We start from the raw sequence: 72,089 nt of genomic DNA on the forward strand, positions 1-72,089 counted from the left end.
TGAGGTTGCTCATCTGTACAAAGCATACAGCAGAATGGAAAAAGATCAGAGTACCAGAGTTAGTGTGTAAACTGGAATTGACATTGCAAGGTGTTTACGAGACTCTTCAGACAGGGAGCAGTGGGATGCAACCCTAGGTAGACCACAAGCTGCACGGAGCGCAGCGGAGGGGAGGCGGCTGCAGGTGACTGCGCCGCGACTGGGCGTTTCAGCGGGGAGCAGCCGCGCGGCTGCCCGGCGGAGCGCACACCCCGGCGGCTCGCAGCTCCGCGCCGCCCCGCTCCTCCTTAACCCGCGTGGGGAGGCGGCGGCCCGGCGGGCGGGGGAGGGGGAGGGGCGCGGAGTGCGGCGCGGAGGCCGGGGAGGAGCCGGGGCCTGCAGCGGAGCCGAGCCGAGCCCGAGCCCAAGCCGAGCCCTGACACTGTCCGTCCGCCTTCTGGCTCTCCGGGAGCCCCGACTGGCCGGAGCCCGAGAGGTGGCAGCGCTGGGAGCCCCACGAGCCGAAGGCAGCGGACCGGTCGGAACGGGACTGGAGGAGGCGCTGCCGCCACAGTAGCCAGTGACGAGTCGGAAGCCGCGGCCTCCCGGACCCTGCTGCCCAGGCCAGCCGGGGGAGAGCGGGGAGTACGAAAACCCCACCCTCTGGGACACCCCAGGAACGTGGGTGGGAGCGGGGACCGGAGCACCCTCTCTCCTGTTGGAGGGAAGACCCCGAGCCCCCTTGGGTGAAGGAAAGAAAAGCTCGCTGTAGGAGACGCGGCTTGCCTTCCAGGAGGCGAGGAAACCCCCACAGTGGCTCGGGAGAAGACCCCCAAAAGCAGAAAGAGGCAATCCTCCCTTAAGGAACCCGAGCGAGACCGCCCCAGCGTGTCTCCACCCTCCAAACGCACTCTAAACAGTTCAGGACTTTTGAGGCAAAGAGAAAGGGGAATATGCCTGTGGAGTAGGCACTCTCCATCCTACCCAGCACTCACGGAGGAGAGGCGTTCTTAGGTTCAGAAGCAAAGAACACTCCAGCGAGAGGAGGAATTGGCTTTCCGCCTTTCTGGAGAAAGGCGGAAACTTCCTTGTACCTATACAGTGGAACCGGGTAGAGCCCCTCCGCTCAGATTTCCAGCAGACAGAAAGAGCCCTTCGCCCCCGAAAGATTCAGTTTGGGGGGGAGAGGGACTCCCCCAAGGGGGAGGAGACAACTCCTGGTTGGGAGAGGCTCCTCCCCTCCTCCCCAGGGTAACTGGCAGGGTGTGGGGTGTGTGCCACCTTCCCCAGGTAGGACCTCCTTCTCCTCCCCCACCCACTCCCCCCTCGGCTCCTCATCCTCAGGGGACCCAGTTCCCCTCACAAACTTGGGAGGATCAGCCAAGGACAGGAAGAGCCACTGAGGATGAGACTTGTCAACTGCCTCTGAAGAGGGGAATCCCTCCAACTTCAAACTCCAGTACCAGGTGGTTTCCTCCCTTTGCCGGGGGACTGGTGGAGACAGGTTAGTGCTTTCTTTCATCTTTGTCATCTTTAGGCACCAGTGTACCCGCTGGGGACTGAAACGATAAATCTTAGGTTTCATTACTGGGGAAAGTAGAGTAATAATTCAGAATCCTCTGGAAAATGTGTTCTGAAGGACCTTATGGGTTGGAACCCACATCTTGTTGCAGAGACTCAGAGAAATGGGTTTGTTAGTATTTGAGACTACAGGGAGGAGACTCATTTGAGGTCCCTAGGGAAGTGGATGTATTCTTGTGAGGACAACTGGATCACTGACAACAGTTGCTTTTTCAGAACTCCATGTATACTGTGTAACAATGGACGTGACCTAACTGGACTCTGTATCACCCTCCTTCCTTGGGTCTTTTCACCTAGAGAGTGGGCCCTCACCAAAGTCATGGTGGCATCTTGTGTACTAGCCTGGTCTAGGGCATGCCTAGGTCAGCTAAGTGTCACCAGAGGTGTCCTCTACAACCCCCTGTGATTACTGTTTACAAGCAAGAGAAGCGGTCTGTCCCCACTAACCCTACTTCAGATACTGAGAGTACTCTTCCCCTGACATTCTCATTCCTAACTGGATGTATATCTCTCCCCACAAAATCCAAAGGGAAAATATGAATCCCACATGTCTCGAGGTGAAAAGACAGTGTACAGAGGAATGACCACTCCTGGGTTGAAGTTCTTCACAAATCCTGGATCTACCCCAGTCCTATACCTGTCTCCTTCCCATTCACTGACAGTTCCTCAGCAATTCAGATCCTTGATAGAAAGAGAGAAGGGTTGTTGCTAACCTCCCTTCAAGCTTCCATCTGAATAGTTGACCACTAGGAGATTTGACCTCTGAGGGGTTTATTATTTCTTTCCAGAAATGCACCTAATAGTCTTCATCCTCTGTTTCTTGTTCAGTTTGAGTTCCTCGAACTTTGTGTTTAAGTTTCCCTTCATAAGAAAGGAAATTATCGAAGTTCAGAATCTTCAGAAAAAGCAGGAAGAAGGTGCCAGGAAATTTTTCTAACTGATCCTGGGCTGTGTTTTAGTAGGTTTCTGCTTTTCAACCTGAGGTCACTTAACTGGGTGTCAGGCTTCCTGCCTTACCATTGGGAGATACCTTATCTTTTGTAAGGGGCACTGTACCCCACAGCAAGCCCATGTGAAAGGCTTCCTCCCCTTGGGATATTTCCTCCCCTTTCTGTCTAGGTTGTCAGTGGTCGTTTAAGTCCTTGGTATGTCTACTTGTTCCTGAAAGATACCTGTTGGTGGTGGTATGAGACAGGGCTATACCCCACAGATTTGTATGACTGTGCAGTAGAATGTTGCATGTGTTTCTTCATTGAGGTGGGAGTGTGGCTTCATCTCTTGTCAGTGTTTTGCATAAGTGTTGGAGACAGGGACATGTCCATTTCAAAATGTACTCCAATTCCCTAGAGTTGTGTTTCTGATAGGCCTGCAGGAGCAGGTGACCTGTTGCAAAGAAATGGCAGTGATTAAGGATGCCCAGCTGGGAGAAAAGGCTTGTCATTCCCCTGGCCAAGTTGGAGCTTCATCCCAAGTATCAGGGAAGTCCAGTCTCATGTTGGAACCACTTCTTCAGGAACCAGTAAGGGAGTTTTATCACTCATATCTCTAGTCTCCAAAGGATGAGAATCCCTGACTTCTAAGACTGGAACAGCCTCCCCCACTTTTAAAACAGTCTGTTTCATGCAAAGCACTTTACCAGATTCTGGGGTACAACTTCTGAATAGTTTAGGAAGAAGTGTATCATAAGAGCTCCAGATATACTACTGCTGTACAGTTTAACAGGCCCTGCTAGATCTGAGTTTCCCTAACTCTCCTTGAATACAGGGAATCAATTAGAAGCAGGTGGTTATTGGGTTGGATTAATTAAGAGATAGAAATTGCTGTTTTCCAGACCATGTCTTACAACTACATGGAGTTCCTCTTGAAAGATAGGAGGTAGTGTTTTCCCTATTCCTTCATCCTTGGGGGTTTTTTCAGACTTAGCATTATTCAGTACTCTGGTGATATAATCTCTAAAGGAAAAATTTTCAATTCTGACATTGTATACTTGGTGCAGGCTTGCTGCTTCCAGTCTTACCTCTTTACGGTCTGTCAGTTTTCTAATTTTTAAATTTTAATATTCTCTTTGCACACATGCTGAGCATATACTTTACTACTATGCTACACTTCCAGCCTACTAATATTCTTTTTATTTCCCTGTTCAAAAATAACAGCTATACTTAGGTAGCACATACAAAGTACTTTAAAAATACTAACTTTAAATTCTCATAACAATACTTGTAGGGACATTAATTGTCTCTGTTTTATAGATGGTGAAACTAAGACAGAGAGATTAGGTGACTTGCTTGAGATGGCACAGCCAGAGGTAATAGAGCTGGGATTGAAACACAGGCAGCCTGACTGATTATGAGGTACACTTAGCCACTGACCTATTAGTTTTGGAATTAGGTACAGCGTAGAAAGTTATTACTCCTTAATACCTGACTTTGGCACTATACAGAAAACAATTGCAAGTCATTGAGATAAGATGAGAAGTAAACTGTGTCAGTTATTTTGGATCTTACACATCTCATCCAGGATTGGGCTTTCACTTATCACAGAATGTGTTTCTGTTTTTCTCTTCCTTTCCTCGGGTACTGTAGTCCTCATTAGAAGTTCTGTGGATGTGATGGAGCCTGCCCTTTGGCTGCCTTTCCCAGTTTCTGGGGGTATTTCCTTTCAGTCTTCCAGCACCTGGGGAAGAATGTGGCCTGACTCAGGTTCTGCCCAAGCCCAGTGGCACGAGGCCCACCTGGAATAAGGGGTCTGGGTAACTAGGTTGGTTGGACTGAGAAATGGAACTACCTCTTGTTTGCCTTTCTAATAATAACCCTGAACATTAGCCTGTGCCATTATTTTGGGGAGCGTGGAATGTATGGTAGTCAGGAGCTCATTAAGCTTCATTCCCTTCCCTCCAGGGATAAAGCTTTGGCAGGGTTGATGACTTCATCTCTTATTGAAGGGGGAAACTGAGGCATTAAGACTTCATCAGGGAGCAAGGGAAGGTCAGGGACACTCTGAGTCAGTAGCAGAGTTGCCAACAGAGCTGAGGAACCTCAGTCTCGGAGGTTCTACACACTGGCTGCAATTCAAGAATGGGGAAGTGAATGGGGTCAGGAAGTGGGACAAGTTTTAGGAGAGTGGTGTTGGAAGACCAGAAGTATCTGACCCTGGAAGCTTCTTATAGCTGGTAAGATTGGGTATATTTTGACTACTGAGTTTTCTATCTGGAGAACTGACTGGCAGGGTATTGAAGAAAGGTTAAATTTAACCTCAGTGTCCTAATCTGGTGCTGGGACCAGTAAGGGAAGAAAAGGGCACAGAACAACTAGTAAAAGACTGAGTGCTTCCATTCAGGTGCTTGGAATGTGTCAAATGGATTCTGTAAGCTCTCTAAACACTTTAAATTCACTTTCATGCTCTTGTTCAGTGTTGAGAGAGTTTCAGATGAGATATAAACTGAAGGTCTGTGCTCTTAAGATGAGATTTCCTTCTAGGTGTGGTGGCACATACCTGTAATCCCAGTGGTTCAGGAGACTGAGGCAGGAGTGTCACAAGTTCAAAGCCAGCCACTGCGACTTAGCAAGGCCTTAAGCAACTTAGCTAGACTGTGTCTCTAAATAAAATCTAAAATAAGGACTGGTTAAGTGCCCATGGGTTCAATCCCTGGAAGAAAGGAAGGAAGGAAGGAAGGAAGAATGAAAGATAGATTTCCTAGGGATCTTCCACAGGAAATAATAGGGAATAGAGAGCTGAGCATGATACCTGTAGTCCTTGAGTGCAGGAGTTTGAGGCCACCCTGGGCAATATAGACCCTGTCTCAAGGAAAGAAAATAGGGTAAAACCTCTTTAAGGATCTCTCCTGGGCAGGACCCAGGAGATCCCAGGTCATTGAGAACCTGCTAATTGGTATGTTGCTGTTCAGCTGGGGGAACACAGCTACAGGACTGAGATATTGCCTAAACTCCCTGCTATAGCCCAGAAGCTGGGAGAAGGTGTGTGGTTTCCTGGAATGATTAAGTATCCCTATTTTCCAACTAGCCATGATTTTGGGCAAGGTGGTGATAGTAGGATGAAAGGAGGATGATGGGGAGAGGAGCTAAGGATAAAAGGTAAACCTTTTATGATGTTATTTATAGACACCCCCCCATTTTTTTTTTTTTTTCCTCCTGTCAAATAATTCTTGTGTTGCAATTGGGTCTCTGACTGCCCAGGCCCCTGAGGCACTAAGGTGTTTTCTTCAGCCTTGTGGACTGCATGTGTTTCTGGGCAGGCACAGGACTGTGTACTTGTGTACACGCAGATTGTATTGGTTGGGACCTTGGAGAAGAGGGGAGTGAGAATGCTGACCTTTGCAGAAAGGGTAGGTGTCAAGAACAGAAGAATTACTACTTAAAAGAGAGCCTGAAAGATGTATTGGGGTCAGGAATTGGGTTGGTGAGGATCTTGTCTGAAATCGAGGTTTGACCTGCAAAATGTGTAGAATTGTGTATACTTGTATGTATATGCTCGTGCATATATCTGGCTGTGGGTTTAGACATCACCTACCTAATATGTTTCTGTTCAGGATCTGAACTCAGGCATTCTAGGCCTGACTCCTCTAGAGCAGTGCCCTGGTGGGACTGAGGAAGAAATGCTAGCTGGAATCTGGCAGCTGTGCAGGCACAAACCTGTTAGGCAGCAAGTGCTTAGGGGGTTGCTGGCATCATCTCTAAGGGAGTGGCAAATGGCTACCTAGTGATTCTTGCCAGCCTTTCTAGACCCTATAGTATAGATATCACCCCAACTCTTCACCTTCCCCCACCAAGATGTCACTGTAACAACACCTCTCTGGCAGCAAGAGCACCCTGGCAGTGTGGTTGGCAGCTGGTCGTGCAAACATCAAGTGTGGGCGGTCTGGCAGCCTTGGGAGTTTGCATGGAGGTGTAACGAGCCTGCGTGGCTGGCTGGGAAGGAAGGAGGGAGGAGGAGGGTGGGGAAGGGGAGCCAGCTCTTAGCCCCAGAGTGGCTATTTTTAGTCAGGCTATCTGATTGTTACCCATACACACACAGCTGGGTGTCTCCGTGGCTCAGTGAAGCCTGCAGGCTGAGTGGTGGGAGGTCCTTGCTGATGTTTTTTTTCTTGGTGCTTATGTCTGTGGGTGGGAGCAAGCAAGGGATAGTTTTAAAGGTGTGAGGGTAGCAGTGTACTCAGAATCTCTTTCTTCTGTGTGAATTTGTGCTCCGTTGGTAATGTATGCTATATCTCTAATTGTGACCTCCATGTATGTGTCCCACTGTTTATCTCTTAGTTTTGTATCTGGTCTTTGCTGGTTGTCATATATAATTTATACCTGGGATATGTTTAATATGCCTCATAAGCACATATATCTGAGATAAAAAGGCTGAATGCTCATTATATATTTATATGAAACAACTTTAAAAATGTTGGTATTTGCTTCATTAGTATACATCTGTGTTTACTCAGACTGTTTTTCTTTACATGTATGCTTGTGCTATCTACCTGTGGATGTTGTATGCAAATATAACAAGTGTCATATGATTGGAGAATGGACTAATTTTACCTGCTTAGTGGGTTTTTAAACACGTGTATTGCTGCAAAGTTCTGAAATATTATGTTGTAGGGCTGTATGTAAAGAGATTTGAGGGCATATCTCAATTTGGTATGAGGTTTAACATCTGGTCCTGCCTGCAGAAAGAGGCCTTGTGGAGATGCTCTGCGTTAGATGTAGGATAAGTAGCAGTTGGTCTTCTGTATTTAATTGATGATATATCTGCCTGGGAGTTCTGAGGACACTGGTTGAGGGCCATCCCGGGAGGGGAATCTCCTATGGGAAGTATAGTGGGAAGAAATAACTTCCCTTAAACATTAAGAATCTGGTATTTCTTGTCTGCAGTAACTGGAAGTAACCCTCATCTATTTTCCTGTCTACCTTTTTCCTCTTCTCTGCAGAGCCCAGAAGTAACATGGCTTCTGACCTAGAAAGTAGCCTCACCTCCATAGACTGGCTTCCACAATTGACCCTCCGAGCTACCATTGAGAAGCTTGGGAGTGCCTCCCAGGCTGGAACTCCAGGGGGCAGCCGCAAGTGTTCCCCAGGCTCACCCACAGATCCTAATGCCACCCTGAGCAAAGATGAGGCAGCAGTCCACCAGGATGGCAAACCACGATACAGCTATGCCACCCTCATCACCTACGCCATCAACTCCTCTCCAGCCAAGAAGATGACCCTTAGTGAGATTTACCGTTGGATCTGTGATAACTTCCCCTATTACAAGAATGCTGGCATTGGTTGGAAGGTGGGACTGCTTCTAGAACCTGGGCTTATTTTTAGCCTTTGACAGCCTTTTTCTCTACCTTTGTTTCCTTTCTACAATCTGGTCCAGTTCGCTCTATCTTGTCTCAAAGATAATGTAAATTTAAAAATCTCGTATCTTTTAGCTTTTTCAGAATTGAATGATTTTCTTAAGATATATCAGGGAAACTCCAGTGATGCCAAACCAGCAAGTATAGTTATGGATGCAGGATACTGTTGCTCATCATACCCTCTTTTCTTCTGATTCCTCAAAAAGGACACTTATTCATTTCACAAATATTTATTGCCATTCTGCTATTTTCAAGTCACTGTGCAAGGCATGGCATACCTAGAGGTAGGAAGCCTACCAAATTTCCATAGCTTCATTGCACATAGTCATCATCTTTTGAAAAATATATACCAAAAAAAAAATGTATATATATATATATATGTAATTAGGTCTTTAATCTACAGCTGGTCCACCAAGCAAGTAATACAAAGTTAAGTTGTTTGCCTAGAGTTGAAGGAAGAAGGGGTTGCTCTTCCAAGCAAACAAGGAAGGCTGATATTATAATTTTTGTGGGGAACAGCTCATTTGCCAGTTGTTTTGTAGGAATGGGAATTTAATGTAGTTTTCTCTCTCTTTAAATCAGTTAACTTACAAACCAGACAGTAAACTGAAGACTATTGAAAGCATTCTGCTTTCCTATTGTAAATGTCTCCACTAGACCACAATCTTCAAATCCCACTGAACACATATAAACAATATTTTTCTTTTGTCCAGATGTGACCATTCTATTGAGAGTGAAGGTGATCTGTTCCTTTGTTTTATCCCTGACTTATATTTTGTTGTAGTCTATATAAACAGTTTTTAAAACATTTTTCTTTTTGCTATTGATTGGGGGGATTGAGGAACTGGGCAGTCATGATTTTTGGGGGGGGGAGTACTGGGGATTGAACCACCCAGGGGCACTTAACCACTGAGTCACATCTCCAGCTCTTTTTTATATTTTGTTTAGACACAGGGTCTCACTGAGTTGCCTAGGACCTCACTGAGTTGCTGAGGCTGACCTTGAACTCACAATCCTTCTGCCTCAGCTTCCCAAGCTGCTGGAATTACTGGCATGTGCCACCATGCCCAATGGCAGATATAATTTTTGAGACATTTATATACCTGTTGTCAGTTTGAGTGGAAAAGTTGAAAAACCATATAGTGAGGTTTTCAGATGAGAGGATGGCTATAATGCTGATTAATCTCATCAATTTAATCTCTTCATTTTCTTATCCCCTTGCTCCTGCTTTATGATATGTAATTTCCTCTATCAGTGTAGTTAATAGCTGCTAAATTTACTCTGATCCTTGAACTTTATTGTGCATTATGTTCTTTTATGTCCTATCAGAAAATTTTCTGCTTCACACATGCTTGCATCTAATTTTATATTCTTCTTCCCCAGAATTCCATTCGGCACAACCTGTCTCTCAACAAGTGTTTCCGGAAGGTGCCTAGACCTCGGGATGACCCTGGAAAGGTGAGATACTGCAATGGGAGAATCAAGGGGAGGAGCAGGAGAGTGAAGTAGTTGATGGTCTAGAGTCCTGTGACTGTTTTAATTACCCAGAAGAGGAAATCATGTTAATTAGAGAAGCATCTTTATTTTTCCTCAAAGGAAGAGCTTAGTTGACAAGCTTGTGGGCCCCAACTAGAATGGGTGACTAAGGAAGATTGTGAAATCTTTTTTTTTTTTTCAATAGGACTGTGTGTAAAGTTGATTTTGAAGCTCCCTTTCTTTTGTGTGGCATTCTTTTTTTTTTTTTTTTTTTTTTTTTTTTTTGACTTAATAACCTTTGTATGCTGGAGAGGATGTGGAGAAAAAGGAACACTTTACCCTTTTGGCTAGGACTATAAATCAGTAGAAATCTCCATGGAGTTTCCTCAAAAGACTAGGCATGGAATCACCATATGACCCAGCTATACCACTACTCAGTATTTTTCCTGAAGAATTAAAGTCATCATACTACAGTTTAACATGCATACCCATGTTTCTAGCAGCACAACTCACAATGGCCAAACTATGAAACCAGCCTAGGTGTCCATCAACAGATGAATGGATTAAAAAAAGTGCCATAAAGCAAATTTTTTATTCATAAAGAAAAATGAAATTATGTCATTTGCAGGAAAATGGATGGAATTTGAGAACATGATGTTAAGTGAAATGAGCCATACTAGGAAGGTCAAGGATTTTATGTTGGTTCGCTCATATATGGAAGCTAGACAAGAAAAAGCAAAAGAAAGACTGGGTGGCGGTTGACAGGGTTAGTCTCATAAAAAGGAAAGGGGAATCAGTAGAGAAGAAAGGGACCAGGGGGAGGAAGGAGGAGAGGTACTGGGAATGATTTTGGCTAAATTATATTCTTATACCATATACTTGTATGAATCTATAACAACAAATCCCATCATTATGTACAACTATAATACACCAAAAAAATTATGGAAAGAAATCTCTAGTTTTTACTTTCATAAGAGAAGGGATGAAACATTCTCCCTATTTGCAGAAGTAGACGCTAAAGGCCAGATGAGTTTTGCCTCAGGTCACAAAGAAAGGGAATAGCTGTTTCTTCTCTGGACATTTTGCAGTTCTTTATACTAAATATTGTAGTTCTACCCCTTTAGAATAATTGAGACTTACTTTTGTACCACAGGACTACCTCTGACACACTCAGTGAGCTTTTAGGACAGGTTTCCTTCTCATTAATACCTAGTACCCTCAGGATTCTGTGTAAATGTCTAGTATGCATGGTGGTATATGCCTATAATCCCAGTGATTTGGAAGGCCGAGGAAGGAGGATCACAAATTTGAAGCCAGCCTCAGTAACTTAGTGAGACTGAGACTATTTCAAAATAAAGATTAAAAAGAGCTAAGATGTAGCTCTTAGTAGTAGCTCTTAGCCTGTGAGTTCAAGCCCTGGTGTAAAAGGGAAAAAAAAAAAAAAAAAAAAAAAAGAAGCATCTGTGTAAATGCACAGCCCTGCTCCATGCCCAGCCCCCTGCACCTTTCTCAGTGCTGGACATCAAATCCAGAGCGTCACACCTGCTAGGCAAGCACTCTTCCACTGAGTTACACCCCAAGCTCCAGGCCCATTTCTTAATATGGCTATTAGATTATGTGACTATCTTCCTAAATATCTGTGTTTCCAAAAGTGGGAACTTCTGTAGGTGATTGTTTTTTTCTCAGTGGGAATGGGTTCTTCTTCTAGGGCTCTTACTGGACAATAGACACCTGCCCTGACATTTCCCGAAAGAGAAGACATCCTCCAGATGATGATGTAAGTTTCCTCTTCCTGGGAAGAAGCCATTTCTGAGTCAGTTGTTCTTTCTACCTCCTTTTCTGGATATTCAGTCCTTTCCAAGGCTAAGGTGGAATGCCAGCAGAGGGGTCTTGGGAAGATATTTCACTTTTTCTTACAGATTTCTTTTCTGTCGCAACCCTCAGCTGTCCCAAGACTCCCCAGAACAGGAAGCAAGCAAGAGCCCACGGGGAGGTGTTCCAGGGAGTGGAGAAGCCTCATTGCCTCCTGAGGGGAATCCTCAGATGTCACTTCAGAGCCCCACATCTATGGCCAGCTATAGCCAGGTAGGAAGCATAAGTGGTAGAAGGCACAGGGATGGATGGTTGGATGGATGGTAGTTGGCTTCAAATAGGTTTCTGTTCAAAATTATGTATTATCTGTGATATGTTAGGATGATAAAAATTGGAAAAGAAGGGGAAAGCAAAAGAGGGACTCCCAAAGAGGGAAAGGGAGAGGGAGAGAAAGATGTAACAGAACTTTCAGAAAAATGAGGGGAAAAAAGAGATGAGAAGGAGGAAGGGGAGTCAGAAAAAGCCATGAGAAGGGAAAGAAGAGTATGCATGTAATGTAGGGAAAGGGCAGTCAAAGAAGAAATGGAGAATGAAGCCAGACTTGAGAACAACCAATGAGAAAAGGACAAAATGATGCTGCGCCATTGAATATTTGGGAGGGGACCAAGAGGACAGGCAGAAGAGCCTGGTGACCATTGAAGTGTTGTATTGATCCCTCAGCTGGAACACAGATCAGGACTTTTTTTTTACCTGTTTTTGCAGGGGACAGGGTCTGTGGATGGAGGAGCAGTGGCAGCAGGGGCCACAGGCCGAGAAAGCTCTGAGGGTCCCCCTCCCCTCTATAACACCAACCATGACTTCAAATTCTCCTACTCAGAGATCAACTTTCAGGATCTAAGCTGGTCCTTCCGCAACCTCTATAAATCCATGCTAGAGAAGTCCTCTTCTTCCTCGCAGCATGGTGAGTCAGGAGTTGGGATAGGTACCTGTATTCCCTTATGTTTTTGTATAAGTGGTGACATTCTCTTCTCTCTCTCTCTCTCATTTCTTATATTTATATGCAAAGAAATTGATCACTGTTCATAGGAAACATATCAGGAACTAAAACTGTTTGGCATAGAACAGCTGTTTCAGGGGTATCCTGGGTTATAAACCTCAAAAAAATGAGTTGATGGATTGCCCTGTCTAGAACCAGGGACAGTGATTTTTTTTTCTTCCCCCTCCTGGTGTTGGGATGGAACCCAGGGCCAGTATTTGTTAGGCAAGCACTCACCTCTGAGCTACATCCCCTGCCCACAGGCCATGATTTTATAGCTGCCAACAAGTCATTTAGAGGGTGACCACTAGGGGACAGCAGTAGCATCCTCTCCCAAGAGTCCCTGTATTTTGTTATAAGAACAATTTATTTTTATTCTGTTGTATAGTTCTATTTATATAACCCTTTTTAATGAAAAATTTAAAAGATATGCTAGAGGGAATAGTATAATAGACCTCCATGTTTCCATCACCTAAATTTTAAGTTGCCAATATTTTGTTAAGCTTGTTTATTTACCACCCAGCTTTTTTATGAAATTGGAATAATTTCATGCAATTTCCAGACATCGTTTCATTCCACCCATAAATATAATTTCAATAGTGTGTTGCCAAATGATGAAGATGTTTCCTTTATCTACCTTGCCACCATCACTCCTAACACAGTTAATAATGTTTTCTTTTCTTTTTTTTTTTTATAATTTTTTTTAAATATCATTTAACATCTTAACCGTTTTCACATTTCTTTAATTATCCTGTGAGAATGACTTAAGAGTTGTTATTGGGAGTCCCCTTGAGAGATCATCTCACTCAGCCCTCTGCATTTCTTGACTTTTTTGAAAAAGAAACTAGAGGTAGAGGTAAGGGGTTCAAGTTCAAGTGAGGTAGCTCACTTCTCCTTCTGTGGCCCGTTGTGGGCAGCAGGGGCTTAACAAAATGATAAGAACTGATTAGTAGTCACTTTTTGGAAAATATATATTAATCATTATGAAATTCTTTCTTTTTATATTCCAGGGGATCAGTAGAAATTACTCTAACTCAGGTGGTTGGTTGACTGGAGGTAGGGAGTCCGGAAAAAATGTCTGAACAAAACGAAGTAAAACATTATATTGAATGGAGTGAGGACAACAAAGTATTCACCCAAGTTCAGCTATGACTAAAAGCCCCTATCCCAGTCTCTATTGCTTCCCTGTCCAATCTTCTTGGGAAGTGAATCCATTACCCACTCTGCTTTTCACCCAAGCTCCGTTTGTTGGTAGTGAATAAACGAAGGCAGTAACAGTAGAGGAGTAAAGAGGTACCCAATTGCTCAGTTTTATTTATAATTTCCTTTTTAAATTTCACCTGCTATCTGATTTTTGAAACCATGATTCCTGGCCTATACCAAAATCCCTGAAAAGTAGCATAAAAATTTAGTGCACACTGACCTTTAAATTAAAATGTCAGTGATCTCCACACTGCCAATGCCCTGCCCTAACCTAACTGCTTTCCTATCTGTTATCTGCCAGGAGTGACACAGATATCCTAGGAGTTCTACACATTTTTTTTCTTTCTTTCTTGGTTTTTTGTTTTGTTTTGTTTGTTTTGTTTTGTTTTGTTTATGGTACTGGAGATTGAACCCAGGGGTACTCTACTACTGAGGTACATCCCCACCCTTTTTTATTTTTTCGTTTTGAGACAGTCATGCTAAGTTGCCCAGGCTGGCATCCTAAATTGCTGGGATTATAGGCACAGGGTCCCAGAACACTCTTATTCTTTTAATTCTATAGTTTCTCTCTGAGGTCCCCCATCTTGACCCCGAAAAAATTCCATTTAGGGAAACATGCATTGCCTAAGTCATATGCCTGCTTCTTCCTCACTCTGCAGGCTTTTCGTCTCTTCTGGGGGACATGCCACCCTCTAACAACTACTACATGTATCAGCAGCAACAGCCACCACCACCTCAACAGCAGCAGCAGCAGCAGCCACAGCCACCTCCCCAACAATCACAGCCACAGCCACAGCAGGCACCAGCCCAGGGCCCCTCAACTGTAGGGGGTGCCCCTCCACTGCATACTCCAAGCCCTGATGGTTGTACCCCACCAGGGGCAAAGCAAACTGGGGCTGACAGCTATGGGCCTCCCCCTGTGATGGCCATGCATCCACCCCCACTGCAGCACGGAGGCTACCATCCTCATCAGCACCATCCCCACTCCCACCCTGCCCAGCAGCCACCACCATCACAGCAGCAGGCACAAGGCCAGGCGCCCATCAACAGTACTGGCTTTGGTGAGTAAACAGGGTATAGAGAAAGCTTAGGACAGGGTGAATGAGCCCCTTGTTCTGACTCTGCCATAGAGCCACAGTTGGTTAGGAAGTCAATAGTGAGTCCTTTAGCCTCAGTCTTCCAAGAGCTTATCTGAGCATATGGAAGTTGCTGCATACAGCTCTATTTTATAAAGGATTTGGGGATTAAGGATTTCATTGTTTCCCTTTCATATTTGTGCATCAATTAGGATTTTTTTTTTTTTTTTTTTTTTTGCGTGTTCTTCTGCCTGCGAACTGAGCTGTACTTAAAACATAGATAGCTTTAGCAGTCCTAGATCTCCAGGCAGGGAAAGTCCAAAACTGTTTTAGTAATGCAACTGATAAACTGTGTAAGTGCAAGAATATTGCATGTAGTCAGTCTGTTATCAGTTGACTGCTGTCTTATACTTTACTTTATCTTACTACCCACTTTCTTCTTTACAGCCTTTCCTCCTGATTGGTGCTCCAATATTGACTCCTTAAAGGAGAGCTTCAAGATGGTGAATCGACTTAACTGGTCCAGCATTGAGCAGTCACAGTTCTCAGGTTAGTGCCTAAAGGATGATGACTGGGGGCTGGGGTTGTGGCTCAGTGGTGGAGCGCTTGCCTAGCACGAGTGAGGCACAGGGTTCGAGCCTCAGCACCACATATGAATAAATGAATAAAATCAACATCTAAAAAATATTTAAAAAAAAAAAAAAGGATGATGACTGGAAGAAAAGAATAAGTAGAAAAATCCAATAGAGTGAGAAGAGGGTGGGTAAGTGAAATTTGAAGTATTTCATTATTTCCCCTCTGCATTACACAGATGGATAATATTTTTTAAATATTATTTTATGACTATATGATTCTATATCCTATTCTTTTAAAATATTTTTTTAGTCATAGATGGCCATCATACCTTTGTTTTATTTATTCGTTTTTATGTGGTGCTGAGGGTAGAACCCAGTGCGTCTCACATGCTAGGCAAGTACCCTACCACTGAGCTACAATCCCAGTCCCAGATGGATAATATTGACAATGTCTTCAAATTAATTTTGTCCTAACTCAAAATATGGTAATGATTTCTTCTAGTCAGTTTTATCTTTAGAAGAGGGAAGGCTCGGGGCTGGGGAGGTAGCTCAGTCGGTAGAGTGCTTGCCTTGTAAGCACAAGGCCCTGGGTTCGATCCCCAGCACTCAAAAAAACAAAAAACAAAAAAAAAAAAAAAGAAGAGGGAAGGCTCTTGGAATTTAGAAACCCTGGACCACTGCTTTGTAGTTTTGTCACCACTTCCTGACAGTGTGACCACAGCTAATTCATTCAGTTACTTTGAAAGTTTGTTTTATTCATTGGTAAGATAGAAATTATAATAAGAATTTTGTGGGTTCGATCCCCAGCACCCAAAAAAAAAAAAAAAAAAAAGAATTTGGTAAGGAACAAATAGAATGGGAGCTTGAAAATGTAGGGCACTTAAATTGAATTGTTAATGCATATTATCAATGGTGTTGACTTACGATGTGGGTGGGACAGTGAAATAGAGATGGGTCTGGTAGGGACTCACATGCCTCCACAAAATTAGCATTGCTTGCTTTCCTATTTGTAGAACTCATGGAGAGTCTACGACAGGCAGAGCAGAAGAACTGGACTCTCGACCAGCATCACATTGCTAATCTGTGTGACTCCCTCAACCACTTCCTAACTCAGACTGGTCACATGCCTCCTCAAGGGGGCTCCCACAGGCCACCAGCCCCTGCCCGTATTACTGACTCTTGCGCCCTCACCAGTGGCAAACAGGAACCAGCCATGAACCAAGGTAATGTACACAATAAGCTTCAAGAAAGAGACTGTGATGAAAAGGAAGGTGGGCAAAAAGTAAAAAAGAAATGAGAGAAATAACAGTGATCCATTGCTGAGCAGTGGGACCAGTTTGTTAGCCACATTGACTTAACATCTATCTGTTGAATCAGTGAGTCCTGAAAAATGTAAAAGAAATAGACTGTGTGATTCCTTTTCAGACCTTGGTCTGAGAGATCAAAATGACTTGTGAAAAGGAATTTATTAGAGAAAGTCCCCATTAAAATTGTGTCTCAGTAACCCTTTCCTGGATCATATCAGGTGAATCAAACCATTGAAAGGAGAGAGATTTGATGATCACTGAGCACTCTCTATAATTGTTATTTTTATATTGGCTATTTCACACTTTTAGCATCCATTCTTTTTTACCCTAGGTGATTGAGAACTGGTAACTTTTGTAGAACACTTTCATGCCCACAGGAGCTATGGCAGGGAAAGGAGGTAGAGATTGGTGGAAAGAAAGCTGCAAGTTTTTTCTCCCTACTTTGTTGAGTACAGTGATTCCCCACTCAACTAACTCTTGTCTTATTTTGGCAGTGAACTCCTATGGACATCCACAAGGCCCCCACCTCTACCCTGGTCCATCACCAATATACCCAATCACCACCCAGGACTCAGCAGGATATAATCGCCCAGGTAAGAGCCAGGAAGGGTGTTTCACTCTCTTGAAGTATTAATTGGGACTGAGCACTGAAACAACTGAGCACTCTCTTCCCTGTTAAGTTGTTTTGCTTTCTTCTGACTCTCAGCCTGCTCTCTGTCCTTTTGCCTGCACCTGCTAGAAGGGAGTGAGCTGTCCGTGATTCCCAAAGCCCAAGGATAGGGATGGGCTGCTTACTTGCTAAGAGGTATATATCAGAGGAGACTTAAAAAGTCTGATTTATTTTTTCATTTAGCAGTGCTGGGAATTGAACCCAGGGCCTTGTGTATTTTAGATAAGCACTCTATCATTAAGTTATACCCCCCCGTCCTAGATTTACTTTAAAACTAACTTGTTGTTATAATAATGAAAGGAAATAAAAGCACAAATATAAGCAAAAGATATATGTGGGGGGCATTTGTGTCTAGCTTTAGAATCTAGATGGAAAATATTATTCAGGCAAATAAAATTAATTTTTTATACAAATATGCCTGCTTTGTGCACATGGCTGCTTTCTTGTCACCTGACCAGAGGCTTGGATTATAACTATCTTTTTTTTTTTTTTTTTTTGCGGTGCTGGGGATTGAGCCCAGGGCCTCATGCATGTTAGGTAAGCACTTCACCACTGAGATACACCCCTAGCCTGGGATTGAACTTTGATGGTGGAGGTGGAAGTTGGGGAGACACTGAATTGCCAATAGATAGTATAAAATGAATAGGTCTTTTTCATTTAAATACATTTTATGAAAATCACTCTTGTCATCCTGTATAATCATGAATGTTTTCAATTTTGGTGGTGACATCTGACTCTGTCCATGTAATATGAATTTCTTTTCTTCTTTCTTCTTCTTTTTTTTTTTCTTTTTGTGATACTAGGGATTGAACCTAAGGGAGCTTTACCTCTGAGCTACATACCCATCCCTTTTTATTTTTTATTCCGAGACAGGATCTCACTAAATTGCCCAGACTGACCTTGAACTTGTGATCCACCTGACTCAGCTTCCTAAGTAGATGGGATGACAGGGGTGTGTCATTGTGCCCAGCTTATACATTCAAATTTATATATTGCTATTTAATGTAATATTACATTGTCATGTTATATTATCATAACTAATAGTCTTCATAATATAATAGCTGATGGCACAATATTTTATTGTCATATAACCTGGCCTCCTCTAGTTTATTTTCTGAGCTCTTACTGAAGTGGTGACCTGCGACAAAAATAACTGTAGGCTGATAAAGCAATAGCTGCACGAGTCCTTCTTCATAGTATTATTTGGAGCTGAACACTATCCATCTAAACTGATGGAGCAGCTTCTCATCCAGTCTCCTTTTACTCTCTTTCTTTCTTCCTGACAGCACACCATATGGTCCCTCGGCCACCAGTCCCACCTCCTGGTGCCAGTGAAGAGATCCCTGATGACTTCGACTGGGACTTGATCACTTAATAGAGTGTGGACATCAGCCCAGAGTCTGGTGGTGAAGTCTGACCATGAAGAAAGAGCAACTCCAGCCCATCCCTTCCCCTGCCTGTATATAGATATATATCTTCTTTTTGTTCTTTCTCTGTCAGAGAAGCCACCACAAGATGCTGCCGAAGATAATTTCCTTTTTCTTGTCTCATTCTTCTCTTGTCCTTTCTGTTTTTCCCTAATTCTTTTATTATTATTCTAATTATGTTATTATTATTATTAATATTATTATTGTTGGTTATATATACTGTCCCTAATCTCCTGTTCCTACACCATGAACTATGTCTGCCCCTTGCTAATTTAAAATCATCAGGTTGGAAGACAAGGCCATGATAGCTGTACAGAAAGGTCTCAATTTCTCAATGCGAACCCATGTCCCAGCTTTAAATTGTTTACTGTTCCTGTTTGTTTCAGCTCAGGACTGGAGAGTTCACACTGTCGAGTAGAAGGGGTCTAAAACATTGCTTGGCAGCCATGAATTTGCAGGTTTTACTAAATGGTGCTAATTCTGTCCTCTGAGCTCATCCCTGTCCCTTTATACCATCAGTCCTTACTTCTGATAATCCTCATTCCCCTCAAGGATAAAAGGGATGATGGTGCAGGAGGGCAACAATAAAATCTTAGTGGAATTAGAGACTGGATTGGGTTGAGTAGAACACTGTGGAGAAGTGATGGAATATAAGTGTGCAATTGGGTATATACTGGTATGTCACATAAGCTTTCGATGGCTTATTCTTAGCCCATTCTCTAAGGAAATTGGATTGACCTTGGCTTGAACTCTTTTTCTATGGTTGGGCATGAGGACAACTATTCAGCATAGACCCTTCTTCTTGGAGATGATTTCAACTAAGCCGTTTTGGCTTTTTAAAAATAATTCTCTCTTAAAATTAATGATGGCTCTTACAATTATTGATTGTCATCCATTTCCTTTTTCCATGGAACAAATATCATTTTGCCCACTAGTTATTTGCCCTAATCTTTAAACCATCTTGTTTACTTCCTTTATTTTCTGGAAGTCTCAAGAAAGAAAAAGTAAGGCATTCATACTATGAGAATCTTTTCCCCACATCATAGCATACTCACACCTACAGGACTAGTAGTGGAGGTGGGGAGAGGAAAAGAGAGCTGGCATAGATATGGATAGGGAATATTTCATGTATTTAACTACATAGGAAGATGCTACCCTTGAAATCTAGATCATCAGGGCTGAAGTTTTTGCAATTAGGCTCCTGATAGGTAGAGGAAATTAGGAGAGGGGAGCAAATAATCTAGAAGAAAGTTCAGTGAGGGCCAAGGGCAACTTCCAGAAGAAATTACAGGGATAACTTATTTCCTTCAACAAGAGATGGCCATGATTTATTGCTGCAAAGTTCTTAGTGTATATTTAATGTTAATTGTTGCATTTGAGTTAGGTGAGGGAAGAACAATTTTATTTTTATTTCACTGAATTTTCCCTTTCTAAAAGCTGCAGGACAGAATGTATGGAATGGACACGGCCCTCTGTGTGATTTGCACTGTTTGTTCATATTCTTTTATTTATCCATGTTTTCCAAGATATTGGGCTTTCTGATCTCCTGCTTTTCCCTGTCATTCACCCCTTTCCTTTATTTGGAAAGGGGTTATATATGAGAGTTTGTTGGAGAAGTCCAGTGAGACTGAAGTAAAGGGGCAAGATAGGGCAGTTAACTAAAGAGCACTTTATTTCTTTGAAGCCTTTGTAAGAAAGAAATGGGGGTGAGATTGGATTGAATCTCTCATTGTGTTGGAGAGTACTTAGTGGGGTTGAAGTATGACACAATATTTTTCTTTAGGGAGAAGAGCATTTCTCATAGAGGGTGGCAAAATGCCTTTGCCCAGTGTCCCTATGTTAGGTATCTCTTCCTTATTCCTTCCATTCAAGGTGCATCCTACATACAACTTCCCTTCAGTTCTCCCCAAGATTCCTTCTTAACAGATTAACACTTCTCTTTTCTAAACCCCTTTCTACTCAGTTCCATACAGAGTTAGGAAGGGTAGGCTACATCATACACACAAATACCCCTTGTTCATCTGTGTCTTCTGAAAACTAGTCTCATTAAGAATGCCTGTGAGCGGCCAGAGTAACTGAACTTTGGGGGCTGGGACTGGAGATTGGTCAGCAGGCTCTTGAGATTCAGCTTTTCTCTACCAAACTCAGCCTTGCTAAATGTCACAGGACAAACCTGACTCCCTTTGGGCCTCAGTTTCTCTTCCCCTCCATGAAATGGAAAGAGTATTACTTTTTCTTGTTGGTCCAGCATTGCTGGACGCACAATATAGTTGTTGTTGTATTGGGTGATGTGTGAAAAATGCGGGAGCTCACTGCCTATGTGAGGAAATAAGGGAGGAAACAGAGGAGAGGGACAAAAGTTTGGAATCAACCTAACCATCCCAGGCTTCCTCTCCTCAACCCCCATGTTTCTGGTCTGGTGAGTCCTTTATACCACCCATAATGCTTTGCATTGGTGCAGGCTGGGAAGGGTGTATGGTCTCACAAGTTGATGTTGTTGGGTTTGTTTTTTTGTTTTTGTTTTTGTTTTTTTTTTTGCATGCTTTCTTAATAAAAAAAAAAAAAAAAAAAGAATGTTTCCAGTTTTATCTTACTAGTATTGGTCTCCAATTTCTTTTTGCCAGGTAGGACTGGAGAAGTGTGAAGGCCTTATAGTTTCAGTTTTCTTTTTAGTTCCTTTCCCACACCTCACCTCTGGGTTTAATTAGTTGACCCTGGACTTTTTTTCTGTTTTTGTAATACTGATGGAAAGAACTAAAAGTATGCCTTTAACAGTCCTTTTCTCAAATGCTACTAAATATAGTGAAATCTTGTTGGGATGGTCAGTAACCCCTTGCAGGTTCATGGATGGAGAAGGCCCACCTTGCTCGCCTTCTAGAATAGTTTACGATTCAAAATACTACACCTTGGGGGTAGAGTTGTGGCTCAGTGGTAAAGCACTTGCCTAGCACATGTGAGCACTGAGTTTGATCCTCAGCACCACATAAAACTAAATAAGTAAAGGCTTTGTATCCATATACAACTAAAAGAAATATTAAAAAAAAAAATACTCCACTTTCAGGATTCATGTCCCTGTCTAGGACTTCCTAGAGAAGACAAGAGTTATGGGTAGTCATTAGCCTTTTATTATTTATTTATTTTTAAAATCTGAAATGAGAGAATTCTACTTGTAGAAATTTCTTCAGAATATAATTTTAAAGTAAATGGACCTCTCAAAAGGAGTCTAACAATTATAATTATCCATTGTATAGTCAGTCTTCATAACTAGACCGAAAGCATTCCCATAATATCCTATACACTAAACCCAGGAATTCGGAACTTACTCCTAGGGTCTTATGGGATATGTTGGGGTTTCTGGAAGCCTGGCGAATTCCTATTATTGCAAGTTTACTGTCATTTACTATGAGATTTATTTAGTGCATATTTAGAGGTTACAATATGTTCTGAGTATCCATTAAAAGGATCCATGAATTTCTGACACTTGCAAGGAACTATGAGCAAAAAACTTTATTCCCATGAAATACATAAGCAAATTAAATTGAAAATGTATTACTGCAAATCTTCCGTCAGGTCAGACATTATTACCTCACAACTGAAAAAATTCCAAGTGGTTTGAAATGTTTCTGCATAGTTCCTTACAACAAATTTGTAGTCCAGACCCTTGCCTCAATTATTGAGCAAACCATAAGGTTTTGAAAGTCTAAAATACATCTCATTTTCTATTTTTTTGGAGTAAGTCATACTCAACTTAGATAAGGCTATGTTGTGGTACAAACAAGCTGAAATCTCAAAGGTTTAATATGATGAAATACACAGGAAAAAGAGTGTGTGGTGGGAATTGAAGAATGCTTTTTTAAAAACCAAAGGTTTACAGTCACACTATTTACAGTAGCTAAGATATGGAATCAGCCTAGGTACTCATTGACAATTGAATGGATAAAGAAAATGTGATATACATACACAATAGAGTGTTTTTCAGCCACAAAGAGAAATGAAATCTTGTCATTTGCAGTAAAATGGATGGACCTTGAGGACATTATGTTAGGGGAAATAAGCCAGGCACAGCAAGACAAATACAACATGTTCTGTCTCATAGGTAGAGGTTAAAAAGTTGATCTGAGAGTAAAATTGTGATTACTAGAGATTGGGAAAGGTGTGTGTGTGGGGGGGTGGTACTTGGGAATGGGTTTGACAGGAAAAGGGTGGTTGGATTTAATCAGTGCATGCTGTATGCCTGTATGAAAATATCACACCAAGTCCCATTAATAGGGCTGGGGAGATAGCTCAGTTGGTAGAGTGCCTGCCTCACAAGCACAAGGCCCTGGGTTCAATCCCCACATGGCAAAAAAAAAGTCCTACTAATATGTATGATTAGTATGTGTTCATAAAGTTTTTAATAAGAAAGCTATACAAGTTTTTGGAATATATAGGCAAATTAGAAGAAAAATTGTGTTCATGAGCAGGTTATGAAAGTTGGCATGTTGAATAAACAATTTTAGAAATATGAAGATATCTGGATAAAAATCTTCATCTTTCAAAACAAGGAGTCATTTTATCATGTCTACAAAAACTGCTGCAAAAGCACATTACTTAGGAACATGGTCAATATCAGGAGAAATAACTAAAATTGTTACAAGGGTTATCTCTGGGAAATGAGAGTGGGAGGCAGGAGTTTTTGGACAGTGGAATAGAAGGCCTCATATTTTATTATAATCCTTAAATTCTGTAATAATTAGATGTGTATGTTACTTTCTTTTACTTGATAAATATAAAGATTAATTTTAAAAACATAAAAGCTGCCTGGCACAGTGGCACATGCCTGTAATCCCATCAGCTCTGGAGGCTGAGGCAGGAGGATCTCAAGTTCAAAAGCCTCAGCAACTTAGCAAGGCTCTAAGCTACTTAGAGACTGTCTCAAATAAAAAATAAAAGGGGCTGTGGATGTAACTCAGTGGTTAAGCACCTCTGGGTTCAATCCCTGGTAGCAAAATAATAAAAACTTAAAAGCTACATCTGCTAATTTGGGCAAGAAGCAGCCATGTTTAAAACACTTTTTAATGGTATTCCTGGCAGGGTTGTCAGTCATTTTTCAGTGAATTAAAGAAATGCTTCTCCATCCTCCATTCTCTTTCTTCTTTCATTTGAAGTAAGTTCCTTGATAAGTATTCATTTGGGGCAAGAGGACTAACTAGAATCTTAGAAAATCAGGGGTTAGTTGAGGCACAAAGTCTGATGTGGAAGAGTAACAGCTTGCACAGGGGCACAGTAAGGAAATTTAGAAATTTAAAAGAAATGAAAGATAGATGGTTTTATCAGTAGGCAGATTAAATGAACAAATAGAGAACTCCCCAAAACAGTTTCCAAAACATTTCATAAGTAAGTTTTTAGATATTTCCATAGTCTATAGTCACACAATAAATGCTCATTTAATGGTAATCTTGGAAACTGAATTTCCTTGTCCTGTATCCAGGGATATTCTCAGCAGCAGACATCCAGCATTGTACTCTGCTCCAGACTCAGGCGCATAACTCTTTGTTTTCATATGCTTTTTCTTTTTGCAACTTATTTTCATTTAAAACGGTCACCGCCAACATAATAGCAAAGTCATATAGAATAAATGATTATCTTCTACTCACATAGGACAAGAAGAAATGGTCTGTTAGTAATGGAAAAGGATTTAGATAATGCTAAAGAAAAAACTCAGTTGGGCACAGTGGCGCACGCCTGTAATCCCAGTGGCTCGGAAGACTGAGGTGGGAGCATTGAGAATTCAAAGCCAGACTCAGCAAAAGCGAGGCACTAAGCAACTCAGTGAGACCCTGCCCCTAAATACAATACAAAATAGGACTGGAGATGCAGCTCAGTGATTGAGTGCCCCTAAGTTCAATCCCTTGTACTACACCCCCCCCCCAAAAAAAAAAAAAAAAAAAGAAAAAAAAAAACTTAGTGATGGAAACATTGAAAAATAGACTAGGTTGAGCATGGTGGTGCATGCCTGTAATTTCAGTTACTCAGAAGGCTGAGGCAGGAGGATTGCAAGTTCAAACCAGCCTCAGCAAATTAGTGAGGACCTAAACAGCTTAGTGAAACCCTGTCTTAAAAAAAAAAAAAAAAAAAGGTGGGAAGTTGGGAGAATATGCCTCAATATACCTCAGTGGTGAAGCACCTCTGGGTTAAATTCCCTGTACAAAAGAAAAAAAAAGAAAAAGAAAAAGAAAAGAAAAAGGACTAGATTCTCATTCATCTCACATGGCTTAGACAGGGATAGAAATAGACTAATTTTTATAATGATTCTCCAATTCAGTGTCGATCAGAAACAAAAGGGTCTGTTAAAACAATGGGCCTCACCTCCCAGAGATTCTGATTCAGCAATGGAAGTTTGAGAATTGAATTTCTAACAGTTTCCAGTTGATCCTGATGCTAGTGATTTGGGACCATACTTTGAGAATAGCTGGATTGGTTATTTGATGGTTTCTGAAGTCTCCTGCTCACCATATCCCTCATTCTTTTACATATACTCACCTAAAAACATCTACTTATGTAGGTGGCTCTGTATTTTCACACACCTGTACTGAGGCTGTTTCTTTCTGAAAAGACTTTGTTTGGAGGGCAGCTGGTAGAGTGAGTGAGTTCCTCACTGAAGGCTGCCTCCAGAATACCCTTCAGGGACTGCCTTGCTTTCTTCCTAAAATCTTTCCCCAAGAGGGCATAAAGGAAGGGATTGAAACAACTATTGGCAGATGCTAGAGCAATGGCTACGTGGTCCCAGGATAACAGAGCTTCCCTCAAGGGAGATTCTGGGTTAATAACCAATAACAGGACTCCAACAATATGGTATGGAGTCCAGCAGACAAGAAATACAGTCACAACCATCATCGTCACTCGGAAAGTTTTGCTCCGAGACTTCACCAATTGGCTCCGTCGCATTCGAAAAACGATGAGGCTATAACAGCACACCATGATAATAAAAGGCAGCAAGAAACCCACCACTAACCTTGTGATGGTTATTGCCATCAGAGGTTTTAGCACTTGATTGTTACCTGTGAATTGGCCTAAATCATAATCCTGGAAATCATGTGATAGCTCAGGCTCATATAAGGCATCATTAGGAGTGCTGGGGTAAAGGTCTAAATCAGTAGGGAGAACAGTATGAGGGTTGTGCAGGCCGTTAGTTTTGTGATCTTTGATGAGAGGCCCACTGGGGCTTGCAGGTGAAGTATCAGGAGGTTTACGCGTATTGTAAGGTGGATGTTGACTAGATAATCTTGCTGACTCAGCAGGGATCAAATCTCCAGAAGGTTTTTGAAATGTTTGAGATTGGAGGACGGCGGGAGCTGTCCAAGGATGATCACTTGTTGGGAAAGAGGAAGAATCTAACTTAGCCATTTTTCCCAGCTGCTGAACAATGGAGTTGGTAAGAGACCCATTTTCCAATACATCTAGATCATAGGTGTAGTCCGAATAATCTAATGGGCTGGAGAGATCAAAATCGTAGCCACACCTTTCAACATTATCTTCAGTGAATGTTTCCCGGTACACAAACACAGGAATACACATTGCAAAAGACACCATCCAAATACATCCACAAATAGCGAAGACTATCCTCACATTGCGATGATTCTGACACCAGATTGGCCTGAGTACCATCAGACAGCGGTCCAGGCTAATGGCAGTAAGTAGGAAGACACTGGCAAACATGTTGAGGATGATGATGGAGGGAATAAGCTTGCACAGGAACCAGCCATAGGGCCAGTATCCCTGGAGAGCTAAGTGAGCCAGGGAGAAGGGCAAGGAGAGGCAGCAAAGAAAATCTGCCAGGGTGAGGTGGAGAAACCAAACTGTGTTCACTGTCCGATGCATCTTTAGGCCAGCCACCCATAACACCAGCCCATTGCCTGGCAATCCTAATAAAAAAGTGAGGCCAAGAATGACCATGGAGAGAATTATTTGGGGTTCATACAAAGGCTGGGAGAGTAGGTCAGTTGAATTGGTCTCAGCAGAGAATGACTCCATTGTTAAACTTCTGCAAAAAGATGAAAAAATATTAAAACAAACAGTACCTTTGTAAAATGTGTATTCTTAGAATCCTAAACTTCCTACGTAATGATGTGGCACCACAAAGCCAGAAGGTCTTCACAACATTTGTATTCCTTGATGTTTTAGTCACCTTTGCATTATTGTGATCAAAATATCTGACAAAGAGCAACTTAGAGGAGGAAACGTTTATTTTGGCTCATGCTTTCAGAGGTGAGGGAGAATTTCACGGCAGAAGGGCATGACAGATGACAGAGGAAAGCAGCTCAGGACATGGCAACCAGAAATCAGAAAGAGAGAGAGAGCGAGAGAGAGGGAGAGAGAGAGAGAGAGAGAGAGAGAGAGAGAGAGAGAGAGCGCTCCATTCACCAGGGATAAAATATAAACTCCAAAGTCCTGCCCCCAGTGACCTACTTCCTCCAGCCACACCGTACCTACTTAAACCCAGTTAATCCATAAAAGTGAATTAATCCACTGATTAGGTCACAACTCTCATAATCCAATTATTTTACCTCTGAACATTTTTGCATTGTCTCATGCATGAGCTGTTGGGAGACACCACATATCCAAACCATAGCACTTGACTTCATAATAAACCACATAAAAATATTTTCTGACAATTTAAAATCTGCTGTATATTTTTAAATGTGTATCAAAACAACTTCACTTAGAAGTCCTTCCTTCCTTCCTTCCTTCCTTCCTTCCTTCCTTCCTTCCTTCCTTCCTTCCTTCCTTCCTGCCCTCCCTCCTTCCTTCCTTCCGTTTCTTTTCTCTTCTTTTCTTCCTTTCTTTTTCAGTATTGGGCATTAAATTCATGGTCTTGCATATCTCCAGCTTTTAAAAATTTCATTTGGAGATAGGGTCTCACTAAGTTGCCAAATTTGCCTCAAACTTGCGATTCTCCTGCCTGAGCCTCCTGAGTAGCTGCCATCACAGGTGTGTGCCATTGCACCCTGCCTTAACCATTCTTAAGTGTGTAGTTCAGCAGTATTTACTGCATTCACATTGTTGTGAAACTAATTATCAGAACCTTTTCATATTGCAAAAAGGAAACTCTGTACCCATGAAGCAATTCCCAGTTTCCTCCTTCCCCCTGACCCTGGCAACCAACATTCTTTCAACTTTTATGAATTTGACTATTTTACATACTTCATGTAAGTGAAATCACTCAGTCTTTTTCTTTTTGTATCTGGATTTTTTTTTTCATTGAACATACTGTCATTCATGTTATGGAATGTGTCATTATTCCCTTCATTTTTATGGCTAATATTCCAATGCATAGATGAGAGTTTATTTATCAAATCATCTGTAATGGACTTTCAGATTCCTTCCACCTTAAAGCTATTGTGAATAATGCATCTACAAATAGTAGTGTAAATACATATTGTTTTGTAAACTTCTTTCTGATTTCAGTTACCAGTCTTCACATTACATAGTAAGATTGTACCTTAAGGAATATCCAGTCTTTGCCCAATTATTTTTCAATTGTCCCCAAAATATTTTTTGTAATTGATTTGTCCCTGACAATATCCAATCTAGAATCATACTTTGCTCCAGGGTGTTATATATCTTAAGTTTCTTAATTTAGCATAGTTTCTCTTTTAAAGGATGTTGGCTCTTTGAGGGGGAGCATTGTGCTAACCACTTCCTTCTTAATCTTTTTAATTTCTATTCTGCCCCCATTACTGTGCTAAAATTACTTATAGGAAACAAATCCAAAACTCTGTTTCTGTCTTCATCCTCCAAAATGTAAAATTTGTGATCCTACTTTCCCAAAGGATTCATTCTTCCAATTAATGTCATTTTAAAATTTCTTGGCTAACGTTGTTTACTTCTATCTGGAATTATGTCTTTCATTTAGTCTCTTCTTTCCTCCATCCTTAATCTCTATCTGTTGAAATATTACATTTTCTTCAAGATCAAGCTCAAATATGGTATCTTCCTTGAAATAATCTCTCATAATACCATTCAGAAATTAATTCTTCAGTCTATTAATTTTACATGTTGGAATCTTTTTTCATAAGCTCTATGCAATGGCACATTTTTGTCTTGTGTTATAATTATGATTGTGACTGTCTTATCTATCATTCTGGCCTTAAATTTCATAGTGGTAAAATAGTCTTCTGCATAAATAGTTGTTCCACAGAATTTAACTCAATACCTTATATGATATAAAGGCTGAAGATAACTTGAATGGATGAGTGCTCACCTCTGGCTCTGACTTTTTTTTCTCCTTTTTTTTTTTTTTTTGGTACTGGGACTTGAAGCCAGGGGTGCTTAACAACTGAGCCACATCCCCAGTCCTTTTTTATTTTTATTTTTATTTTGAGACAGGGTCTAAGTTGTTTAGGGCCTCAGTCAGTTGCTAAGGCTGACTTTGAACTTGCCATCCTCCTGCCTCAGCCTCCTGAGCTGCTGGGTTTACAGGTGTGTGTCACTGTGCCTGGTTAATTTTTTCTTCATCTTTAATTAAATTTAAAATTCTAATTCTTATCCATTTAATCCTTATCATGGCTGTTTTCTTAATTCCTATGCTGTTGCTTCTAACTTCCTCTTTAAGTTCCTAATTCTTACTGGATACAGTATCACTCTACATTTCTTTTTATTGAGGCCCCAAATGTTTTCGTGACTTGAAAGTAGTTCTGCTGAGTTAAACAAACATTTTTCAAGGAGCTTTATAGGATTAGCAGAAGTTAAAATAACAAGTCAACAAAATAGAAAAGAAGAAATGATTCCCATTCTCCTTTCTGTGGTCTTTTCTACTAAAATATTCAAGTCCTATCATGATCCCTTCCTTCCCTGTTGTGAATGGCAGCTGCTCTGATCTATTGCACCATTTATGCAGAGATTCATACAGACTTATGCATAGATCCATAAAACAATGAAAGAAGGGTAAAATCATAGATTGCTAGGACTGGAAGAAAACAATCATCTCTAGTTCTCTCTACTTTTGTTTTGTAGTTTTTCATATTGAAACTCAGTAGATTAGGTCACTTTCACACAATCACAACTCAGGAGGTTTTCAGATGCTAGGTCCACTGAGTGTCAGGCGGATTATCTTTTTAATGCAAAGCATCACATAAGTAAAAAACCCGAGGTATTGCTAATAAAGGGCACTGCACAAACTGAAATAAAGAGTTGAAAAGAGCAAAATTCCAATATGAGAGAAGAATCTGTATGAGGTATGTTATATATAATACATTATCCGTCTTGAAATGAAAGTATATATGAGTCAGGACTTAAAAGCAAGATCATGTTTTACATTTCCTCAGCTTTAACTAAAAAATACCTCTATGTTTAAGATTAGTAGATAACTTTTTCCTTAGATTTCATTATAGAAGTGGTCATAGTAGTTAAAAAGATAAAATCCTGAAATTAAAATTCATCTATGATAAGGAAAGGAAAACTATTTTATCCCAGAATCAAATAGTAATGATAGGATGACAGAGCCAGTAGCAGTAAGAAATGGGAAGAATAGAAGGAAAAAAAAAAAAAAAAGAAGGCAGTAGAATGAGAATTTCTGTGTGCATGTATGTGTGTGTAATCAATGATTAAAAAAAAAAAAAAAAAAACCCAAAACTAATGGAGAAATCTGGAATCAAAGAGTAGGAGGTGAAACATAGATACTTTAATAGAGGAAAAAATGAGCCAGGTGCAGTGGTGTATGCCTATAGTTCCAGTTACTTCAGAAGACTGAGGCAGGAGGATTGCAAGTTCAAAGCCAGCCTCAGCAATTTAGCAGGGCCTTAACCAACTTAGTGAGACCCTGTCTCAAAATAAAAAAAATAAATAAATAAAAAGGGTTGGGGTTGTGACTCTGTGGTTAAGCACCCCTAGTACCTCCCCCCCAAAAGGGGGGATGGCATAAAAATTCACTGTTTTTCAGAATGAAGATGTTAAAAGCAAAGACAATTAGAATGTGAAATATTTATAAAAATAAAAGCAGACAAAGAATAAGACAAGAGAAATAAAAGGTGGGGAAGGAATAGAGGAAAATTGGCAATAATAACCCTGAAATCCTTATCTGCAATAACCAAAGCACAAGTCATCAAATCAATTTAGGTTTTCTTACCAAAAAACCCAAGACTAGCTTCAGCACCAATCTGCAGGTCCCCACGAGTCCTGACTGACCTCCACACTTAGCCACAATGAAGTCATGAAGGATGTTTAAGCTACTTGCTGAGTTCTCTCTTTCCCCTCTCTCTGTTTCCGATGGTAAAGTCAGCCTCATAATCTAGACCACTGGCGGAGATCACAAGAAAAGTTTCTAAATGAGTCATTTCTAAGTGGCTTAGATAAGAAAAGAAGAACAGAGTGGGAGAGTTTAACAGCAAGATGTTTTCTTCAGGACACACAGTACAATTAGGGAAGAAGAACTTCTGAACATAAACTTCTCATTTTATGACTTTTGCTTTTGTTTTGTTTTATAAATGCAAAAAATTAACCCTATTGAGATGGGAGGATTGGGAGAGGGATGGTTATAGAGGAATGACCTGCATAAACGCTTTTAATTCATCTCAGATAACATCTCTTTAAAGTTTAGTATGAGTTTAAAAAAAAAAAATTCCATGCCCAAATCAGGATGAATTGAACAATGTTCTAATTTCTAGAAATTCACAATCAAGATGAAATATGTATTCACATATGAACATACAAACTGTAGTATAACTCACACTTCATATAGTAATAGAACTAAAAATAGTACTAAAATAATAGAACATAAAAGGTAGGGGACAATCTGGCAAAGTCTTAAGGCAGATATAAGATTCAACCAAGTCCTTAAATAACTACAGAATGTGTAGAGGCAGAAGAAGGTGAAGAGGTGAGAACATATGTGAAGCATAGCCAAAGGCAGGTAGGTGGGAGAGTGTAACAGATATTGGAGTATGGCAAGAGATGAGTCTTATGATTCATCAGGAAGGAGTGCAGAAGACTGAAGGTGACTCCTACTTAAAGTACACACAGTGAGGAATTCTCCCTCCCTCACATCACTCTTTCACATATATGCATATGAAATAAAGTTTATTTGAGTCAAACATTTGTGAACACTGTTGTCTGTGATAAAGGCTTCATTCCAAATTGATAAACGTATCTAAATAATGACATCAGCTCCTCCTCTTGTTTGCAGTCAAATCATCCACTTTGGAATTTTTTTTTTTTTTCCACATAAGGGAATTTATTAAGCAAACAGAGTGTCTCCCTGCAGGGTAAGAGAGAAAATGAGAGGAAAAGAAAGGTCGTGCGCTAGAGAGAGTGGAAAGCCAGGAGGATAGAGAAAAGCGAGGAGGACAGACAGAAGGAAGGGAAAAGATGGCAGGAAATCTACAGTAAAACAGTTGAATTCTGCCAGGCTAGCAGGGGACCAATATTGGAGAAGAATACTTGCAAGCTGGCTGATGAACCAATAGCTAGCTAGGATGTTCACAGATTGACAAGTGGTTGGGAGGCGGGGAAAATGGCTGCACCTGATGGGTGGGAGAGCAGCTTTATACATTACATTCCCCCATTTCTTTTTTTATAAGAAAATCTTTTGCTCTCCAGTTCTTTTTGAAGCCTTCTCTCTCCTTCCTACCTAAGTGACTAGGGTTGGTTTTGCAGGTGAGATGTAAAAAGTCCATTCTCCTTCCAGACTTCCAAAAGCAGATGGTTTTCATGGACTTCATTTCCTCAATTTGACTGATCCTCTATTTCTACACTAACTGCCTGTCCCCAATTCTGACTTCATTTACCCCTCTAATTCTAGGAACTCCTTCACTGCTGTAGGGAAAGGGGGTGATGACCAATCTGGCTTCTTCGAGCTGGAAGGGGGCAGCATGGGCAAGCAGTTTGGAGTTCCCTTTTTAGAAATCGGGTCAATTGAGGGGTTCATGGTAGAAGTCCGGTTGGAAAGAGCAGGTTGTACAGGCATCTGGGGATGGGTGCTTCATTACAGACAAGTTTTCATTTGGAGAATAGTAGCTTGATAAATTTTCTGCTTTAAAGGCTTGTATACCTGGAAAATATGAACACATTTAATATACAAAGAATAATGTTTTTAAGTATGTTACTCCATGGAATAACTTTATAAATTAATCAGACGTCTCTAACAAATACATTTGAGTAATCCCATACATGTTGACTCTAATTCACTCATCTATTGTAGAAAAACCAAGATTTCAGACAAGTGTACTGAAAGAATGAACTTTTTAAAAGCTGTTTTAAAGAGTGAACATTTTTTAAGCTGTAAGCTGTTCTAAAGAATGAACATTTTTTTAAGCTGTTTTATCTCAACTCCCTAAGGTCACCCTCCCGGTTATCTTAACTCCCTGAGGTCACCCTCCCAGTGATGGGAGCAAAAGCCCCTAAAGCTGTTCCAGAAAATAGCCCCAAACAGAGAGTAAAAGAGTAAATTGAGCCAGATAACTAGATAGTGCTCAAACAGGAGGATTACCAGAAACTATTGACCAGAATCTACGCCCTGTTGTAAAACATTGTAAAACATGTTGTATGCTATCAGACAACTCAGACCCCCTTTGGAATTTCCCGGCAGCTTTGTTCCCCCATTTTTCTTTTTTTTTTTTCCTTTTTCTCCCTTTCATGTGCGACCCCTCCCGATGTGTGGTTTTCTGCCTTTATAAACTTGTAAGATTTTCTGCTAGGGACTCGACCCTTGCACTCCTGCGTGAGTCACGAGTCGGGTCCCAGCGCGCTGGAATAAACACCTCTTGCGGTTTGCATCAAGTGACGCCTCCTGTGGTTGATTGGGGTTGCCGTGGGTCCGAAGGATAGAGTCGGGGTCTCCTTTTTGGAGGTCCTTCAGTACCAACAGTATTTGCTGTCTCTTTCCTGTTGAAGAAAAGTCCTGAAGTCCGGTGATAAATGCAGAGCAGAGTGACCAGGCAGAATGGAAGGTGAAGCTATATCCGGGGGGCACTGGGGCTTAGATGGGGTTCCACTCACGACAGTGGAAGGACCCATCCCAAGTCAAGGCACCAGATGTAAGGAAATTTCCATGGAACCACGCCGGACATGGGAAATCACATAAGGGAGTTTATTAAGCAAACAGAGTGTCTCCCTGCAGGGTAAGAGAGAAAATGAGAGGAAAAGAGAAAGGAAAAAAAAGGACGTGTGCTAGAGAGAGTGGAAAGCCAGGAGGATAGAGAAAAGCGAGGAGGACAGACAGAAGGAAGGGAAAAAAGATCCACTTTGGAATATTTTTGAGGCAGAAAGATCTAACAAAAATGTCACAAGTTGCAAAATGAATCAAGGATCTAGGAATTAGACCTGAGACCCTTCACCAAATAGAAGAAAAAGTAGGCCCAATCTACATCATGTTGGCTTAGGACCAGACTTCCTTAACAAGACCCCCATAGCACAAGAAATAAAAGCAAGAATTAATAAATGGGATAGATTCAAACTAAAAAGTTTTTTCTCAGGACAGGAAACAATCAATAATGTGAATAGAGAGCCTAAAGAGTGGGAGAAAATCTTTTCCACACACACTTCAGGCAGAGCACTCATCTCCAAAGTTTATAAAGAACTTAAAAAACTTTACACCAAAAATACAAAGAACCCAATCAACAAATGGGCTAAGGAAATGAGCAGACACTTCACAGAAGATATACAGGTGATCAACAAATATATGAAAAAGTGCTCATCATCCCTAGTAATTAGAAAAATGCAAATTAAAACCACCCTAAGATTTCCTCTAACTCCAATTAGAAAGGCTATTATCAAGAACACAAGCAATAATAAGTGTTGGCGAGGATGTGGGGAAAGAGGCACACTCATACATTGCTGGTGGAGGTGCAAATTGGTGCAGCCACTCTGGAAAGCAGTGTGGAGATTCCTCAGAAAGCTTGGAATGGACCCACCATTTGACCCAGCTATCCCACTCCATGGTTTATACCCAAAGGACTTAAAATCAGCATACTACAGTGATGCAGCCATATCAATGTTCATAGCTGCTCAATTCACAATAGCTAGGTGGTAGAACCAACCTAGATGCCCTTCAATTGTTGAATGGGTAAAGAAACTGTGAAAAAAAAAAAAAAAAAGAAACTGTGTTATATATATACACAGTGGAATATTACTTATAAAGAAGAATAAAATTATGGCATTTGCTGGTAAATGGATGAAGTTGAAAAATATATGTTAAATGAAATAGGCCAAGCCCAATAAAACCAAAGGCCAAATGTTTTCTCTGATAAGTGGATGACGATATATAACGGTGGGTGGGGAAGAAGAATGAAGAAACTTTGGATGGTGTAGGGGAAAAAAGGGTGGGAGGGGGTGGGGGATGGAAAGATAGTAGAATGAGACAGACAGAATTACCCTATGTACATGTGTGATTACATGAATGTGTGAATCTACATTGTGTACAACCATGGAAATGAAAAGTTACATCCCATTCGTGTACAATGAATCAAAATGCAGTCTGTAAAAATAAAAAAGATTTTAATAAAAAAAAATGCCACGAGTTGAATAGTGTTTGTTATTTCTATTGTTCTTATAATCTAATTGAAAATAGTGCAAACATATAAAACAATAAATTGATAAAGCAGAAATATAAAAGGTTAAAAAATGGAAGATTTCATTTTTCATTTTGTGGCCAGAAGTAATTATTTTTAATAGTCTAATGTTCATTCTTTCTGATTTTTCTAAATACAGCACACATTTTTAAAAAGGGTAGCTTTGAAAAAAATGGGACTATAATTTATGTTTGATTATATGACTTGGTTTTTCATTTAACAATAAATCAGAATAAATTTCTATGCTAATGTATATAATTTAATTACTTATTATTTGTTTTCTTTCCCTCTAATATTTGGAAATATGAGTAATTAAGTATTCAGGAAACACATGAACAAGAGATAGGATTACCTTGTGTGTGCACATGTGTATATTCTATTTATTAATTTATTTGTGGTACTGGGATACTCAACCACTAAGCTACATCCCCAGTCCTTTTCATTTTGTGACAGTCTCACTAAGCTGCCCAGGCTGTTTTTGAACTTGTGATCTTCTTGCCTTAATCTCCCCAGTAGCTGGGATTATAGGTATGTACCACCATGCCCAGTGATGACCATATCTTTTCCACATTCAGAAGATAAAATCTTTATCATTAAGTCCAATATCATAAACATGTACTTTGGTTCCACTGTAAACACAATTATCTGCTCAATAGGGGATGCAGAAGCTTTGAGAAATCTATATAATGATATCACAGTAGGGACTGCCAGGAGGGGGCAGTATACTTGGGGAACATGGAATTCTCTCTGAAGCAAACAGGAAAATGATTCATTGAAGAGGCAGCACTTGAGCTGGGCTTTAAGAAACAGTAAAATCTGACAGAAAATAGTGCATAAATAATAATGTATCTGTCTTTATTCCCTACTAGACCATGAATTTGAATCTCCAGTGCCTGGTATAAAATGATTAGGCACCAATGCATGAATGAATGAAAATGATGTTGACATCTGAATGTAATTCAGAGAGTTCGTATGAGTCCTTGAAGTTGCTTCTGATGTGGATTCAGTTTTACTGATTTCATTTCTTTAAAGATTATACAGCAATTCAAACCACTTTGAAAAGCTCCAGTGTGGTTCCTGGATTTTTAGGTCAGAAAGGAAAACATTTTTTTCTTTTCTTTTTTGGAGACGGTGTCCCACATTATATTATAGCCCAGGTGGGCCTTGAACTGTCTGTCCTCCTGCCTCAGTCTCCTGAATAGCCGGGATTATAGACCCAGACCACTGGCTCTGCTCAGGAAATTTTATTCATTTGCTATTTATTTGTTAATTTTTTAGGTGCAGGGCTCAAACCCAGGGCCTCACATACACTAGGCAAGCAAGCACTCCATCACTGAGCTATATCATCCTGTCCCAAGAAGGAAGGAAATTATTGAAAACATCTTGTGAATAGTGTTCCTGTTTTTGATGACATCTTGCTATATGAAGTATTAGTGGAAAACTCTAGGGGAATTTATGCAGTTCACTTCTGTTTTGTTCTTTTTTGAATATTTAAATATAAATTTCTAAGCAAAGATTAGATGCCTTGGGTAAAAAGGAAATCTTTTTCTTTTTCTTTCATTTTTTTTTTTTTGGTATCAGGGATTGAACCCAGGGGTGCTAACCACTGAGCCATGTCCTTGGGCCTATTTATTTATTTGTTTATTTATTTATTTTGAGACAGGGTCTCAGTTGCTGAGACTGGCTTTGTACTTTCTATCCTCCTGCCTCAGCCTCGCTAATCACTGGAATTACACGCATGTGCCACCATGATTGGCTAAAAATGAAATCTTGAATATATATAATAAAGACAGCTATATTAAAAACTTAAATGAATCATTAATTCTATATTGTCATTGATAGAGATCTACACTAAAGTTCATTTGAACAAAATAAAAATTTTAGAATCATAAAATCTCTAGCCTGTTTTATCTGAGAGAATGAAAAATAAATATGTGAGAAAGTTACTGTCCTTAAGGACTTCAGGGCAAATGATTAGATTCATCATTAAATTGTATGAAAAAATCTATATTCCAAATTAAATATAACCAAACACAAAAACTGTGAATGACACAGATAACTGCTATGACTGGTCAGCAAAGGGAAATAATGAAGGTGATTAAAATTAACTGGAGGCAGGGTGCAGTGGTGCATACCTATCATCCCAGCTTCTTGGAAGGCAGAGGTAGGAGGCTTGCAAGTTCAAAGCCAGCCTTAGTAACTTAGTGAGGCCCTAAGCAACTTAGCAAGACTGTCTCAAAATAAAAAATAAAAAAGGGCTAGGGATGTGGCTCAGTGGCTAAGAGCCCCCGCGTTCAATCCCCAGTACCAATAAAATAAAATAACAATAACAATATTAACTGCTTGACCTTGATGTAAATGTTTGACCTAGAAAATTTTTATTGTTTGTCTTTTTTTTGGTGGGGGGGGGAACTAAGGCTTGAACTCTACCACTGAGCCACATCCCCAGTCCTTTTTACTTTATGACAGGGTCTTGCAAAGTTGTTGAGGCTGGCCTACAATTTGTGATCTTGCTGCCTCAGCCTCGGTGTGCACCACAGTGCCTGGCTGTTGTTGTTGTTGTTTTTTTTTAAGGTATAAAATTATGGGGCTGGGGTTGTGGCTCAGTGGTAGAGTGCTTGCCTGGCATGTGTGAGGCCCTGGGTTCCATCCACAGCACTGCATATAAATAAATAAATAAATAAATAAATAAATAAATAAAATAAAAAACCCATTAACAACAACAAAAAATTTTTAAATTAAAAGGTTGGTTGGTTGGTTTGAATGATGCTTACTTTTTTTTTTTTTTTTTTTTTTAAATATCTAACAATCTTTAATTCTCTTGTTTGAGTAAGGAAGAGATGAGAGAACGTTTCAAAGGAAAAACATGAGCAGGTGTCTTCCTTCTCCTCCTTCTCACCAGAAATTGAACTCAGTGGTGCATTACAATGCCACATCATAGCCCCTTTTATTTTGAGACAGGTTCTCACTAAGTTGCTTAGAACCTTGCTAAATTGCAAGTCTCTGGGATTACAAGTGTGCACCACCACTACCAGCTTCTGGTGGGGTTTTTAACAGGCTGCAAAACAAGGATGTGTCCATATGTGACTGGAAAGTGAAGAGACAGGGTAGTCACTGCATTTGGTTCTATAACTTAGTTTGTTCACAAAGATTGCAAATGCATTTTGAAAGTAAAAGAACAGGGGGTAGGACTATGGCTTAGTGGTGGAGTGCTTGCCTAGCTTGCTTGAGGCCTTTCACTCCATCCTCAGCACCATAATGAATGAATGAATGAATGAATAAAAGAATAAAAACTACAAGCTAGAAAGATATAATTAGCTGAGTGCAGTGGCTCATGCCTGTAATTCCAGAAGCTCAGTAGGCCGAGGCAGGAGGATCACAAGTTCAAGTCCAGCCTCAGCAATTTAGCAAGGCCCTAAGCAACTTAGCAAGACCCTATCTCAAAATAAAAAAATAAGAAGGGCTGGGGATATGGCTCAGTGATTAGGCACCCCTGGGTTCAATCTCCAGGAATCCTCTCCCCACCAAAATATAAACAAACAAACAAACAAACATTTTGAAACAAAAACAAGAAGAGAGGAAAGGGGAATCATTTACCTTCTGACTCCAGCAGTAGCAGACAATTCTGGGAGGCTCCTGCAGTGGAGTTGGCAGGTTTGGCATGGCTGCTGAAAACTGTGGGCTCCAGCAGGATTACTGGTTCTTACAGCAGGAACAGCAGAGGCAACGGGCCTATGGGTTCCTAGATTCTTGTTAAGTGGCAGCAAGAGCCTCTAATCACACTTGCCCTACTCCAGTTTATATTCTTTTACACTTTTCTTTTCCAATTCTAGGGAAGCAAACTTCTACAGTCTTTAATGTACGTAAAGCACCATGTTATCCCTTCTTAGTCTTTAGAATCTTGCAAAATATCTGAAAGTAAGTCCTTGTATAAAACACCTGGCTTGAAGTACCTACAATGGTTTCAAATATCCTGGGTAGACGATGATTTATTCAGGGAGTATTGATTACCTACGCTGTAGGACTATTCATAACAAATTAAATAACACATGCGAAACACTAAAAACAATGCCAGCATGTAAACACCATACATGTTAGTGGTTATTAGGTCAAAAGACTAATATGAATTCCAGTTGCTTTATTAGATCAACATCATTGTACTATATTGGATGCAAACCCAATAATTCACAGAATATTCCCTTCCCAGTGTTAAATCACATCTTTTTAGACAAATCAAATCCTAACCTTTAACCCTCAAAGGTGTAGATTAGATGAATACTTTCTTCTCAGAGCAGAACTGCCAAATTATCCACATAGAATAAAGTAAGTAGGAATACAAATTGAAGAATGAAGTTGCACAGCAATTAAAATAATCCAGTTGAAAATGAACAAAACAAAGGGGGAAAGTGTTAATTTTCTTTCTTTTTAAAGTGCTAATCTTTTCATGATAACAAATATCAGAAACACCTATGCCCGGACTTGCAATAAATCTGGCAAATTTGGCATGATAATTCAGCCAAATCTAAATGTTTTAAAGACAATCCTACAGACTTTGCTTCTATTGATGTATTGGTTATTGATTTTTCTACTATAGTATGATCTAGGACAGACAGAAGGGGAGTCTGGGTGGAGGGAAAGAAATCTGAATTTAGGAACCATTCATTAACATCCTTTCTGACTTTAGTTTCATGAAATTGAAAGTGGACAAGGGGACAAGTCTTCAGTTTGTGTTGAAATAATCTAATGGAAGTCATAGGAACATTTATTTTCTTTTTGGAGGTAGAGATAGGGAGGACGAATGAGAGGTAGATGATTCTAATAAATGCAGGTCAAGATAAATTTCTGAGTCAATTAGAGCCAGGATCTATTTAAGTTGCTTAGAGTGTTTCTAAGTTGCTGAGGCTGGCCTCAAACTCACAATCTTCCTGCCTCAGGCTCCTGAGCTGCTGAGATTATAGGTGTGCACCACTGAGCCCAGCTTTAAAATGTTGATTCATTAATATTGACTTTTCTAACAATAGCACTATAACTTATGCCTGAAAAACGTTTATCTCATACACTTACATTCTCTGCAAGGTACATCAAAGTCTTATTCTTCGGAACAGGAGGGCAGTACTTTGGCCCCATTCCTGGAGGCCATTTTAATATGATGAAACACCAACAAAACCCACAAAAATGTAAATTTGGTGGCACTAAATAGACAGTAAAAAGGACACTCAAGGATAGGACAAGAACTGAATTAAGAAAGTAGAGTCCAGTGAAATAGAAGAAGCCATTAAAAACCTACCATCCAAGAAAAGCCCAGGATCAGATGGATTCTCAGCCCAATTCTACAAGACCTTTAAAGAAGAACTCATTCCAATACTTCTCAAAGTATTCCAGGAAATACTAAAGGAGGGAACCCTACCAAACTCATTCTATAAAGCTAATATCACCCTCATACCCAAACCAGGAAAAGACACATCAAGGAAAGAAAATTTTAGACTAATATCCTTGATGAATATGGACGCAAAGATCCTTAACAAAATACTGGCAAACCGTATCCAAAAACATTAAGAAGATAGTGTACCACAATCAAGTGGGTTTCATCCCTGGAATGCAAGGATGGTTTAACATCCGTAAATCAATAAACGTAATCCATCATGTCAATAGACTTAAGGATAAGAATCATATGGTTATTTCAATTGACACGGAAAAAGTGTTCAACAAAATGCAACACCCCTTCATGCTCAAAACATTAGAAAAAATAGGGATAGTAGGAACATACCTGAACATCGTGAAGGCTATTTATACTAAGCCCATTGCCAACATCATTCTTAATGGAGAAAAACTGAAAGCATTCCCTTTAAAAGTGGGAACAAGATAGGGATGTCCTCTTTCACCACTTCTATTCAACCTCGTATTTGAAATACTAGCCAGAGACATTGGACAGACTAAAGAAAATAAAGGGATACGAATAGGAAAAGAGGAACTTAAGCTGTCACTATTTGCTGATGACATGATTCTATATTTAGAGGATCCAAAACCTCCTCCAGAAAACTTCTAGACCACGTGAATGAATTCAACAAAATAGCAGGCTATGAAATCAACAAGCATAAATCTAAAGCGTTTTTGTACACAAGCGATGAAACATCTGAAAGGAAACAAGGAAAACAACTCCATTTGCAATAGCCTCAAAAATAAAATAAAATAAAATAAAATAAAATAAAATAAAATAAAATAAAATAAAATACTTGGGGAATCAATCTAACCAAAGAGGTAAAAGTTCTCTACAATGAAAACTACAAAACACTGAAGAAAGAAATTGAGGAAGACCTTAGAAGATGGAAAGATCTCCCATGTTCTTGGATAGACAGAACTAATATTGTCAAAATGGCCATACTACCAAAAGTGCTATACAGATTCAATGCAATTCCAATTAAAATCCCAATGATGTACCTTACAGAAATAGAGCAAGCAATCATGAAATTCATGGAAGAATAAGAAACCCAGAATAGCTAAAGCAATCCTTAGCAGGTTGAGTGAAGCAGGGGGTATTGCAATACCAGAACTTCAACTCTACTACAAAGCAATAGTGATAAAAATGGCATGGTATTGGCGCCAAAATAGACAGGTAGCTCAATGGTACAGAATAGAGGACATGGACACAAACCCAAATAAATACAATTTTCTAATTCTAGACAAAGGTGCCAAAAATACGCAATGGAGAAAAGATAGCCTCTTCAACAAATGGTGCTGGGAAAACTGCAAATCCATATGCAACAGAATGAAACTAAACCCCTATCTCTCACCCTGCACAAAACTCAACTCAAAATGGATCAAGGTCCTCGGAATCAGACCAGAGACCTGCATCTTATAGAAGAAAAAGTAGGTCCAAATCTTCAACATGTTGGCTTAGGATTAGACTTCCTTAACAGGACTCCCATAGCAAAGAAATAAAAGCAAGAATCAATAACTGGGATAGATTCAAACTAAAAAGCTTTCTCTCAGCAAAGGAAACTATCAGTAATGTGAAGAGAAAGCCTACAGAGTGGGAGAAAATCTTTGCCACTCATACTTCAGATAGAGCACTACTTTCAGAATACATAAAGAACTCAAAGAACTCTACACCAAGAATACAAATAACCCAATCGACAAATGGGCTAAGGAAATGAACAAGACACTTCACAGAAGAAGATCTACAAGCAATCAACAGATATATGAAAAAATGTTCAACATCTTTAGTAATAAGAGAAATGCAAATCAAAACTACACTAAGATTCCATCTCACCACAATTAGAATGGCGATTATCAAGAATACTAGCAACAATAGGTGTTGGCGAGGATTTGGGTAAAAAGGTACACTCATACATTGCCTGTGGGGTTGCAAATTAGTGCAGTCACTCTGGAAAGCAGTGTGGAGATTCCTTAGAAAACTTGGAATGGAACCACCATCTGATCCAGCCATCCCACTCCTTGGCCTATACCCAAAGGACTTAAAATCAGCATACTACAGAGATGTAGCCACATCAATGTTCATAGCTGCTCAATTCACAATAGCCAGACTATGGAACCAACCTAGATGTCCTTCAATTGATGAATGGATAAAGAAACTGTGATATATATATATATATATATATATATATATATATATATATACACACACACAAAGGAATATTACTCAGCCATAAAGAATAATAAAGTTATGGCATTTGGAGGCAAATGGATGAAATTGGAGAATATCATGTTAAGTGAGATAAGCCAATCTCAAAAAACCAAAGGACGAATGATCTTGCTGATAAGTGGATGATGACACATAATGGGGGGTTGCAGGGGGGCAAGAATGGAGGAAGGAGGGACTGTATAGAGGGAAAAGAGGGGTGGGAGGGGTGGGGGGAGGAAAAAATAACAATGAATCAAACACCATTACCCTATGTAAATGTATGATTACACAAATTGTATGCCTTTACTTCACCTACAAACAGAAACAACACGTATTCCATTTGTTTACAATAAAAATAATTTAAAAAAAAGAAAGAAAAAAGAAAGTAGAGTCACCAGTTTGACCTCGACTAGGTTATTGTAGTGACAAATTTTTTTGCCACCTTTGCATGTTTGAGAAGGAGTATGAAAGCTTTGAATGTTGTTTTTGAACTTGTGTTACTGAAAGCTTTGTTCCTGTCCCCCAATGCCAATCCAGTAATGAGGAAATTGTTTTGAGAAAAAGGAGAAAGAAGTTTTATTTTTTTGCTTGCAAAGGAGAAACACAGGGCATCCCAATTGCAGAGACTATGATTCTCTCCATCCTGAGGAACAGGGGCGTTTAAAAGAGGTGGTTCAGAGAAATTCTGAGAGGAGGGAGAGATTAGGGAGAAGGTCAGAGAAGAGAAGATTAGGGAGTAGATCAGGGAGGAGAATATCAGGAAGAAGAAGATCAGGGAGGAGAAGGTCAGGGAGAAGATTGGGAAAAAGCAAAAAATATGTCAGTTGTAGAGCAACAAGGAATATATTCAAAGCACAAAGTAAACCACTGGGACACTTTTTTTTAATTAAAATATTTTTTTATTTTTACAGACACATTTTGATTCATTGTACACAAATGTTACAGTTTTTCATTTCTATGTTTGTACACAATGTAGATTCACACCATTCATGTAATCATACATATATATAGGGTAATACTGTGTGTTCATTCTGTTTTTCCATCTCCACCCCTCACACCCCTTTTTCCTCTACACCATCCAAAGTTCCTTCATTCTTCTCTTCCCCCCAACACCCCCCCCCCCCCCATTATATATTGTCATCAACTTATCAAAGAAAACATTTCGCCTTTGGTTTTTCGGGCTTGGCCTATTTGACTTAACGTGATATTTTCCAACTTCAACCATTTACCAGCAAATGCCATGATTTTATTCTTCTTTATGGCTGAGTAATATTCCATTGTTTATATATACCACAGTTGCTTTATCCATTCATCAATTGAAAGGCATCTAGGTTGGTTCTACAATCTAGCTATTGTGAATTGAGCTGCTATGAACATTGATGTGGCTGCATCACTGTAGTATGCTGATTTTAAGTCCTTTGGGTATAAACCATGGAGTGGGATAGCTGGGTCAAATGGTGGGTCCATTCCAAGCTTTCTGAGGAATCTCCATACTGCTATCCAGAGTGACTGCACCAATTTGCACCTCCACCAGCAATGTATGAATGTGCCTCTTTCCCTACATCCACGACAACACTTATTATTGCTTGTGTTCTTGATAATAGCCTTTCTAATGGGAGTTAGATGAAATCTGAGGGTGGTTTTAATTTGCATTTCTCTACTTACCAGGGATGATGAGCACTTTAACCCATTTATTAATTGGGTTCTTTGTATTTTAGGTGTAAAGTTTTTTAAGTTCTTTATAAACTTTGGAGATGAGTGCTCTGTCTGAAGTGTGTGTGTGGAAAAGATTTTCTCCCACTCTGTAGGCTCACTTTTCACATTATTGTTTCCTGTGCTGAGAAAAAAAATTTAGTTTGAACCTATCCCATTTATTAATTCTTGCTTTCATTTCTTGTGCTATGGGGGTCTTGTTAAGGAAGTCTGGTCCTAAGCCAACGTGATGGAGATTCGGGCCTACTTTTTCTTCTGTTTGGTGAAGGGTCTCAGGTCTAATTCCTAGATCCTTGATCCATTTTGAGTTGAGTTTTGTACAGAGTGAGAGATAGGTGTTTAGTTTCATTTTACTGCATATGGACTTCCAGTTTTCCCAGCACCATTTATTGAAGAGGCTATCTTTTCTTCATTGTAAGTTTTTGGCACCTTTGTCTAGTATGAGGTTACTGTTCTTATGTGGGTATGTCTCTGTGTCTTCTATCCTGTACCACTGATCTACCTGTCTATTTTGGTGCCAATACCAAGTCATTTTTGTTACTATTGCCCTATAGTAGAGTTTAAGGTCTGTATTACTCTTCCTGCCCAGGATTGCTTTGGTTATTCTGGGTCTTTTGTTCTTCCAGGTGAATTTCATCATTGCTTTTTCTGTTTCTATGAGAAACATCATAGAGATTTTAATTGGAATTGTGTTAAATCTGTATAGTGCCTTTGGTAGTATGGCCATTTTTATAATATTAATTCTGCCTATCTGAGAACATGGGAGATCTTTCCATCTTCTAAGGTCTTCCTCAATTTCTTTCTTCTATGTTTTGTAGTTCATTGTAGAGAACTTTTACCTCTTTGGTTAGATTGATTCCCCAAGTATTTTGTTTTATTTTTATTTTTTTGAGCCTATTGAGAATGGAGTTGTTTTCATCATTTCCCTTTCAGATATTTCATCACTTATGTATAAAAATGCTTTAGATTTATGAATGTTGATTTCATAGCCTGCTATTTTGTTGAATTCATTGATGAGGCCTAGAAGTTTTCTGGAGGAGGTTTTTGGATCCTCTAAATATAGAATCATGTCATCAGCAAATAGTGACAGCTTAAGTTCCTCTTTTCCTATTCGTATCCCTTTATTTTCTTTAGTCTGTCCAATGTCTCTGGCTAGTATTTCAAATACGAGGTTGAATAGAAGTGGTGAAAGAGGACATCCCTATCTTGTTCCCACTTTTAAAGGGAATGCTTTCAGTTTTTCTCCATTAAGAATGATGTTGGCAATGGGCTTAGTATAAATAGCTTTCACGATGTTCAGGTATGTTCCTACTATCCCTATTTTTTCTAGTGTTTTGAGCATAAAGGGGTGTTGCATTTTGTCAAACGCTTTTTCCGTGTCAATTGAAATAACCATATGATTCTTATCCTTAAGTCTATTGACATGATGGATTACATTTATTAATTTATGGATGTTAAACCATCCTTGCATTCCAGAGATGAACCCCACTTGATTGTGGTGCACTATCTTCTTGAAATGTTTTTGGATATGGTTTGCCAGTATTTTGTTAAGGATCTTTGCATCTATATTCATCAAGGATATTAGTCTAAAATTTTCTTTCCTTGATATGTCTTTTCCTGGTTTGGGTATGAGGGTGATATTAGCTTTATAGAATGAGTTTGGTAGGGTTCCCTCCTTTAGTATTTCCTGGAATACTTTGAGAAGTATTGGAATGAGTTCTTCTTTAAAGGTCTTGTAGAACTGGGCTGAGAGTCCATCTGATCCGGGGCTTTTCTTGGTTGGTAGGCTTTTGATGGCTTCTTCTATTTCATTGCTTGATAGTGATCTGTTTAAATTGCGTATGTCCTCCTGGTTCAGTTTGGGTGGAGCATATGTCTCTAGAAATTTGTCAATGTCTTCGGTACTTTCTATTTTGTTGGAATACAGATTTTCAAAGTAGCTTCTCATTATGTTCTGTATTTCAGTAGTGTCTGTTGTGATATTTTCATTTTCATCACGAATTTTAGTAATTTGAGTTTTCTCTCTCCTTCTCTTTGTTAGTGTGGCCAAGGGTTTATCTATTTTGTTTACTTTTTCAACGAACCAACTTTTTGTTTTATCAATTTTTTGAATGGTTTCTTTTGTTTCAATTTCATTGATTTCAGCTCTGATTTTAATTATTTCTGTCCTCTACTACATTTGGTGTTGTTCTGTTTTTCTGTTTCTAGGGCTTTGAGTTGTAATGTTGGGTCATTTAGTTGTTGACTTTTTATTCTGTTCTTGAATGCACTCTATGCAATGAATTTTCCTCTTAGTACTGCTTTCATAGTGTCCCAGAGATTTTGATATGTTGTATCTTCATTCTCATTTACCTCTAAGAATTTTTTTTATCTCCTCTCTGATGTTTTCTGTTATCCATGTTTCATTCAATAGCATATTATTTAGTCTCCAGGTGTTGGAGTAATTTCTATTTTTTATTTTGTCATTGATTTCTAATTTCATTCCATTATGATCTGATAGAACACAAGGCAATATCTCTTGTTTTTCTGCATTTCCCAAGGGCTGTTGAGAAGAAAGTGAATTTTCTTGTTAATGGGTGGAATATTCTATATATGTTTGTTTAGTCTAAGTTATTGATTGTGTCATTGATTTCTATGGTTTCTTTGTTTAGTTTTTGTTTGGAAGATCTATCCAGTGGTGACAGTGGTGTGTTAAAGTCACCCAGAATTATTGTGTTGTGGTCTGTTTGATTACTGGAATTGAGAAGGATTTGTTTGATGTACAGGGATGCACCATTGTTTGGGGCATAAATATTTACGATCATTATGTCTACCTGATTTATGGTTCCCTTAAGCAGTATGTAATGTCCTTCTTTATTCCCTCTGACTAACTTTGGCTTGAAGTCCACTTTATCTAAAATAAGGATGGAAACCCCTGCTTTTATACTGAATCCAGTGCAAGCTAGTTTTTTCCCATTCTTTCACCTTTATCTGTGGATGTCTTTTTTCTTTGAGATGAGTCTCTTGAAGGCAGCATATTGTTGGATCTTCCTTTTTAATCCAATCTGCCAGTCAATGTCTTTTGATTGATTAGTTTAGGCCATTAACATTCAGGGTTATTAGTGAGTCATGATTTGTATTCCCAGTAATTTGGGATTATTTTTGGTTTTTAACTTGACCTGGTTTCTCCTTTGAATGGATTTTTCATTAAGGTAGTTCCTCCCTTTACTGACCTACATTGTTGTTTTTCATTTCTTCCTTATGGTATATTTTGATGAGAATGTTCTGTAGCGCAGGCCTTCTATATATAAATTCTTTTAAGTTTTGTTTATCATGGAAGGATTTTATTTCATTTTCAAATCTGAAGGTTAGTTTTACTGGGTATAGGATTCTTGGTTGGCAACCATGTTCTTTCAGAGCTTGAAATATGTTGGTCCAGGCCCTTCTAGCTTTTAGAGTCTGGGTTGAGAAATCTACTGATATCTGTATTGGTTTCCCCCTATATGTAATCTGATGCTTTTCTCTTGCAGCCTTCAAAATCCTATCTTTATTTTGACTGTTAGGCATTTTCATTATAATGTGCCTTGGTGTGGATCTGTTGTGATTTTGTGCATTTGTTGTTCTGTAAGCCTCTTGTATTTGACCTTCCATTTCATTCTTCAGGTTTGGGAAATTTTCTGATATTATTTCATTGAATAAGTTGTTCATTCCTTTGGTTTGTATCTCTGTACCTTCGTCAATCCCGATAATTCTTAAATTTGCTCTTTTCATGATATCCCATAGTTCTTGGAGATTCTGTTCATGATTTTTTTTTACCATCTTCTCTGTTTGGGCAACTCTATATTTAAGATTAAATATTTCGTCTTCATTGTCTGAGGTTCTGTTTTCCAAGTGGTCTAATCTGTTCGTGATGCTTTCCATTGAGTTTTTTATTTGGTTTATTGTTTCCTTCAAGGAGTTCCGTGTTTTTTTTTTTTTTTTTTTTTTTATTAGAATCTCCATGTCTTTGTTGAAATGATCTTTTGCTTCTTGCAGTTGCTCTTTCAACTGCTTATTGGTATGAGCGTTCATTGCCTGCATGTGCTCACTTAACTCATCCTTTGCTTCACAAATCATCTTAATCATGTATAATCTGAAGTCCTTTTCTGACATTTCTTCTATCATACTGTCACTGGATTCTATTAATATAGAATGTAGATTTGTTTGGATTATTTTCTTCCTTTGTTTTTTCAAGTTGTTCTTGTATCTTCCCTTCTAGCAGTGCAGATCTGGGGTATTGCAATTTCCCTCCTGTAGACTTACAGTGATCCTATAGGTTTCCAAAATCTTTTTTTTTTAAGGGGGAGATCAATATTAGCAGTGACCAGTTCAGACAGTATGCTACCCTAGACCAATAGCCCCTATGAGGACATTAACAATATTGTCATAATAAACAGAATGAGTTCAGTTATTATCTTCAGTATAACAAACAGATTTGCAATAAGATCTAGTTTCTAATTGGGGACAAAGAGGATGTGGAGGGGTGTAGGATGTTGCTGTTAATGGGATAAGAAAAGAATATATAGAAGTTCTAGATCATAGAAAAAGTTAGAGTGTAATGAAAAGAAGTTGGTTGTTACCATGGAAAAAGGGAGAAAGAGACTCTGAAGGAACAGGTAAACAAAAGGAAAATAGAGCAAGAAAAGTAAAGAAATAAAAACTTAAAATTTTTCAATAAGAAGAAAAAAGAAAATCTACACTACAACAGTCATATAGTATTCAAACCTCCCAGTAGCCTGATGTATGTGAGGTGTTCAGTAGCCTGATGTATGTGAGGTACCTTGCAATGAGCATCCAGTCTCTAGCAGGCATCTCAGGATGGGATTTGCCCCACCTAAAGATGGAAGATACAACTTCCAGGATTATCCAAGATGGCTGCTTTGGCTTCCAAATGTGTTGGCAAATTGGGAGCTGCAGCTTGGGGTGTGGGCATGGTCAGTTGGAGGTCCTGGAGATGGGGTTTGGTCAGTCTGGTTGCAGCATCCTGGAGGTAGGGTGTAATTAGTTGGTCTGGGGGTCCTAGTGTTAGGGTTCTAAAATGTTATATACATTTAATGCAATTCCAATTAAAATCTCTAGGACATTCTTCATAGAAGTATAAAAAACAATCATGAAATTCATTTGGAAAAATAAAAACCCAGAATAGCCAAAGTAATCCTTACCAAGAAAAGGAAGAAGGAGGCATCAAAATACCAAAGATTAAACAATACTACAGAACCACAGTAACAAAAATGGCATGGTATTGGCACCAAAATCGATATGTAGACCAATGGTACAAAATAGAAGACAGAGAGACAAACCCACATAAATACAGTTATCTCATACTAGACAAAAGCACCAAAAACATTCAACAGAGGAAAGATAGCCTATTCAATAAGTGGTGCTGGGAAAATTGAAAATTCACATGTAACAAAATGAAATTAAGCCCCTCTCACCCTGCACAAAACTCAACTCATAGTGGATCAAAGACATTGGCATTAGACCAGAGACCGTGTGCCTAATAAAAGAAAAAGTAGACCCAAATCTTCACCATGTCAGTTTAGGACCTGACTTCCTTAACGAGACTCCCAAAGTGTAAGAAGTAAAATCAAGAATCAACAATGGGATAGATTCAAGCTAAAAAGTTTCTTCTTAGTAAAGGAAACAATCAATAAAGTGAAGAGAGAGCCTTCAGAATGGGAGAAAATCTTTATCACATGCATCTCAGATATAGCATTAATCTCTAGGATATATAAAGAACTCAAAAAACATGACTGGGGTTGTGGCTCAGTGGTATAGTGCTTGCCTAGCATGTGTGAGGCACTGGGTTTGAGTCTCAGCCCCACATATAAATAAACCACCAACAATTAAAAAATATTTTAAAATAAATAAATAAATAAAGAACACAAAAACTTAACAGTAAAACAAACAAACAAACAAACAAACAAATAACTCAATAAATGGGCTAAGGAACTGAACAGACACTTCAGAGAAAAAGAAATACAACTGATCAAAAATATAAGAAAAAATGTTCAACATCTTTAGCAATTAGAGAAATACAAATCAAAACTGCCCCAAGATTTCATCTCACCCTACTCAGAATGGCAATTAACAAGAATACAAGTAACAATAAATATTGATGAGGATGTGGGGGGAAAGGTACACTTATACATTGCTGGTGAGAATGTAAATTGGTGCAACCATTATGGAAAGAAGTATGGCGATTCCTCAGAAAACTTGGAATGGAACCATCATTTGAACCAGCTATCCCACTTCTCCAATTATATCCAAAGGACTTAAAATCAGCATATTACACTGATGCAGCCATATCAATTTTTATAGCAGCTCAATTCACAATAGCTAAATTAAGTGGCTTTCAACAGATAAATGGATGAAAAAAATGTGGCATATATATACAATGGAACATTACTCAAAGAAGAATGAAATTATGGCATTTGCTGGTAAAAGGATGGAGCTGGAGAATATCATGCTAAGTGAAATAAGCCAATGCCTAAAAAACAAAAGTCGAATATTTTCTCTGATTTGTGGATGCTAATTCACAATGTGAGGTGGTGGGTCTAAGGAAGAGCAGAGTTACTTTTAGATTAGGTAGAGGGGATTACAGGGAGGGGAGAGGGTATGGGGATAGTAAAGACAGTAGGAATCAGACATTATTACCCTGTGTACATATACAACTATATGACCAGTGGGATTCTATATCATGTATAACCAGAAGAATGAGAAATTATACTCTATTATATATGATGTATCAAAGTGCATTCTGCTGTTGTGTATAAGTAATTAAAACAAATAGGGCTGGGGAGATAGCTCAGCTGGTAGAGTACTTGCCTTGCAAGCACAAGGCCCTGAGTTCCATCCCCAGTACCAAAAAAAAAAAAAAAAAAAAAAAATAATGATATTGTATGGTATATCATATACTTACAGAGTGTGTGTTATGAATACACACACTGTGAAAATAATAAAATGATCACCTATGAGCTCACCATAGATTCACAAGTAAGGTGCTACCAATAGCTTTTGAGCTCCCTCTCTAAACTCCCTCTTACACTCCCCCACCAGATAATCACAATGGGGAGTTTTATGTATATAATTTTCTCACATTTTAAAACTTTCTTGACCATCTATGTATATTTCCCAAACTATACAAATTAGATTTGTCTATTTTGAACATTGTGCAATTGTGCAATTTTTAATTTGTCTTCCCCTTCTCATTGTTTCTTCCCCCTTTTCTTTAAGGTATTGGTGATTGAATGGTAGGAGCACTCTATCAATGAGTTACATTTCTTGCCTTCCTCTACATCTTTTAAAAATTTTTTTTAAAATTTTGAGACAGGATCTCATTAAGTTGTCCAGGCTGATCTTAAACTTGCTATCTTCCAGCCTCAGGCTTCAGAGTAACTTGGATTACAGACATGGGCCATTGCACCCGGCTCAACATTGTGTTTTTGTCAGCTATCCATGCTGATGCATTGTAGCATGTAGTTCATCATCTTCACTATTTATAATATCTCATTATATGAATATACCACAATTTATTTGTTTTAATTATAGACTTTTGAGTTATTTCTAATGTCCTGTTGTTATAAATGATAAACAATATTGCAATGTAATTCTTGTGCATTTCTCCTATATTTGAAGGAGTTGTTTTACTGAATGGGGAACTCTGAGCGAGGTATAAGCATATACTCCTTTAGTAGGCTGTTAAAGTCCTACCTGTTCCTGTTGTCTTATATCTTTGTCAGCAGTGGGTACTGATAGATATTTTAAAATTTTGAGCTGGGTGCCATGGCACAAACCTGTAACTCCAGCAACTGGGCAGGCTGAGGCAGGAGGATTTCAAGTTCAAAGCCAGCCTCACCAATTTAGAGAGGCCCTAGGCAACCCTGTCTCAAAATAAAAACTAAAAAAGGGTTGGGAGGGCTGGGACTGTAGCTTTGTGGCAGAGCTCTTGCCTGGCACATGTGAGACACTGAGTTCCATCCTCAGCACCACATAAAAATAAATAAATAAAATAAAGGTATTGCATATATTTATGACAAAAAAAAATTTAAAAAAGGGCTGGGAATGTGGCTCAGTGGTAAAGCACACCCAATATTAAAAAAATTCTTTTCAACAATCTAGGGTGTGAGAAATGTCCTATGAGATTTTTCACTGAATAAGAATGTTGCTCTTTTGAAATCAAATATTTCCTTAATGAGCCATCCTGCAGACTCTAAGTTATAACAGGGAGTAGAAATTCCTTTTGCTGGGTTTGCATTTGATGGTGTAGTAGGGAATGGAGGAATTGGGAAGAAAAGCAGACTCTAGTTTTAGTGCCTGATTCTTCTCCTAATTTCATCTATTGCCTGTCACATGCCTCACATCTTCCTTATGGAGATTCTCAAAGGATGAATCATTGCTAAACCTCCCTGGGGCTGAATCATTATCATGTTTTGTAGCTGTTGTAGCTTGGACAGTGAGGAAATCATCAGGAAACAGAATTCTAACTCAAAAGTTCTCATTGGGACATAAAGTGAGTGTCTTCAAGTAAGACATATTCTTTGCCTTTCAGGGCTGTAGGACTTGACAGTGTTTTCTCCACATGTGCTAAAGAGACTTTGATCCTAAGTTCTACAGCACTTTTTTTTCTAGGGCTCTTTTTTTTTTTTTCTTCTCTGTCATTATCATTCAAACTACAAATATTGATTAAACACCTATTATGTGTTCACTACTGTTCCAGGTTTGAGGATACAGAGGTAAATAAGTCAGTTAGAATTTATAACTCTCAGATTTAGAGATTATCAAATTTAAACTTGGGGCAGTTTAGCCTATCACAGAAGCTACAATAAAGTGCTGGGGAGCAAGGAGTAGGGATGGGTAGATTTAGGTCAATGGCTGGCTTTATCTTCTACTTAATTAAAACATTTTGAAATCATGGTAAGACTATCATCATGTTTTCAAAATTGAAATTTGCATGTTTTTGAATCACAAAACCAATACATGAACATTGTAAGAATAAAATGTCACCACATATAAAGTAGCTAGAATTATTTCTCTATTTCTTCTCTCAGGTCCATTTCCTAAGAAGTGACTGCTAAAAAAACGTTAGGGGTATATCTTTTCCAATTTTTCTATGTACATTTAAGTCTGAGTGTGTTGTACATTTTTAAACATTACACATAAATCATTTTAAACAATATAAAAAATTCTGCAGTTCATATTTCACTTAATAATTTATCAGATCATTCCTTTATTATTAACTTTATTATTTTTATCCATTGGTCTCTATTACTCATTTTATTATGATGAAAATTTTAAAACAGAAAAGAGTACAAAATAATATAGTTAACATTAACAAGTTGTAATTAATCAGCTTTATTGGAGACAATATTTTCCTATGCTTAGTTTGGGTAATTTTTTAAAATTATAAGAAATTGAAATAGAATAGAAACTCTTGGCATACTCTTTTCCAAAATCTTTTTTTTTAAATTTATTTTTATTGTAAACAAATGGGATACATGTTGTTTCTGTTTGTACATGGAGTAAAGGCATACCATTTGTGTAATCATACATTTACATAGGGTAATGGTGTTTGATTCATTGTTATTTTTCCCCAAAATCTTTATCTTCTTCTGTACCCAAAAGTAACCACTTTTTGTCTGCTACATTCTTTTATGCTGTTATTTGATATGTATAGTTTTTTTTTTTTTTTTTAAACTGGGGATTGAACCCAGGTGCGTTTAAACTCTGAGCCACATCTCTAGCCCTTTTTATTTTTTATCTTGAGACAAGGGCTTGCTCAGTTGCTGAGGCTGGCTTTGAACTTTTGAGCCTTCTGCATCAGCATTCCTGACCACTAGGATTATAGGCACGTACCACCACACCTGGTGCAATGATTAGATCTTGAAGACAGAGCCTTTATGACTGGACTGATGTTGTTGTCATGGAAGAACAAGTTGTCTGAGAGTGGGCCTGTGATAAAAATAAGTTTGGTCCTCTCTTGCTGTTTTGCAAGCCTTCTGCCTCAGCATCCCAAGTCGCTGGGATTATAAGATGGTACACGGTGCCTGGCCAAATATTAGTTTTATTTTCATGTTTCATAATTTATTACTTTTATTATAAGAGTAGTATAAAGTAGGGTAAAAAAATGAAAAAGAATTTCTCTTACCCTTTGTGTTTCCCAGTCCTTGTTAAATGTCTTGGTTATAGTTCTACAATTCTTTTATGCCTATGAAGCCTTAATATTTTACTGTGTGTGTGTGTGTGTGTGTGTGTGTGTGTGTGTGTGTGTGTGTGTGTGTTGGGGATTGAATTCAGGGCCTTGGACATGCTATGCAAGTGCTCTTCCAATGGGCTATATCCCTAGTCCTAAAAAAGCCTCTTTTTTCTTAGATGGGAGTCTTCTTATATTGCCCAGGCTGGGTTTAAATTAAAAGTCCTTCAGCCTCAGCCTCCCAGGTAGCTGTGATTACAGGGATACTTCACCATGCACCATTTCATTTTTTATTAAATTAATTAATTAATTAACTAACTTATTTATTTTTACCAGGGATTGAACCCAGGGGCACTTAACCACTGAGTCATATCTCCAGCCCCTTTTATTTTGAGACAGGTTCTTGCTAACTTGCTAAAGGCCTCACTAAATTGCCTCAGCCTCCTGGGCCACTGGGATTACAGGTGTGCCACTGAGCCAGACTAGACTATTTGAGTTTTTATTATAGTAACACTGCAATAAATATTTCATATGTATCTTTGCATATTTAGGAAAAAAAATTTTTTTTTCTGCTACTGGAGTTTGAGCCTAGGATGCTCTACCACTGAACTACATTCCTAGCCCTTTTAATTTTTTTTTTATCTTGAGACAGGATCTTTCTAAATTGACTAGGCTGGCCTTGAACTTGAGATCCTCCTGCTTCAGTCTCCTGAATCACTGGGATTACAGACATGAATCCCCATGCCAAGTTCATTACAATTTTTATTATCACTGTCCATGTAGCAACTTCAGCATTTAGAAAAATTATACTTTAACAAATACCATTGCTAGCAGTACTCTGGGCAAAAGTAAGCCAGATTAAAAAACTTGTAGTAAATAACTTTTCATGTGTGGATAAAGAAGAGGGAGAAAATATGTGAGATAGGGATAAGTCAAGAAAACTACGACTTATTTTCACGTGTATAAAAGTGTCTAAAAGTAATCAAGATTTGAGATGGGTGAAGTCTTTACTGTTTCCAACAAAAGTGTTTTTGTTGAACTTGGTTGAGTCACATACACTTGGAAAGTCTCACATAAGAGAAAATTAGTCTGATTTTCAGCAGTTATTCTTCATCCTGAAATCCTGAATTGTGTAGTTACTACCATCCAGTGGTGGGAAGAGGTAAATTCCAGCCAAGACATTTTTTTTTTTTTTTTTTTTTAGTGGCAGAGATTGAACCCAGGAGTGCTTAAAGAGCCCTAGCACTTTATTTATTTATTTATATTTTTATTTGTTCTAATTAGTTATGCATGACAGCAGAATGCATTTTGACTCATTGTACATGAATGGAGCACAGCTATTCATTTCTCTGGTTGTACATGATGTAGAGTCATACCATTCATGCAATCATGCAAGTACATAGGGTAATGATGTCAATCTCATTCCATCATCTTTCTCACTCCCCTGCCCCCTTTCCTCCCCTAAGTCCCCTCTGAGACGGTGTCCGGATAAATTGCTGAGACAGGCCTTGAACTTGTGATCATCCTGCCTCAGCCTTCAGAATGGCTGGGATTACAGGCATATGCCAACAAGTCTGTCTATAATTTTCTTTCCTTCTAACATCTTTGTCTGGGTTTGGTACCAAGCTAATGATTGTCTCATAAAGATTAACTGGGAAGCATTTTTTTTTCTCTGTCTTCTCATAAGAATTTGTACAGGAGGCCTGGGATTGTAACTCAGTGGTACAGTGCTTGCCTAGCATGTGTGAGGCACTGAGTTCGATTCTCCACACTGCAAATAAATAAATGGTCCATCAACAACTAAAAAAGAAAGAATTTGTATAAGATTTATATTACTCCAAAAATATTTTATCTATGCTGATGCTGGAGTTTTCCATGTGAAAAGTTTTCAGTAATAAAGTCAATTTATTTATTTATTTAATAAACAGTCGAATTAATGTTAAATAATTAGACAAATTGAAAATTTGTATTATTCTGTAAATATTATTGGATGCCTAGTATGTGAAGAGTATTGTGTTGGGTGTTGGAAGATAAAAGATGGAAAAAGTTAAGTTTCCTGCCTTTATGGAGCTTATGTTTAGCAGGAGATGTTTAAATCATAGTAACACATAAAGCATAAAGCGTGACAGAAGCAAGGGGAAGAATTAGAGAAATTTATCCAAAGTACCTGGCAAAGCCTCAAAAGAGGTATTATTTGAAGTGATACTTGAAAGTATCTGTTTGCCAAATTGACAGGGCAGAGAAGGGTGTTTCAGGCAGAAAGTTGACTGCATGCAAATGTATACAGGGTGTAAAGAACATGGACCTGTTAAGAAAACAGAGGTTGAACATATGAAAATTTTAAGTGAAAGGTTGGGTAGAGCTGGAACTTTATGATAAACCAGGGCTAGATAGTGAAGGAAGTTATTTACTGTTCGGAATTAAACAAGAGGATTGGCCTTCTTCTTGGCCTACCACAGAAACTATGACTAATCTTAGGGGTATTGGTCAAAGTACAAATCCAAAGCAGAGTTCTAAATACCTCACTTGGAGAGACAAAGAAAACAACACAGGTCTCATTAAGCCTTATATCATACCTCATTTGCCTGTTAATTTGTGGGGAAGAGACCTATTATCTCAGATGAAAGTAATCATGTGCAGCCCCAATGAAACAGTTGCTGCCCAAATGCTGTCTCAGGGATATACACCAGGAAAAGGGCTAGGAAAGGCCGAAAATGGTATTTTACATCCCATTCCCAATGTAGGACAGATTGACAGGAAAGGCTTGGGAAATTTTTTATTTCGGCCATTGACATGCCTGCTCCCCAACTGTGTGCAGATCCAATAACTTGGAAATCAGATGAACCAGTTTGGGTTGATCAATGGCCTCTAACTTCTGAAAAACTTGAAGCTGCTCGAATGTTAGTGCAGGAACAGCTAACAGCCGGACATATCATAGAGAGTAATTCTCCTTGGAATACTCCTATATTTGTAATTAAGAAAAAATCTGGTAAATGGAGATTACTACAGGACTTAAGGGCTGTCAATGTCACTATGGTGCTCATGGGAGCCCTGCAACCAGGGCTGCCATCTCCTGTAGCCATCCCTCAAGGATATTTTAAGGTAATTATTGACCTCAAAGACTGTTTTTTTACTATCCTTCTACATGTAGATGATCAAAAAAGATTTGCTTTTAGTCTACCATCAATAAATTTTAGAGAACCTATGAAAAGATATCAGTGGAAAGTATTGCCACAAGGAATGGCTAATAGTCCAACCTTATGCCAAAAATTTGTTGCTCGTGCCTTACAGCCTATCAGAGATTCTTGGAAACAAATGTATATTATTCATTATATGGATGTTATACTCATAGCAGGACAATCAGGAGAACAGGTATTACTATGTCTCACACAGCTTAAACAGCAGCTGACTGCAGTAGGACTACAAATTGCTCCAGAAAAAGTTCAGCTACAAGACTCTTATACTTACCTAGGTTTCCTGCTCAATGGGTCTAGGATTATTAATCAAAAGGCAACAATTAGGAGAGATCGTTTAAATACATTTAATGACTTCCAGAAGCTTCTAGGTGATATAAATTGGCTTTGACCATACCTTAAATTAACCACAGGGGAGATAAAACCATTGTTTGAGATATTAAAAGGAGACCCTAATCCACAATCATCCAGGACTATATCTCCTGATGCATTAGCTGCTCTTAAAAAGGTGGAGGATGCTATTGCAGGTCAATTTGTTACCAATATTGATTATTCTCATCCCTTAATGCTCATTATATTTAATACTTCCATCACTCCAATGGGTCTTTTCTGGCAAGATAATCCTATTATGTGGATTCATCTTCCTTCCTCACCCAAAAAGGTGCTATTGCCTTATTATGATGCAGTAGCTGATCTGATTATCATGGGGAGAGAAGATTCTAGAAAATATTTTGGAATAGAGCCATATAAGATTATTCAACCCTACACCCGATCTCAGGTCAATTGGCTGTTACAAAATACTGACACCTGGCCTATAGCTTGTGCCTCATTCACAGGTGATATAGATAATCATTATCCACCAAATAAATTGGTTCAGTTTTGCAAATGACATCCTTTTGTGTTCCCTCATATTATTAGAAGGGAGCCTTTACACAATGCTCTTGTTGTCTTTACTGATGGATCATCCACAGGAACAGCTGCTTACACTTTCCTTGATAGAACTGTCACTTTTCAGATGAAAAGTACATCTGCCCAACTTGTTGAATTACAGGCTCTTATTGCAGTTTTATCTGCCTTTCGCAATCAACCCCTTAATATCTACACAGACAGTGCCTACTTAGTGCACTCGGTGCCACTCCTTGAAACTGTCTCTCAGATCAGACATGTTTCTAAAACAGCATCACTGTTCCTTCAATGTCAGACATTCATCCATAATAGAGGGGAGCCTTTGTTTATTGGACACATCAGAGCCATTAGTTAAGGGCAACAGAATTGCTGACACAGCCACCAAAATGGTTGCAGTAGCTTTTTCAGATAATATTAAGCAAGCTCAAGACACTCATAACCTACATCATTTAAATGCCCGCTCTCTTAGGTTACTCTATAAAATCACTAGGGAACAAGCAAGGCAAATAGTAAAAGGCTGTACCACATGTGCTACTCATCTACCAGTTCCACATCTAGGAGTTAATCCTAAAGGCCTTGTTCCTAACATGGTGTGGCAAATGGATGTTACCCATTTTTTAGAGTTTGGTAATCTAAAATATATTCATGTTTGCATAGATACATTTAGTGGATTTATATTGGCTATACTTCAGGCTGGAGAAGCAACGAAACACGTAATTGCCCATCTATTACATTGTTTCTCAGTCTTGGGCATACCTAAACAAATTAAAACAGATAACAGCCCTGGATATACAGCAAAAACCCTCCAAACATTTTGTAAAAAATTACAAATTCAACATGTCACCGGAATTCCTTATAATCCTCAAAGCCAAGGAATGGTCGAGAGAGCACATCTCTCTCTTAAAACTACTATTGATAAAATAAAAAAGGGGGAATGGTACACAATCAATGGTTCTCCCCGTAATATACTCAATCATGCTTTACTCATTCTCAATTTTTTAAAAATGGATGATCATGGGAAATCTGCTGCTGATCGTTTCTGGCACCCGGAATCTCAAAAGCATTTTGCCATGGTAAAATGGAAAGATCCATTGGATGGTTCATGGCATGGTCCAGACCCAGTCTTAATCTGGGGTCGAGGCTCAGTCTGCATCTTCTCTCAAAAAGCTGACGTAGCCAGATGGCTGCCAGAGCGCCTTGTACACCAAGTTAATGAAGTTACCTCCTCCAGGGATAAAAATCATCCCTGAGAGTCTTTTCTTTTCCTTCCACAGGAATGAACAATACATTGCTTCTCTGGATGATGGCTGCCTGTTCACTGCTCTCCTACAGCCATGCAGGGTTTGAGGACCCTGCTAAGGCTCAAGAAGTGCTGTTTCTATGCCAACAAGTCAGGAATCGTTAAGGAAAATATCAAACAGCTGCAAGAAGACCTAGAAGAACGCCGATGAGCACTGGCTGATAATCCACTATGGACTGGATTCAGTGGACTCCTTCCCTATCTCCTTCCCTTCTTAGGTCCTCTTCTTTGCTTGCTGCTAGTCGTATCTATAGGTCCTTTGATATTCAACAAGATTATGGCTTTCATCAAAGCTCAAATTGAGGCTTTACAGGCAAAACCTATTCAGGTTCATTACCATCGACTGGAGATGATGGATTGTGATGGAGCAACATTTGATCAATATTAGATCCTAATAGACCATCACCCCTGTGCGCTGAACTGGTCAGCCAATGACGGGTAAGGTTCGTGGGAGCGCATACCAACCTAAGACAGGAAATGAGGGCTAGAGCCTCATTATCCAATGACGGGTAAGGATGCTGCTCTGGCACGGACAACCTAAGACAGGCGCAGTTCCCAAGGGATTGTCACTCCAGCTCTATAAAATAAAAAAGGGGGACCTGTCCAGAGTTGGCAGGTCACGCGCCCTGCCTTGCCTCAAGGTCACGCGTCTTGGCTCATGGTCACGCCCCCTGCCTCGCCTAATGCTGAGCTAAGATGGCGCCTGCTGGATGCTGGTGGGGCTTGCCTCTACCGGTTTACACACCTGTCAGACTATACCAGGTGCATCAGACTAGATTGCGTGGTGCTTCACGACTGGCCAACTACACTTCCTTATTTGAGTTCTGGCGGGAGACTAGTCTTGCCTTCGTGCGCTTTCCTCTGATTGGTTTTTGTACTTTATATTAACTGTGTTTATTCCTCTAATAAACGAGACTTGATCAGGCTTTTGTCTTGTCTCCATTTCTCGTGTCTCTTGTCTCTCCCAATCCCCGCTCCCCCCTCCAGGTACCCATTGAAGTCCTGCAGTTCGGGACAATTTACCTTGCAACAGTCTGCATTTTATTTTACTATTATTTGGAAGTTACTGAAGAATTTTGAGCAGGGGAGGGATTTTATTCAGAGTTTTGCTTATGAAAGAATAGATAAAGAGAAAGTAGAAGTATGGTTGAATAGTAAGGAATATCAAGTCCAGGCTAGAGATGATAAGGGCCTGAGTTAGGGAAGTGAGAGTAGAAAGGAGGGAACAAAAACAAGATATATTTTATAATTTTATGAATAGGTAAAATGGTCCTACTAGATTTGCTAAGTTGAGGGTCACTAATGACCTTAGTGATAATTGTTGTCACTATCATGTGAAGGTAGGAGCAGAAGTTTAGAGTAGTGAATTAAGAACTGAAAAAAATGAGCAAGTTGAAAGAGCAAGTACAAATTACTTTTAATTTTCTGTGAATGGGGAACTTCAAATTTGTACTGAGATAGTGAGACAAGGGAAATTTAAATTTATATGAAGAGATGGTTAAGTAGTGTAAGACCCCCAAAAAGGAGACCCTAACTCTGTCCCACGGATCAACGGCAACCCCAATCAACCACAGGAGGCATCACTTGATGCAAACCGCAAGAGGCTTTTATTCCAGCGTGCTGGGACCCAACTCGTGACTCACGCAGGAGTCGAGGAGTTGAGTCCTTAGCAGAAAATCTTACAAGTTTATAAAGGCAGAAACCACACATCGGGGGGGGGGGGGATGCACATGGAAGGGGAAAAGGGGAACAAAGCCGCCGGGAAATTCCAAAGGGGGTCTGGGTTTGCTGATAACATACAACATGTTTCACAATGTTTTACAACAGGGCGTAGATTCTGGTCAACAGTTTCTGGTAATCTTATATCCTGGAACAGCTTTAAGGGCTTTGTTCCCATCACTGGGAGGGAGACCTTAGGGAGTTGAGATAAAACAGATAGCTTAAAAAAAAGTCCATTCTTTCATTCCCCCATTTGCTTTTTGGTAAGTTCTAATCATGGAACTTCTGTCTCTATATACTCTTCTCCAAAGCTATTTCCTTGGCAGAGGGACTGGTATTGTTGCCTGAGCATTAGTACCTGTACAGCACTTATTAGGTCCCCAGGCTTGTAGGCCTCGGCCAACCGATTCCACACCTTCCTCTGCACAGTCTCAAGGGCTTTTAATCTGGTGTACAGAGATTGAGAGGGGTAAGATTCTGGGGAAGGAAGGTGTTGTATGGTAATGAGTCGGGGGTGAGTCCCATAAAGGATTTCAAAAGGAGTTAGCTTGAGGGAGCCAGGGGTATTGCGCACCCAAAACAAAGCAAAGGGAAGGAGGACTGTCCAGTCTGTTATGCCAGTCTCTAAGGATAATTTAATCATGACCTCTTTTAAAGTTCTATTCATTCTTTCTACCTGCCCTGAGCTTTGGGGCCTATAAGCACAATGTAATTTCCAGTTAAGCCCCAGGATTTTGGCCAGTCTCTGACTTACCTGGGCAAGAAACGCAGGGCCGTTGTCTGACCTGATTACCTTGGGCACCCTGAACCTCGGGAAGATGTCTTCTAGTATTGTTTTGGCCACCACCTGAGCAGTCACCTTCTTGGTAGGAGAGGCTTCAACTCATCCTGAAAATGTATCTATGAATACTAATAAGTATCTGTATCCATACCTGGCTGGTTTTACCTCAGTAAAGTCCACTTCCCAGTAACTCCCAGGACGGTCTCCTTGGAGCCGTTTGCCGTGAGGTAGCTTGCTGGGCTGGGCATTCACCATCTGGCAAGACTTGCATTCTTTTGCAGTTGTATCTGCAAGCTCCCCAAGCTTCATGATGTAATACAGTGAAGACTGGACAAGAGTTTTTAAATGTTTTGGGCCCAGATGAGTTAACTTGTGAAGGTGTCTGAGAAAAATGATCGCCTGTTTTTCAGGGAGAATTCTTTTTCCTTCTGAGGTTTCCCAGATCCCCTCTGGAGTCTCCAGGCAAAATCCTAATCTGTCCATTTCCTCAAGGTCTAGTTCTGAATATTCAAAGTTCCTAATAGAGGGGTATACCGCATCCTTAGGGTGAGACCTCGGTTTTTCCCCCAACAAGGATAGGACATTAAGTCCTTGAGCCGCCCGCTTGGCTTCCCTGTCAGCCCTTTGGTTCCCTCTGGCAACTTTTGACCCCTCTTTTTGGTGTCCGGGGCAGTGAATAATTGCTACTTTCTTAGGAAGGTGAACGGCCTCTAACAGGCTTAGAATTTCTTCTTTATTTTTGATTTCCTTCCCTGCCGAGGTCAGCAGCCCCTGCTGCCAGTAGATGGGCCCGTGGACATGGGCAGTAGCAAAGGCATACCTGCTGTCAGTGTAGATGTTAATTTTTTTTTTCCTTCTGCCAACCACAGAGCCAGAGTCAGAGCTAGTAACTTGGCCTTCTGAGCCGACGTCCCCTCGGGTAGGCTGCTTGCCCAGATAGTTTGTTCATCATCCACTACCGCCGCCCCAGCTATCCTTTTATCCTTTCTATTATGTAGCTGCTTCCATCAGTGAACCAGGTCAGCTGAGTGTCTGGTAAGGGCTGGTCTTGGAGGTCCCTTCGGGTCCGTGTTTCTTCTGCTAGTATCTCTTGACAGGAATGCAGCACACTCTCCTGGGTGGACGTGTCAGGTAGTAGGGTAGCTGGGTTGAAGATGGCAGGCGGCCTGAACTGGATCTTGTCTCCATTCAGTAGGAGACTCTGGTAATGCGTCATGCGGGTGTTGGACAGCCACCGGTCAGGGGGCTGTCTGATGATGCTCTCCAAGGAGTGAGGGGCAATGACCGTTAGCTTTTGTCCCATAGTTAATTTGTCAGCATCTTTCACCAATACTGCCACTGCTGCCACAGACCTCAGACAGGCAGGCTAGCCACTAGCAACAGGGTCTAGCTTCTTGGAGAGGTAGGCTACCGGCCTCTTCCATGGCCCTAGAGGCTGGGTCAGCACCCCTCGGGCTACGCCCTTCCTCTCATCCACAAATAGGACGAAGGGCTTTGCTACATCCGGCAATGCCAGGGCTGGGGCAGACAGTAATGCCTTCTTGATGTCATCAAAGGCCTGCTGCTGGTCGTTACCCCACTCAAATGAGGCACCCTCTCTAGTCAGAGGATAGAGGGGAGCTGCCAGGGTAGCGAACCCAGGGATCCACAGGCGGCAAAACCCCACAGTCCCTAAAAATTCTCGCACCTGGCGGGGTGAGCGAGGAACGGGAATCTGAGTCACAGTTTTTTTTCTGGCCTCCATCAGCCATCTCTGCCCCCCTTTGAGGGCATACCCCAGGTATGTTACCTCCTTTTGGCAGATCTGGGCCTTCTTGGCAGAGGCCCGATATCCTAAGCAGGCAAGTTCTTCTAGCAGTAGTCCCGTGCCCCGTTGGCACTCCTCCTCTGTGGCCCCGGCCAGTAGTAAGTCATCTACATACTCCAGAAGTGTTACCTGGGGATGGCTGGCACGGAAGTGGGCTAAATCTTGGTGGACAGCTTCATTGAAGAGGGTTGGGGAATCTTGAACCCCTGGGGTAATCAGGTCCAAGTCAATTGTCCTGTTGTCCCAGAGTCAGGGTCCCTCCACTCGAATGTGAAGATGTTTTGGCTGGAAGGGTGTAGTCGCAGGCAGAAGAAAGCGTCCTTTAAGTCCAAGACAGTGTACCAAATATGATCCGGGGGAAGAGAGCTCAGCAAGTTTTAAGGGTTAGGTACAGTGGGGTGGATGTCCTGTACTCGCTTGTTTACTTCTCTTAAGTCCTGTACTGGGCGATAGTCTCCTGTGCCAGGCTTTTTAACAGGTAACAGGGGTGTTCCATGGTGACTGACACTTCACTAGGATACCTTGCTGAAGGAGGTGCTGGATATGGGGCCTAATTCCTTCCCGGGCCTCTTTAGTCATAGGGTATTGATGTACAGCCACAGGAGTAGATGTGGCCTTAAGCTCTATAACTATGGGTGGTCTTTCTGCGGCTAGTCCTGTTCCAGCTGTTTCGGACCACGCCCCTGGATACCTGTTCATCCAGTTATTTATGTGACATATTTTTGCTCCCTGTCTCTCAAAAAGTCTATGTTCATCATCCAGGCGCATAGTCAGGGCAGTAGTTATTCTCTTGCTTTGGGTCACCTCTGGGCCATCAGGGGTGAAGGTAATCTGAGCTCCCATTTTGGCTAGGAGATCTCTCCCAAGTAGAGGCACAGGGCACTCGGGGATGACTAGAAACGAGTGGGTTAGGTTACCTTCCCGTTCCTAAGTCTACCGTTCTTCGGGTAGTCCATGAGTACTGCTGGTGCCCTGTAGCTCCTATGACCCACGATTTCTTGTGGGAGATGGGCCCCGTCAGTTCGAGTAGGACCGAGTCCGAGTGCTGAGCCCCAGTATCTACTAAGAACTCAACTGGCTTCCCCTCCACCTCTAGTGTTACCCTAGGCTCGGGGAGGGGTTCGGAGCCCTGTCCCTGCTAATCTTCTTCTTCTTCTAGGGCTAATGCTTTCTTGGAGGGCCCGGTCTTCTTCTTAGGACACTCTCTAGCCCAGTGACCTCTCTCCTTGCAGTAGGCACACTGATCCTTGTCTAATGGAGTGCGGTTGCCCAGATTACCTGACCATTTTTTTTAGCCCTGCCTTGTGTTTGTTCTTGGCCTTTCTCACCTAGTACTGCGGCCAAAATCCATGTTAGGTTCTTCTCCTGCTTACAATCCCTTTTGTTTTCTCTTTCCTCTCTCTCCTTTTCTTTCCTTTGCTCCTTCTCTTCCTCAGTTTCCCTCTTATGATACACTTTCTCTGCCTCCTTAACTAAATCCTGTAGGGTATAATCTTGTAACCCTTCTATTCTCTGCAACTTTCTCTTAATATCTATTGCTGACTGCCCTATAAAAGCCATGGCCACGGAAGCCCTTTGCCCCTCAGAGGTAGGGTCAAATGGGGTGTAGCACCTGAAAGCTTCCAGTAAGCACTCGAGAAATACTGACGAGGATTCTGTGGCCCCCTGGATAACCTCTCTTATCTTAGCCAAATTAGTGGGGCATCTCGCTGCCCTGTGGAGGCTGGCCACTAGAGTCTGGCGATAAACTGTCAGTCGCTCCCTACCTTCTGCCGTGTTGAAATCCCAGTCAGGCCTGGAGAGGGGGAAGGTAGTCTCAATGATGTTGGGGAGCTGGGTGGTCGTCCATCTGCTCCTGGTACATTCTTCCTTGCTTCCAATAAAATCCTCTCCCTCTCCTCAGTAGTGAAAAGGGTCTGCAGTAGCTGCTGGCAATCATCCCATGTGGGCTGATGAGAGAACATTAAAGACTCCACCAGCCCCGTTAAGCACTGGGGGTCCTCTGAAAAGGGAGGATGATTAGTTTTCCAGTTATACAAGTCTGCAGAGGAAAAAAGGCCAATACTGGAGGGGCTGAAGAGGAGCCAGTCCACCATCCGTTGCCACCAGCGGGGGTCCATAAGCCCTTAGGGGAAGGGCAACAGTAGTGTCGGGAGTTATTCCGCAGTGGCTCCTGGTACCCCGTGCAGGCCCCATGGTGCCCTGCGTGGGCCCCAGCAGAGACTTTTTAGGGGGAGCAAAGGGGGTGACTGCAGGGGCCGGCGGTTCTTCTGGCTCTTCCTGACCCCATACGGGGACTGAGGCGGGAGGGTATGGGGGAGGTGAGTCAAGGAGAAGGTGGTCAGCCTGGGTTTTGGGATAAATCTTCTTGGGGGGGTCTGAGTGACTGGATTTCCCCCCAGAACTGGGAGATTGGGCGGCTAGGATTTGTGCGGCTGGCTGGGGCTTGGGTTTTGTAACCCAAGGTCGAATCCAGGGGGGTGAATTTTGCACCAGATCCTGCCAGACCACGATGTAGGGCTGCTGATTCGGATGGGCTCCAGGTTCCTTCTGAAAAACAATCTCTTTAACAGCAAGAATAACAGATAGATTAAAGGTACCTTCTGCTGGCCATCCTACATTAAAAGCAGGCCATTCTGAGGAGCAGAAGGTCCGCCATGGGCCTTTCTTGATCTCAACTGATAGGTCGCGACCTCTTCCCTTAACTTCAGCCCAATGGTCTAATGTCAGACTAAGAGGGGTTGTCACAGTCTGTCCCCTCGTCAGTTCGTCCGTCGTTAGAAACACAAACAACAAAAATGCTACAGACACGAGGACCCTCTTACTCCACCTTGTCCACCGCAAACATGCAACAGAATCAGACGGGCGCGATCTTGACAATCTCTGATCCAACAATTGAACCCGATCAGAGCCCTTACCGTAGGAGACTACCAGGCGTCCCTGGCTCTCCTCCACCCTTGGGGCGTCCCCCAGGGCTGCAACCTGTGGCCCTCCAGGCACATCTACCGACCACTGTTCGGCCACTCTCACAAGTCGGCGAACGGCTGCAAAACCGAAACCGAAAGCACACTCACAGGACCAGACCAACTAACAAAACACAAGACAAAGACAGACAACCTCGGGGTACCCCTTCTTACCTCCAAGGTCGACTCTGAGGATGGGGGGGCGTCAGATCCTAGACGAGCCCCCAAATGTAAGACCCCCCCCTAAAGGAGACCCCAACTCTGTCCCACGGATCAACGGCAACCCCAATCAACCACAGGAGGCATCACTTGATGCAAACCGCAAGAGGCTTTTATTCCAGCGCGCTGGGACCCAACTCGTGACTCACGCAGGAGTCGAGGAGTTGAGTCCTTAGCAGAAAATCTTACAAGTTTATAAAGGCAGAAACTACACATCGGGGGGGGGGGGATGCACATGGAAGGGGAAAAGGGGAACAAAGCCGCCGGGAAATTCCAAAGGGGGTCTGGGTTTGCTGATAACATACAACATGTTTCACAATGTTTTACAACAGGGCGTAGATTCTGGTCAACAGTTTCTGGTAATCTTATATCCTGGAACAGCTTTAAGGGCTTTGTTCCCATCACTGGGAGGGAGACCTTAGGGAGTTGAGATAAAACAGATAGCTTAAAAAAATGTCCATTCTTTCAGTAGAAGTTTTATTGTTTTTAAGATGGAAACAACCTGAATATACTTATATGGCGAGAGAAAGAGCAAATGGAAAATGAGAGTTCTAAGACAGAGAAGAAAGGAATAGACAATGAAGTCAGATTCCTGAGAAGGTTGGGGAGTAGAGATCCAGGGAACACACAAGTAGGAGGAACTATAGGTGAAGATGCCAAAGGACAATGAATAGGGTGGTATTAATTTCAGAGAGTTCACAGAAATTTTATTTTCTTAGGGAAATAGTAAAATAATTTATCTGTATAGAAGCAAGAGAAAAAAACTTAGATTTGTAGGCCTGAAAAGAGCACCAATGTTTGTAAAAACCATTGAAAGAAGTGAGATTGGAAACTAGCAAGGCCAAATCTGGTTGTTAAGGGCAAAACTAAAACTCGAACTACAAAGTTTTATGTACAACAATCTCTAACATTATGTAATTTGTTCTTGGGGCATAATGGATGCATGGTTGGATTACACGTGACTGGAGTCTTTTGGGTTGGCTGTGGTGAAAGAGTGAAACAAGAATTAAAGACAGACAGTCAGTGTAGACAGGTAATTGGGTTGGATCATGAAGATGGAGGCTGATTTGGGTCTGGGAAGTTGAAGGTCACTTCTGGAGGATTGAAATGTTAATGCCTCCAGAGCCCATCCTCCACCCTTACCAAGATAAACTGCCCCTGCTCCAACCTGTTGTTAAGGTAACCTGTCCAAAGAATTGTCCCTCCCTGCAGGGAGTTGTAAAAGTTGTTAATTAATGCCTTCTGGTCTGCTACCTGCCTAGATTACTCCATTTGGCCCTTCCCCCCTGCCCAGTTGCTTCTCACCTTTTGGCCATCCCACAGGCATCTCCTGGGCCCAACCATGTATGCAGGAAGGAGAGAGATGTGGGGGAAGAGGGCAGGAGAACAAAGAAAATCGAAAATGTATAAAAGGGGCGGGATGCTCTCACTTCTTGGGATACCAGGAAACCAGCCATGGGCCCCTTCTCCCTCCGGGGGAAGTCTGTGCTATTATTTTTTAAATGAAACCTGCTTTCTATGCTTGCCTTGGGCAATTCTCTAATGTTCAAATTTCAACATTTGAGGAAGCAGAACTGTCACTGATAAGCAGCGGTATCAAGAGCAAAGAGGATTTAAGGATGACAGCAAAAGAACAGTTGAAACAGAAGAGAAATAAAAAGGAGAAAGCTAATATGATTGTATAACATGATAAATAACAAGATGTAATGATACTTAAGTTTTGAGAGGAGTTAGGATAAGAGTTTGTGATAAGATAGATATAGAGTCCAAGATTTCAGAAATGGAGCTATTTTGGGTGATGAAAAAGTCTGATGAGAGGCAAAGATGTGAGATGAAATAAGAGTCAAAGATAATTTATAGCTCAGAGGAGTGTATGGCTAGGAAGATTTAACAATATGAATTTGGAAGTCTCTAAGATGGCAAGATTTGGGAGGAAAAATATAAAACAGTAAGAAGTTGAACCGGAAACTAGAGTTTTCATAAGCGATTCTCAGTGATGCTGACACAGGAGGTGGGGGGGCAGTGTACCTTGTGGTTTAGTCACATGACTTAAGATTCAGATGAGATCATAAAGTCAGAAATAGAAACAATAGTCCACTTCCCTGTCTTCACTTCTTTTTTTTACATGTGTTCAGTGAAGGTGGTAGCTATATTCATTTTTTTTTCAATTTTAAAATTTGTTCTATTTAGTTATACATGACAGCAGAATGTATTTTGACATATACATACATGGCGTATTGTTTCCCTTTCTTGTGGTTTGTACATGCTGTGGAGTTACACTGGTTGTGTATTCATACATGAACACATGAAAGTTATGTCCGATTCATTCTATTGTCTTTCCTACTTTTTTTTTTTTTTTTTTTTTTGTGGGGTGAGGGGGGCATACTGGGAATTGAACGCAGGAGCGCTCAACCTTTGAGCTGCAAGAATGGACATTTTTTTAAGCTGTTTTATCTCAACTCCCTAAGGTCTCCCTCCCAGTAATGGGAACAAAGCCCTTAAAGCTGTTCCAGGAAACAGCCCCAAACAGAGAGTAAAAGAGTAAATTGAGCCTGATAGCCAGATAGTGCTCAGACAGTAAGATTATCAGAAACTATTGACCAGAATCTAGGCCCTGTTGTAAAACATTGTGAAACATGTTGTATGTTATCAGCCAACTCAGACCCCCTTTGGAATTTCCCGGCGGCTTTGTTCCCCTTTTTTTCCTTTTCCCCCCCTTTTTTTCCCCTTTCATGTGCGACCCCTCCCGAAGTGTGGTTTCTGCCTTTATAAACTTGTAAGATTTTCTGCTAGGGACTCGACTCCTCGACTCCTGCGTGAGTTGGGTCCCAGCGCTGGAATAAAAGCCTCTTGCGGTTTGCATCAAGTGAGCCTCCTGCGGTTGATTGGGGTGGCCGTCGATCCGTGGGACAGAGTTGGGGTCTCCTTTTTGGGGGTCCTACAAAGCCACATCCCAGTCCTATTTTGTATTTTATTTAGACAGGGTTTCACTGAGCTGCTTAGTGCCTTGCTTTTGCTGAGGCTGGCTTTGAACTCTCAATCCACCTGCCTCAGCCTCCCCAGCCGCTGGGATTATAGTCATGGGCCACTACGCCTGGCTATTCTTTTTATAACTACAAAAGTGGAGAAATATATGGGGTAGAAAATATTTTTCCCTTTCAGTGCTCTATCCTAAGACCCTTTTTAGTGCACCTACATGCATACACATGTAATTTATATGTTTTGACATAAATCGATAATGCTATATATATATTTTTGTTTTGTTTTGTGTTGTTTTTGCACTTGGCTCTTTTGTTTTTTAAAACATTTTGGATCTTTCTTTTTTTGTTTTTATTTTTCCTGTCTCAGCCACCCAAGTCGCTGGGATTACAAGGCATGTGACATCATGCTACTTGGATCTCTTTTAATTATGTGTATATAATTTCTACCTCTAGGACAAATAATCTCATAGTAATAGATATGCCACTATTTCCTATTGATAGGAGTTCACATTTTCCAATATTACTTTAATAACCATTATTCCATATATCGTTTTTGTGCATATCAAGATTTCTCTAAAATACCTATTAGTGAAATTGCTCAGTTGAGTTTACATGTACTTAATATATTGATCAATTCTACTAGATTTCTCTTCAAAGCACTGTGGAAACTTGCATTCCTGCCAACAGTATTTGGTAATAGCCCAAGCTCCACCTCCTTAACAGCAATGAAAGTATACTCTTTTTAAAGATATCATTTTCCTAACTTTGGATTGGGCGACGGGAGTGAGGGGAGGAAACGGGGGTGTGGAAGTGGGAAGGACGGTGGAATGAGACAGACATTATTACCCTGTATACATGTATGATTACATTACCGGTGTGACTCTGCATCATGTTCAGCCAGAGGAATGAGAAATTGTGCTCCATTTGTGTACAAAGTGTCAAAATGCATTCTGTCATATATAACTAATTAGAACAAACTCAAAACGAAAAAAGAAAAAAAAAAAAAGATATAATTTTCCTAGATAAGAGTAGACAATTGAGAGGTATAATTCAACCAGGCAATACAACTCGGTGTTGAAGACTGCACTGGTGTACTCAGACATATGAGCTCCTATCTCGGTTTTGGCACTTGCAATCGGTTGTAATTAAAGCATTTCAAAGTTATAGTGTTGTGGTAACTTTACATTTAAAGTGCACAAAGAACATAGGTACAGAGTTCCTTAGTATTTGTCATTATATTAAGTGGGAGCAAATAACAGCTATTACATAGTTTATTATGCTTCCTGAATTTATCATGAATTGAATTGATTCCATTTAGAGCTTAACAGGGCCAACTTTTTCAAAAAGGTAATCACAGTACACGCTGAAAGCACAGCAAAATATTTCAAAAGGTGTCGTTCTGTAAAATCCGAGATAAAGTGTTGCTCTCAGAGAAAAAAACCAGGCTGGGCATTTTTAACACACAGATTCTGCAAAGTAAAAACCACGTGTCCATGAGTGTCCCAAACACTTCCCGCAGGTACCGGGCATAAGGTCCCACAAGAGCGAGTACCCTTCTCCTGCCAGGAAACGATTAAAATGTGGCTCTCGGAAGGCACTCGCCAGGTCTCAAGCCGGTGCCC

The 72,089-nt window shown here is 40.3% G+C and overlaps 2 protein-coding genes across 4 annotated transcripts; one reads left to right on the top strand and one right to left on the bottom strand.

Annotated features, from left to right (window-relative positions):
• The first annotated feature begins 340 nt into the window (after positions 1-340).
• On the top strand, positions 341-21,044 carry FOXJ2 (forkhead box J2). 2 transcript variants are annotated; one of them, XR_013764308.1, is made up of 12 exons: positions 341-1,483; positions 7,493-7,839; positions 9,290-9,364; positions 11,091-11,159; positions 11,327-11,467; positions 11,957-12,155; positions 14,093-14,494; positions 14,957-15,058; positions 16,098-16,307; positions 16,886-16,984; positions 17,098-17,598; positions 18,348-21,044. XR_013764308.1 is itself a non-coding variant. In XM_079143146.1 (12 exons), exons 3-12 carry the CDS (start codon positions 7,507-7,509, stop codon positions 18,434-18,436), a joined length of 1,719 nt encoding a protein of 572 aa, XP_078999272.1. In that variant the 5' UTR covers positions 341-624; positions 1,324-1,483; positions 7,493-7,506; the 3' UTR covers positions 18,437-21,042. The 2 variants fall into 2 exon arrangements, 1 of the variants encoding a protein (XP_078999272.1); XM_079143146.1 differs by lacking the exon at positions 17,098-17,598 and having other exon boundaries at positions 341-624; positions 1,324-1,483; positions 18,348-21,042.
• A 1,793-nt stretch (positions 21,045-22,837) lies between these two features.
• On the bottom strand, positions 22,838-30,791 carry C3AR1 (complement C3a receptor 1). 2 transcript variants are annotated; one of them, XM_079143149.1, is made up of 2 exons: positions 30,595-30,791; positions 22,838-26,511 (listed from the first exon to the last, which is right to left on the bottom strand). In XM_079143149.1, exon 2 carries the CDS (start codon positions 26,499-26,501, stop codon positions 25,047-25,049), a length of 1,455 nt encoding a protein of 484 aa, XP_078999275.1. In that variant the 5' UTR covers positions 26,502-26,511; positions 30,595-30,791; the 3' UTR covers positions 22,838-25,046. The 2 variants fall into 2 exon arrangements, with proteins under 2 accessions (XP_078999275.1, XP_078999276.1); XM_079143150.1 differs by having other exon boundaries at positions 30,654-30,776.
• Between the last annotated feature and the right edge of the window lie 41,298 nt (positions 30,792-72,089).

Source organism: Sciurus vulgaris (assembly GCF_902686455.1).
Source record: "Sciurus vulgaris genome assembly, chromosome: 5".
NCBI lineage: Eukaryota > Metazoa > Chordata > Mammalia > Rodentia > Sciuridae > Sciurus > Sciurus vulgaris.

Bases quoted from the DNA above. Each gene is read 5' to 3' on its own strand.
- FOXJ2 (XM_079143146.1), top strand. From the start codon at position 7,507: ATGGCTTCTGACCTAGAAAGTAGCCTCACCTCCATAGACTGGCTTCCA. The intron at 7,840-9,289 runs GTGGGACTGCTT...CTTCTTCCCCAG, and splicing joins ATGCTGGCATTGGTTGGAAG to AATTCCATTCGGCACAACCT. The intron at 9,365-11,090 runs GTGAGATACTGC...TTCTTCTTCTAG, and splicing joins CTCGGGATGACCCTGGAAAG to GGCTCTTACTGGACAATAGA.
- C3AR1 (XM_079143149.1), bottom strand. From the start codon at position 26,501: ATGGAGTCATTCTCTGCTGAGACCAATTCAACTGACCTACTCTCCCAG.